At 33.0% G+C, this 58273-nt stretch overlaps 4 protein-coding genes across 4 annotated transcripts; 2 read left to right on the top strand and 2 right to left on the bottom strand.

The window, feature by feature from the left end:
* The first annotated feature begins 5829 nt into the window (after positions 1-5829).
* LOC116026282 (polyphenol oxidase I, chloroplastic) lies at positions 5830-8194 on the top strand. Its single transcript, XM_031267765.1, has 2 exons — positions 5830-6824; positions 7191-8194. Exons 1-2 carry the CDS (start codon positions 5830-5832, stop codon positions 7945-7947), a joined length of 1752 nt encoding a protein of 583 aa, XP_031123625.1. The 3' UTR covers positions 7948-8194.
* A 6621-nt stretch (positions 8195-14815) lies between these two features.
* Positions 14816-15954, bottom strand: LOC116011374 (homeobox-leucine zipper protein ATHB-40-like). The gene is made up of 2 exons (XM_031250936.1): positions 15842-15954; positions 14816-15173 (listed from the first exon to the last, which is right to left on the bottom strand). The coding sequence occupies exons 1-2, from the start codon at positions 15952-15954 to the stop codon at positions 14816-14818; spliced, it is 471 nt and encodes a 156-aa protein (XP_031106796.1).
* Positions 15955-16728: 774 nt separating this feature from the next.
* Positions 16729-17985, top strand: LOC116011363. Its single transcript, XM_031250925.1, has 3 exons — positions 16729-17058; positions 17176-17269; positions 17315-17985. The coding sequence occupies exons 1-3, from the start codon at positions 16729-16731 to the stop codon at positions 17983-17985; spliced, it is 1095 nt and encodes a 364-aa protein (XP_031106785.1).
* Positions 17986-38160: 20175 nt separating this feature from the next.
* LOC116016601 (gibberellin 2-beta-dioxygenase 1-like) lies at positions 38161-39870 on the bottom strand. The gene is made up of 3 exons (XM_031256945.1): positions 39328-39870; positions 38900-39236; positions 38161-38566 (listed from the first exon to the last, which is right to left on the bottom strand). Exons 1-3 carry the CDS (start codon positions 39720-39722, stop codon positions 38315-38317), a joined length of 984 nt encoding a protein of 327 aa, XP_031112805.1. The 5' UTR covers positions 39723-39870; the 3' UTR covers positions 38161-38314.
* Positions 39871-58273: the final 18403 nt, after the last annotated feature.

Genomic DNA, 58273 nt, shown 5'->3' with positions numbered 1-58273 from the left:
CGATGATGAGGATGTTAGTGCGTCTGAGGAATCGAGTAATTCTGACAATGCGCCCCAAGCTCGTTCGCACGTTACCCCGCGATCCAAGCGTTCAAAAATTTCATCAAAGAATTTTGAGGTTCAACTAGGCGAAGGTACCTCCCATAATCCCAAAGAACTCTCAAGAAGTCAAACTGGAGTATCACGTGACTATGTCGACTTGGATTCCGATGGTGCTCGTATCGTTGGAATTGATTTTACCGACAAAGAGGTAGAACAACTCAAGAAGCTAATTGGAAAGGGGATTTCTTACTCAATTGATCGTCGTCCTTCCAACATCATTGATTGCCACCAAAAGAATTGGGTAGGTGTGCATTTTGATTCCTTGAAAGCCGGTTTGCACATCCCCTTTGACCCATTCCTTGTTGACTTCGTGAATTATTACGGCATAGTTCCAGGTCAGATAGCACCCAACGCACACCGTATTCTTGCATGCTACCCTCAGATTTGCAAACGTCACCAAGTGCCTTGTACACTAGAACTCTTCAATTTTCTCCATCTGGTAAAGTGCATGGGGAAGAACCATCGCAACGGTTTTGTCATTATCCAATGTCGTGGGACAGCTGGAAAAGTTTCTGACTTGCCTGACAACAATCGTAGATGGAAAGAAAAATTTCTTCGAGTTCGTTTGGATGGTGATCTTCCTTTCAAAAATGAATGGTCTCGTCGGATGCGTAAGTGCGTGGTTCCCCCTGAGACTGCAGAGATTCACATTGCTGTTGAGAAGATTAAGTCTGAATGCTATTCTTGGGAGATTTACCACTCCGCAGAGGCTTTTGATGCAGCTCGACTCCCTGCTCCAACTTACGAGGCCCAAGGTTGGATCTTAAACGGTTAGCACATGTCTCCCCTTTTAATCTTTTATTCCTCACACGATTCGTTTTTTCTTATTAACATCCAGGAGCGCCAGATATTGATCCTGAATTAAAGGAACTGCTAGGTGCAGGCGCAAGCGGGAGTAGTCGACCTGGATTGCCAAAGATTATTTTGAAAAAGAAATTTGTACCACCTACTATCCCCCGTTATGAATTTGGTAGCCCTGACTTTCCTTCTGCTCCGTTTCCCCCTAAATCACATGGGAAGCGTCCCATAGGTGAGGTTGAAAGTGAGGTGTCGGGGAACGCTTTTGCCACTTGTCCTAACCTCGAAGGGGGGTCTCCACTTGTGAGCGCGTTGACCCGTGCACCAGTTGATTTGCGAAAAATGTTCGATCTGTTACTCCAACTGAGTCCTCCACCCTCGGGCATCGCCACTTTGTCCAACGAAAAAGTTGCTGAGCAGCTAGCCCATCACCTAGCTAACGTACTTACTCCAATCATTGAGTTGCTGATCTCTCTTTTCTTCGTTTGGTACTTTCTAAACTGTGGTTTATGATCGTGTTTATGTCAGGTTGCTAGCACAGGCGCCAAGTTGTTCCTGCGATGCCAGCTTACTGCTATAGGATGGGAAAAGGAAACACAATCACTCAGGGCCACCGTGAGGGATCAGGAAAACCAACTCGAATCTCGTCGAGAACAAATATCCCATTTGNGCAGGTTGATCGGCATCCACAAGTGCTTCGCTCGTCGGTGCATGTTGTGCTTGGTTGGCTGGTGCAGGTTGATCGGCATCCACAAGTGCTTCGCTCGTCGGTGCAGGTTGTGCTTGGTTGGCTGGTACAGGTTGATCGGCATCCACAAGTGTTTCGCTCGTCGGTGCGGGTTGTGCTTGGTTGGCTGGTGCAGGTTGATCGACATCCGCAAGTGTTTCGCTCGTCGGTGCAGGTTGTGCTTGGTTGGCTGGTGCAGGTTGATCGGCATCCACAAGTGTTTCGCTCGTCGGTGCAGGTTGTGCTTGGTTGGCTGGTGTAGGTTGCTTGACTCCCAAAGTGTTGGTCGACTGATCAACCATCTTGCAAATTCCTTGACATAAGATAATATTCAAGCTTCTCTATGCTTTCTTGCAGTTTTTCAAGTAGTATATTCTTCCACCCAACTCTTACTGCTAACAAACTTGCACTACTTGGCTCCTCTGATGGTTACATTTACTCGTGCATGTCGAACAAAACCCCAAACGAAGATTCGTGCAAGTTGAACAAAACCCCAAACGACGATTCGTGCAGGTCAAACAAAACCCCAAATGGAGATCCGTGCAGGTCGAACAAAACCCCAAACGGAGATCCGTGCAGGTCGAATCATAACCCCAAACGTGCAGGTCGAACACAACCCCAAACGAAGATTCGTGCAGGTCGAACAAAACCCCAAACGAAAATTCGTGCAGGTCGAATATAACCCCAAACGTGCAGGTCGAACAAAACCCCAAACGGAGATCCGTGCAGGTCGAACAAAACCCCAAACGGAGATCCGTGCAGGTCGAATAAAACCCCAAACGAAAATTCGTGCAGGTCGAACACAACCCCAAACGAAAATTCGTGCAGGTCGAACAAAACTCCAAACGAAGAAGTCTAAGTGATATTTTTTTTTTGTATATATATATCACACAACTTCCATAATGAACTCCTCAAAATAAGCATCTTATCACCTATGCTACTTGTAAGATCCCATGGTCAGACAGCTGACCCACTTTTCCATGCTTCTTGGTAGTCCACCCGACCAGCTAAGCCTTCCGTTCCGCTTGTAGTGCGTTCTTTGAGCCGCTTCTTTGTAATCCTTCGTGATGTTTGTCGATCATGGTTACCTCGAACCCCCAATCGGAACTTGGCACTCTTTCGAATTCGATCGAAAACACTTTTGCGTTGTATGACGTCATCCTGTCGATGATTTTTATGTTCTTCTCGATCTAGTCTTTGCGCACGATTCGCCAATCGAACTTCCTCTTAGTTGCTCCCTTGAGGTTGTGGATGCGACTGTTGTACATGGAAAAGTTGAGGCATTTGTTGTTGAGCGATAGGACTCTGAGGGTTCGTCATCATTCGGGGGGTGGGTGTCGTAACATAGTACCCAAGAGTTCCCAGCCCTGGTTGGCATATCGGTGTGGGTCCATGTTGCGGTGCTCCTTGTATTTGATTCCCTCCAAATATACTTGGCGTTGAGGTCAACGTTTGACCTACTGGTAGCAACATGGCACATGTAATTGTCATTTGAAAATTCGTTTGTCCAGCATGTAGGCCTTCGGTCGAACCAACCGGTTGGGTTGGTTGTATGTTTTTTCTTGACGGATTGGACGTGAGCTCGTTGTTCAAGTTCCTTGACCGATCTAATTGTTGACGTAGATCGTCCTCTAGAAATGCTTTAGTCATCCGACGGGTTGAATTTCTCTTTCGCATGTGACTTCGGCTACGATTTCTCCTGCTGTTCGTCATTTCAAGATGGATAATAGTGTGAAGAAAGAAAAGATAACGGGATAGAACAGAGTGACTCGTTCAATCCCCACAAACGGCGCCAATGATAGCGTAAATGTAAACGGGTCTACGATTACGCTACCAATACGTGTGTTACGTGTGGTGAAGGATGCCACTCGGCCGGTCAATCGGTCGCTCTACCGGTTGACGACTGAGCGGTAAGAAGCTATGTCGCTCTACGGGTGACGAATAGTAACAAGGAGAGAGCAAGAGAGACGAATGAGCAAATCACAGGTGTATTAGTGTAGTACTGATGAGTTTTCTCTTTTTTCCCCCCACTAGTGAGGGGAATGACCCCTATATTTATACAAAGTGGATTCACTATGCACATGGTGTTTGATATGCAAGTGGATGGCATATTTGCATGGGCTGAACAGTCACTCCGCAAAATGCGCATTGGTTTGCTCGAAGTGGTTGAGTCACTCGAGGTGATGAAAACACGGATCCCTTGTTCCTGAAAAGTTGTCGGTTCGTCACATCAAGCAACTGTTGCGCTCGTGAGCCTCAAATCCACAAGGTGTGTTGCTTCCATTCATGCGGACGGATCGGCCGTCGACGGACCGATTGGGTGACCATTGACGGACAGGTTGGTGACCGTTGACGGACAGGTGATTTACGGACCGACTAGTACATGTGCATATTTACCCATCACAAAGTAATTATGGAAAATTTGTTGGGTAGTGTTAGAGTTACAATTAATGTGGTGCAGTGGTGGACTCTTTTTAGGTACTAAATACTGATCTTCTCACTTAAAAGATGGTTGAGTTACTGTGAATCTGTGATTTACCTCTCCATTATCTTATGAGACCAGAATAAAGATCATTGAGTTTGATTTACCACTCTATCATCCTATGAGACCAAAATAAAGATCGTTGAGTTTGATTTACCACTCTATCATCCCATGAGACCAGAGTGCATAAAAGCAGAATTTGGAACAATTACTATTGGTGATAAATACTTTTAGAATTGAGCTGAACATAAAAGCACTTGGAACAATTACTATTGGTGATAAATACTTTTAGAATTGAGTTGAACATAAAAGCACTTGGAACAATTACAATTGGTGATAAATACTTTTAGAATTGAGCTGATCATAGAGGCTGGATTGGTGAGACTCTATTTCATGTCATTTTTTTCAAACGTCACCAATGTGACCAACTGAGTTGCCTATGCTGGCAACAGTAGATAAGTATTAATGATAGATCTAGTTGTTTTGTGGCTCATGAGGGAAAAATAATTAACCATTTAGAAGGCAATTAATTAATGACGAAATTTTTAATATCGTATTACTAAAATAATTAAATTTACAAATTGCTATTATCTTACAATTCAAAAGTGCTAGCTATTTTCCTGGTGGAAAGATGCCAATATGTTGGAGTTAATTAGAAATTAAAATTTGCTTGTCTTTATTTTTCTTGTTTCAGTTGTAAAAAAAGAAGGTGTTATTTTCTCTCAAAAATAAGTTAAATAACATATTTAAGTGCCATTAGAAAAAAACACCACTTTCTTACTATTACTTATCAGCGCACGTGTTACTTGCCAACTAATCTTTCTCACTAAGATATCAGCAAAATATATTAAAATATTTTCTACGTATACAAACAAAACCGCGATACCAAGCTCATCCGATGTAGACAACCATATATATATCATCCGTTAAATACTAAAATCCATAATTTTTTTTAAACACTCCTAATTCTTTAAAAGTAATATTTATTATATATTTTTTAAAACTTTTTTGACTAGAAGAATCAATACTTACCAAAAATCTTGTGGTCAAGTGGCACCCGGTGTCCCAATTAACACTCTTACATAAATGATGTGAGTGGGTTCAAGTCTCAATGGAGGTACATTGTGCTTCAGTAGGAAAACCGTTTTGTTTTGAGCTTGCATGAGCTGCTCAACAGGTCACGTGGAACCTTTAAGATTGTGTATTAATTCAACCTTTAAGATTGTGTATTAATTCAACCTTTTGGGGGCAAAATATATAATCGTTTTGAATGTATTTTACATGTTATCTAATACAATTGTAATTTGCAAAATGCATTTGTAAAGTTATAGATGTTGAATAATGTACATGTTAGAAAATATATTTGGTAGTGTTACATAGATCAAGTTCACGGGTATTTAGCTAATCTATGTCCCTATACATAGCCAGAATAATTAGAAAGAGCAAAAAAAACTAGTTGATCTTTTCACGATAAATTGAAAAAAAATGTCACTTTATCTGACTATTTTTTATAGGTGGTGGAAAAAATAATGATAGCTATTGGCTCATTTTCCAGCATGATGCACATGTATTTACAGAATCCATGTCCCTCCATATACACACAACTAGCCAAAATAATTAGAAAGAGAACAAAATTTAGTCCCAATTAAGTTGAGAGGCTTTTTTTTTTCCCACTATATAAAGAGATGCAAAGCAGAGTGGATAGGTCACAAAAAACACAATGGCTTCCATTACTTCTCCATGCACTCCCACTGGCACTACCCCAAAGTCTTTGTCCTCTTCCGCCAACTTGTCATCAACTCCCCTCTCCAAACCCTCCCAACTTCTCATCAGCTCCAAGCGCAACCGCCACTTCAAGATCTCATGCAACGCCGCCGCCGGCGACGGCGCCGACTCCAAGTTTGACCGGCGAGATGTCCTCCTCGGCTTGGGCGGCCTCTACGGCGCCGCTAGCCTCGCGTCCAACCCCTTGGCCTCGGCCGCGCCCATCCAAGCCCCGGAGATCTCCAAATGTGTCGTCCCGCCCGCCGACCTCCCGCCGGGTGCCGTGGTGGATAACTGTTGCCCGCCCGTGGCGTCCAACATTGTTGACTACAAGCTCCCGGCTGTGACCACCATGAAAGTCCGCCCTGCCGCTCACACCATGGACAAAGACGCCATCGCCAAGTTCGCGAAGGCCGTCGAGCTCATGAAGGCTTTGCCGGCCGACGATCCCCGGAACTTTTACCAGCAAGCGCTTGTCCATTGCGCGTACTGCAACGGCGGCTACGACCAAGTCAACTTCCCTGACCAGGAAATCCAGGTCCACAACTCTTGGCTCTTCTTCCCTTTCCACCGATGGTACCTCTACTTCTACGAGAGAATCTTGGGCAAATTGATCGGCGACCCCTCGTTCGGTCTGCCGTTCTGGAACTGGGATAACCCCGGCGGAATGGTGCTTCCTGATTTTCTCAACGACTCCACCTCTTCTCTCTACGACAGTAACCGTAACCAATCTCACCTCCCACCTGTCGTCGTCGACCTTGGCTACAATGGGGCGGATACCGATGTGCCCGACTCGCAAAAAATCTCCGATAACCTTGCTTTGATGTACAAGCAAATGGTCACCAATGCCGGAACCGCGGAGCTTTTCCTCGGAAAAGCTTACCGTGCCGGAGACGCTCCCAGCCCTGGTGCAGGCTCCATCGAGACCAGCCCTCACATTCCAATCCATAGGTAACGTACGGGCCGCTACATTTCTATTTTTGTCTCAAAATATCTGTCCAGCTTTGACCAATAAATAGTCAAGTTGATCAGACAGTTGGCTTGATAACCACAAGGTTATAAGTTCAACTCAGCTGATCAGACGAGAAAAAGCCAATTCAATTATAAACCATCTAGGCTGGTTGTTGGTCATCATGGACAACTTGGGTTGTCCATTGGTTACTTTAATTTGAATCAATCAATGGCAACTTAAATAGCTCTGTTATAAGCAACCTAGAGTGGTTGTAGGTTGATTTACCTCTTGTAGTAATTTGTTAGTTAAGTTTATAAAATAAGATTTATTCGGTACACATATTTAGATAATGGCTGCTCATACAGGTGGGTGGGTGACCCGAGAAACACCAACAATGAAGACATGGGCAACTTCTACTCGGCCGGAAGGGACATAGCCTTCTACTGCCACCACTCCAATGTTGACCGTATGTGGACCATATGGCAGCAGCTCGCCGGAAAACCAAGAAAGCGAGACTACACCGATTCCGACTGGTTAAACTCCACCTTCCTCTTCTACGACGAGAACGGCCAGGCAGTGAAGGTCCGGATCGGAGACTCCCTAGACAACCAGAAAATGGGGTACAAGTACGCCAAAACCCCCCTCCCATGGCTCGACTCCAAGCCAGTCCCCACCAAGAAGAAGGGCGGCTACGCCTCCAAGTCCAAGGCCCCCTTCGTCGCCAGCGTCTTCCCCGTCACGCTCGACAAGGTCGTCCAAGTCAAGGTCGCTCGGCCCAAGAAGTCCAGGTCGGCAGAGGAGAAGGAGGCGGAAGAAGAAATCTTGCTTATAGAAGGCATTGAAGTGGAAATTGACAAGTACGCCAAGTTCGACGTTTACCTGAACGACTCGGACGACCCGAGCGGCGGCAAAGACAAGGCGGAGTACGCCGGGAGCTTTGCGCATCTCCCCCACAAGCACAAGGGGATGAAGAAGATCAGGACCACTCTCAGCCTGGGTCTGAATGAGCCGCTCGAGGATTTGGGCGCCGAGGACGACGACACTATTCTGGTGACTTTGGCTCCAAAAGTTGGCGGCGGCGTTGTCTCCGTCGACAACATCAAGGTCGTCTACGGCTCTTAGAATCACATCCCGCCGCCGCCGTAATCTGTCGAAATAAAGTAATTCCGGTCAATCGTCATGGATTGTTTGTACTGTTAGGCTCCCCTCCGAATAAGACTTTTCTCACAAATTCATTTGTGATGAATAATATGTGGAGGTGCTTTTAAGCACCATTTATCATGTAATTTATTGTGAATTTCTTATGATATTTTGGGTGTACGTACTTTCGAATCAACGGTGGCAATGGAACATCTATTTTTAGCTTTAAGGTAGGATCCAAGAATCTTGCTGGGAAAGATTATTAAACATGTATTTGAATTCTATTGCCAAGTCACATGCATGAACATAAAATAAAAGTTCCTACCTACTATAATTTTCGACATCTGTCGTTACATGGTAGGATGTTCCGAGTCAAATTATACCATGGATAAGAGTCTACATTGCATTGTGGATTCTAGTTCAAAAAACAATTTTCAGATTTTGTACATGCAGTTAACACAGTACATGCAGTTCTGTATAGTACTTGTAAACAAATTGTGACAGGTCATATAGTAATTACAGACACTTAACATGATGATGTACAGAATATGTCAATTAGAAACACATAACATGTTAACCAATATCTTATGTGTCTTGCAATTAACATATACTGTGTATGCAGTTAACAATTTATGTTATGTATATGTTATTATCATGTTATATGCCTTCAATTTGTTTACAAATATATAAATTGTTAATTATAAGTATATAATATATTAATTGTAAACACATAATTTTTGGATCAAAATTTACAATACAAGATAAGCCTACTGTATGGTATAACAATTGATGTTCCAGCTAGCCATCATACTTGACTGGAATTTGTCCACGCTTTAGGCTTAATTGGCATATGCGGCCAAGGGGGAATAAATAATTAAAATTATATACACTAGAAGATTATTTAATTTTCAAAATGCATGTCAACATCCGTGAAAACACTACCCATTATATTGTGTATTCATCGTTTAATGTATGCTATTGATGATTGTTTTTTCTTGTCCTAAAAAGTTAGAATTTTCAACTTAAAGGGTTTGACAAAGTATTTGAGAGAAAATAAGTTACAGTAACACAATGACAAAGCTAAATGTTAATGTACAAAAGGGATTTGTCCACTTTAGACATAATCCTCACATTATCCTGTTACTGGATTTCTAACATTAGTATTTTATCTCAAATATTATTGTCTACTAAATCAACGAGCTAAGCCAGTGCAAGGATGATGATTATTTTTCTTGATTTGGCTTAAAATTTCCTCCATTATTAAAACGAGCTCGTGCAGAAAAAAAGTTAACTTTAATTATGATGGAGGAGAATGATTCCGTTTATTATTATTTTCTGTCTTTTTGTGTACTATGGAAGTAGATTTGCAGGGGTGATTTACTCTTAATTTACATACTTGTCTAAAATTTCTTTGTGGAGTACGTTTTGGCCTCACTCTGAATTTTATGCCCAACTTACATTATCTATGTAAATATATTGTGAATAATACTACATGTATTTTACTTATTTTATTTTAATTTATAAGGGTATGTAATAATGATAAAAGAGGTACTTACTTATAATAGTAGAATAATGAGATTGAAAGATTTAATGTGTCGAATAGACAAACACAATTTCGTGTCGACAAATTAAAGAAAATATTGTTTGGGTAAATTACACCCTATCACTATATTTGACACATTATAAATGATCAAAAACAAATGTGAATGCATAGAATCAGAGTGGAGAGCACTGCTATTATTATTATTTTTAATGTATAATTGTTTTAGAAAATAATGGCTGTGGGTCACTAGGTTGAACAAATTCGTTCCCCCATTGCTGGGACTTGGGAAAAGGTGGTGCGAGTTAGGTAACGAGATTGACCAATAATGATCACGTGTATTATGTAAAAAAAAAAAAAAAAAAAGTAGGCATTTTTATTTTATTTTTAATTTTTTTTCTCCACTGAAATCTGAGAGTTTTTATTATTCCTTCGGTCATATTTGTATCTGTCTAATTCGATTGAAGTTATTTTTAATTTAATTTTTATAATATTAAATTTAGTATTAATATAAAAAAAATGTATATTAAGAAGTTACACTAATATTAAGAGTAGCATTAAACACACAAAAAAAAATTAAAAATAAGTAAAAAAAAAATATCAAAGAGAAAACGCAAAAAAAAATAAAAAAAAAATTGATTTGACTAATAAATAATAAGTAGAACAATAGAGAGTGTTTACATATTCAACTAACCTTTTCCAATATATAGCATTATTTAACGAATCTAAGTTTGATTTTTGGTCTTTACCTTCGCTCACTTTTCACTAATCACTCGTTGATTTTGTTGTCTTCCACGTGCTGACAAAAGGAGTAACCAAATTACAATTATTATTATTTTTTATTGAAACAATAGGATTAAAAGCATATTAATTTAATTAGTAGGACCATCAAACAAATTTACAAATAAAATTTCATAGTAAGCAAAAACTTGTGTGAAACCGTCTCACTAGGAGACGGGTTGAGTCGGGTCGGGTCAAAATGCAAATGTAACACTTATATGCACAAATGTTATACTTATATGCTCAAATGTAATACTAATCAGGAATAAAATTTTTGTTACTTATAAGGGTAAATGTAATACTTTTAACGGAAAATACAATACTTTTACATTTCGATTTAAAAGTATTACATTTTCCTCAAAAGTATTATATTTGCCTTTATAAGTGAGGGGCACTTGTCAACATTACTTATTATGAAAATTGTATTATTTTTTTCTCTTATAAGTAACAACAACTGTATTCTTGATTAGTGTTATATTTGAGCATATAAGTATGACATTTGCATGGTGCTTTGACCCGACTTGACCCGTCTCACGAATAAGGATCCGTGAGACGGTCTTACACAAGTATGACCATAGAGTTTTATTAACCTTAAAAGAGCTGGTTTTACATACGTGTTCTGCGTTTCTGTTATTGCCTTCTTGGCATATGCATTACAACTCTAGGATATCAATCGTTATACCTGCACCACGGTGCACATAGCAATGTGCACCACGTACGTAAAATGACGTCGTTTCGATGTTAGTGGACGTGGACGCGAATGACTCTAAGGAATTCATTATCTATAATACACATAATCATTATCTAGAATACACAGAACGTTTGCCTAGAATACACAGAATGTTTGCCCATACTACACAGAATATTGACACAAAATACACAGATGTTAGTGGACGCGGACGCGAATGACTCCAGGGAATTCATTATCTATAATACACATAATCATTATATAGAATACACAGAACATTAGCCTAGAATACACAAAATGTTTGCCGGGAATACACAGAATATTGACACAAAATACACAGAACTCATCCTCCTAACATTCGAATGCACAAACACATTACAACATGTGTTATTAACATGAATACACGAAATATTGACACAAAATACACAGAACTCATCCTCCTAAACATTCGAATGCACAAACACATCACAACATGTGTTACTAACATGAATACACATAACGGTTGCCTAGAATACACAGAACGATTGCTTGGAATACACAGAATATTAACATAAATACAGAGACCGACCGAAACGGGAAACGTGATTTCCAAAAAAATGGACGATTAGTTTACAATGCTCAAAACGACGTCATTTACGTACGTGGTGCACATTGCTGTCTGCACCGTGGTGCACGGTATAATTTGTCAATAATTTGTTTGTTTCACTTTGGTTTATGGATTATTAACTAATACCCTAATTCAAACTATAAGCCTCAAATGGCCCAAAAAACACAAAGCATACCAATAATTTTGTTTGTTTCACTTTGGTCTATGGATTATATTATTAACTAATACCCTAATTACAACTCTCTCTCATCACAAAGATGAGAGACCAAAGGCCATTTTTGCTTGAAAGTTCTTTACAATTGAAGAGTAATTTTAAAAATTTGACTCAAAACCATTTTGGAATTATAACTCAAAGTTTTGTTTAGTCTTCTTCTTCTTCTTTTTTTTTTTTTTTTTTTTTTTTTTTTTTTTTNAAAAAAAAAAAAAAAAAGAAGAGAGTATATTTTAGTTCAGCCCATAAAGACACATGTGGGATATAGTCCAATTCATCAAAGGCCCAAGCTTGCCAATTTAGGGGTTCCAATATGATTCCTACCAACAGCCCATATTAGCAAGGGTAATAACAAATTTTAAAGAGTGAGTTATCCATGGTATGAATGAGATGATGTGACTAGTAAGTGTCTTCCAATTTAAATAGAGGTATTGAATTTGAGCTTCGAACAAGATTCATGAATAAAATTAGTCTCTGTGCCCTGGGCAAGGAAACTTGTAGTTAGACATTTTTATTTTATTTAAAGATCTCCCTCCACCTAATTATATAACCTAAAAAGAAAATTTTACGTCAAAAATGTATTGTGCTTATTATTATAACTAAAAAAGAAGAAGAAGAAGGAGTAGTTAGATTTATAACTAAAAAAAAAAAAAAAGAGTAGTTAGATTTCTCATGTTTATAGAAAACAAAATGGTACAAAAGATTTCCTTGCCAACGCGTTAGTGCATACGTTGGGGTCTTAAGGTTGTCTGAAGGCCTGCATGCATATAATCCTTTAGTGAATTTTGAAATATGATCATTTGGGCATTCCTCATTTGAGGTAGATCTCGAGTATGTACTATGTAGTCATAATATTGTTCCTGGTTGGGGTTCACCTTCCACTTAATTTAAAAATAATGCTCCATTTGTTCCATTTTATCTGTCTTATTTACTATTCATTGGACAAACCAACTCTTTCTTCTTTTGTTTATTTTCTTTAGTATTTTTTTTACTATTTTAAATTTAATTTTTTTGTGTGTTTAATTGTACTTTTAGTGTATTTTCTAAATATATATAGTTTGTGTAGACTAATACTAAACTTAATATTATGAAAAATTAAATTAAAAATAATCAAGACTCACACATAAAATGAAACATAGGGAGTAATAATTAGGCCTTCCTCAATAGTGGTAGGTTTTTTTACGAGGTGTGATTAGTAAAGAGAAAATGAGAGTGGAGGAAAAAAAAAAGAAATAATAAAACAAATTACAAATCTAAAAAAAATTTTAAAATAATAATAATAATAATTTACGTGGGCGCAACACCTGTGCCTCACGTACGTGAGGCGCAGGTTTTTCCTCACAACTGGGCCCCACCCTCACACCAAAAAAAACTCAAATTTGCAGGAAAAAAACATCACTAGAAACCCACCCTCCACATTTGTTAATAACTCAACACTAAGTTTTTACTATTCTAAAAACTCACATAAAAACTCTATTGGGGAAAACCTTATACAGTATATATTATTTTATTGACAAAAATATTATTCTATTTACAAAAATATCAGTGCCTCTCTATCTTTATATAATTAACAACAATCATGATGCTTCCTTGACACCAAATTAAAGATGCTAAACTTTACAAGACTTTTAAGTTAGAGAAGAGAAGAGATTTGAAGAAAATGAGAATTTTGTAATGTGGGATCCAAATTCAAATGGGCCCTCTCTCATACTAATAGGAGAAAAAAGCTAAGTGCATGCATGTTGGGCTCTCTCTTATACTAATAGGAGAAAAAAGCTAAGTGCATGCTTGTTCGTACGTAGGAATAAGGTTAGAGGGAATCAGGAAACAACTGGAAATTAAGACTGTGTTCGATCGGCCGGCCAGACCGTAGCCATTATTGATGATATGATCCATTATCTTATTCAAATTAAACACACAAATAGAAACCCAGGCCAATCCTTTGAAACGGTTTTTGCTTTTGTTCTCAGTTATAGAAATGATCACATGCAATCCACATACCCACATATTTTTGTTTGCATTCTTTGTCTTTATTGGTGGAGGAATACTCAAGATTCCACTTTTTTTGCAAACACTCAAGATTCCACTTACTCCACCTTTTCATATATGTTGTTTCAGCAGAGTGGGCAGCAAAAGAGGGAATTATTTTCCCATTCTTCTCTCATTTTTTGACAGAATTGAAGAGAGCAAATAGAGAGAGACAGTGAGTTTGGTTGCCAGAAGCCCAGAAGCAGTAGGCTGTAGGCAGAAGAGAGCAAATAGAGAGAGCCGAGAGGCAGTGATCCGAAGGAAGATCAGAGAAGAAACCCATTTTTCTTATTCTCTCATTTCGGTAGTTCATCAGCAGAAGGAACAACCATTTTCTTCCATTTTGGTGCAATTTAGCCTTGCTATTTTGCCTAGTTTTTGGGTACTATCTTCATCAAATAGTTTGTTAATTTGATTGCTTATTTGCTTAATTCTATTTGTTAAAATTTCTATGTTTTACATAGTTTGCCTATGAATTTTGTTTCAATTTTAATTCTATCTATTAGGATTTATATGTAAGTTTATTAGGTTTATTATATGCAGGGATTTGAAGGCCATGTTTATAGCTGGGCACTTGGGCACTTGGATTGATTGATTCACAAGTGTCAGGTACTTTTGTTTTGTTTTGTTTTTTTTTTTTTTTTAAATCATCAGTTTCATAATAAATGTTTTTATACAATGTTGCCTAAAAAATATTTATTCGGAAGTAAAAAATGAAATTTATTAAAATAGTAGATCCTATAATGAAAATTTGGAGAGACCAAACCAGATAATCTTGAACAATTTAATGAAAATTTGAGTAATCAAAATTATATTGATGATGATATTGATAATGTCCTATATTAGGTAGTTAGTGCTATTCTTTAGGTTCTTTCCTATTAGTGTGCTAGCCTATGTATATATAAATACTGTGTATCGTCTTCAGTGAATAATACAATACAGATTTTATTTCCTCAATCCCCTAATCGCCTGCTGCCTGCCTAATCTGCCTGAGTTTTAAGACCGCGCGCAGTTTTCAAGGACGGTGGACTCGTGCTCCGCCTTGAGTTTGGAGTATTCTTTCTCGAGCTTCTTGTTCTTCCACCGTGCCCGACGGTTTTGGAACCAGATGGCGACCTGGCGAGGGTAAAGTCCCAGCTCAGAAGCCAGGCGGTATTTTCTCTCCGACTCTAACTTGCTCTCATCACCGAAGCTTTGTTCTAGGAGGTTGACTTGTTCTTCGCTCAATTTCCGCTTCCTGATTCCGGTCAGGCCGCCGTCCCAGACCGCCTTGTTCTTCGAATCTCCACTAAACGGCCTATAGTGGCGGCCGGAAAATCTTCTTCTTCCTCCGGCGGTCCCACAGAAGCGTTTTCTCGCCGAATGATTTAAAATTTTGTAAAAACAAAAGAAACATCATATATATGGATGGCTAACCTTGATCGGGTAGGAGTTGAGTGTAAATATATATTGGGATAAATTAAAAATGAGAAATGGGTGCCATTTGATCATCAACTTGATTGTTATTGATGCCGCCATCTCCCTCTAGCTAGAATGTAGACCAAGGAGTGATCGAGGAACGCTGTAGATTAAGATAGGGTGGATATATATATATATATATATAGTGAGCTGCGCCTGCGAAAGCTTCTGTTCAAGTAAATGAAATATAATGAAATACTATTTTAATTTGTTTCACAGATAAATAAATGTATTATCCGCATTTATTACTTTCTTTGGATGATAAATTGATAATGGAACAACATTCACTATTTTAATGGAGGGACTATTTTCATCATTTGGGATATGATAATTGAACAACCTAACATTCACTATTACTTTCTTTGGATGATAATGGAACAACATTCCCTGTTTAACATCAGTTTTACTCCATGACGAGGCAAACAAGGATATGATATTTTCATCATCTGGGACCGAAAAAAAATGTTTATATCAAAAATTTGTGACAGGTTATATTTGTGATATTTTCATAATATGACATTTGCCCAATGATATTATGCTCAAGTGACATGAAGTTACTCTCACCTCCTAAATGAGAGATTATAGATTCGAGCATTAGTGAATGCAGTATTGTATAACACCCTTAATGGCATGAAAAAGCGAGGTATTAGCCTAAAGTGAGTGGTGGATGTAACCATTATCAACCCACTCCCAACACATTGCTATCCATATTTATGAGAAGTGATATGTATATACGGGCTTACTTGGGTTTTGGACACTTAGAGAGTATGTTTGACAATTAGTTGTTATATATATATAATTAAGTCCCAACTTGTTTTCTCATTTAATAAAAATTTGTGTATGACCATAGGCATTGCGCAAGCATAGGCTTGCAGCTTGCTGAAGTAGCCTATTATGTTAGTGGGCTGAAGTAGCCAGAGTGATATACAATATACAAACTTTTTTTTTTTTACAATCCATACACCATCAATATTACAGGCTAGTCTTGATATACATGGAGAGAATTAATTGATATAATAGAAACTCTTATACAATTTATATATTTATATCTAAAAAGATTATTATTTTTGAAAGATTTTTAAATTTCCATTTTAATACATCTTAAAATGTTCGAAGTTGGAATTCCAAGTTCTTATCCCGTGCTAGGCGGGAAGTGCTGCTTAAGAATGTCCTCCAAGCAATGCCATGTGGAAAAGGGGTCCGATGGAGATCTTGGGGTGGGCTATGCCATCCTAAAGAAAAAGGAGGTTTGGGCTTTAGAAGACTGCGAGAAATGAATTTAGCTCTTTTGGGAAAGCAGGCGTGGCGATTAATTACTAGACCGAACTCTCTTGTGGCTCGAGTTTATAAAAGTCGATATTATCCTCATGGTTCTTTTCTTGATGCAGCCCCCGGGAGCAATCCCTCATTTATTTGGAGTGGCCTGATTGAGACTCAGGATTGGTGATGGCATGAGTACGAAAATAGGCCATGATCCTTGGCTTCCTACTGAGGATAACCCGTTTATTACTACATCTTTGCCCGAGGCTATTTATGAAGCTCCTGTATCATCTTTGTTAAACATGCAGGGACTGGGTTGGGACGAGGAGTGTGTGAAGGATATTTTTAACGAAAGGGATGCTAGTATTGTACTAAATATTCCAGTTAGCTTGCGACGACCTAGTGATGCTTGGGTTTGGTATAAGGAAGCGAAAGGTGAGTACACGGTCAAGTCTGCCTATAGAATGTTGGTGGGAGAATTGCAAGATAACAGACCATGGCGTTTGTTATGGAATCTTAAGGTACCTCCTAAAGTGAAGCTATTTTGTTGGCAGCTTGCCTCCTCTTTTTTGCCCACTCGTGATGCATTAGTTACGAAACAAATCCAGTGCTCGCTATTATGTCATATGTGTGGTCAGACTGATGAATCCGCCCGGTATTTGTTCATGGACTGTACGGATGCGGTTGCTATGTGGACTACAATAGGCTTATCTTCTCCTACACTGGGACAAGGTACACTTTCAGAGTGATTTTTTAATATGCTTGCTAAATTAAAAGATGATATGCAATGCAAGTTTGTCATGCTTTGTTGGGGACTATGGGGAAGCCGGAATAATAAAGTATGGAATGGGAATGCTTTTGATTGTAATGCTGTAATTCATTCATCTCTCACTTTCTTGACAAACTGGAAGGCAGCGTATGATCCAATGTTGACAACGCAAGGTTCTGGTGGTAGGTTGCTGAAGTGGAAAGCTCCATCACCTGACCGGTTAAAGATGAACACGGATATTGCTATGGATATTCATCACAATATTATGGGGCTGGGCTGGGTGCTACGAGATCACCATGGTATGTTTCTAGCTGCAAAGGCGATGCAAATTAGTGGAAATTATAGTGTTCAAGAGGCCGAAGCGGTTTGTATTCGTGAAGCTTTGAGTTGGCTGAAAGGAACCGGGATGGGAGATGTAGATATTGAGACTGATTCTCAACTTGTTTATTATGCTTTATCTTCGAATCCTTTTATTTCTACTTTTGGTTTTCTGATTGATGATATTAAAGAAGTTGCATCTATGATTGAGGGTGTAGACTTCTGTTTTGTTAAACGATCTGCGAATCGTGCTGCCCACATTGTTGCTCGGGAAGCCGTTTCTTTGACAGGTTGCGGGGAGTGGTTCGATACTCCTCCTCTTTATCTTGTTGATTGCCTTTTATCTGATTTAATGAATTAAGTTCTTTCTCTCAAAAAAAAAAAAAAAAGAAGAGATAAAATAGGGTTAGTTTTAGTTTTGATTCCTCAACTATCTGTGCTTTTCATTTGGTTATCAAGTTCAAAGTCGATTAAATTTAATCTTCAATTATTCAAAATGTCATTTTTACTTTTTAGTCTTTGTGAGAATTAAAAATGACACAATTCAAGACTATAATTAATATATTTTAATAGTTAATGTCTTAAAATGACACTTTCTCGGTTTGAACAAAGTCTTCCTAGTGCTATTTATCTCTTTTGTATAATTTGCAGAATATTACACAAGAACATAGTTTACCCCATGTATACTTTCGAATAGTCTAGTCATTCAAGGAAATTTATCTAATAAATTTTAAATATGGTTTAGAAATTAAAATAAGAATTTTTTTTTTGAAAGAAAACGTAGCTATTCCATTAATTCATAACATAAAACGTTTACATCAACGATCAATGAAATGGTAAATCATTCCTTACAGTCAGACATAGAAACAAATTTTCTAACTATGCTATAGAAAACTTGAATTGCAGACTGTTTCATAACTAGGAAGCTATGTTCCTTCAGGGAGCTTAAAGCTTCATCAAAGATCTGGGTGTTCGTCATCATTTTTTTTTGCTCGCCCAGAATAAGATCAACACTTGCCGAAACCAAACTAAACGATTTATGCTAATGAAAATGAAAAGCTCGTGAAAGTAACGGGATGAAAAATGCTCGTGAAAGTAACGAGAGGAAAACACAATAATAGAGAAAATAAAAAGTGGGTAAAGTCAAAGTAGGGTTGGGAGTTCAAGACTACCAACACAAACCCCAATACCTACCTACTATTATTTTATTCAAAGGGAAAGAAAACGGAAGAAGAAGATCTGTGGTGGTGGTCGGAGCTGCGACGATGGTCGGGACGAAAGAAGAGCAAGAGCAAACATAGAAGGTGACCAAAACCGCCGGCTCAAAACTCCATTAAAGCTCCGGCCGGAAGCCGGCGGTGGAAGCCGAAGTTGAGCAGCAGAGAAAGGTGTTTGGTTTTAGAGAGAAAAGGGAGGGAGCATTAAAATAAGAATTTTAATGAATGTAAAACTCAAATAAGAAGCTGTGTTTAAATGAGCAGCATTCAAACAAAAGAAAGCTCACCATTAGCCCAAAAGAAAGTGACACGCAACATCTGTCCAATCATCAATCTTAGCCCAAACCAGCCCATCTCACTATTACATCCAAAAGAAATCTAAAAATGACATTTTGTGTTTAAAAATAGGATAATTTTTCAGTTAAAATTACTACATAATCTTCACTAACTAACATGGTATTATAAATATTTTTTAAAAAATATCTTCATTTTTATTAACTATTGGTGAATTAGTCAACCCTGTTATGAGTTAATAAAGTGTATACGGTGATCACATATAAAATAGAATATAATATGATGATAAAACGTTAGTCAATAAATATTAGAGAGTAATTTTAATAGAATATATAAGCCAAATATTTTCTCAAATACTTGTTTTTTAATAATAAAAACTTGTGTGAAAACATAGACATTGCTAGCCTGGAGCATACACTTGCAGCTTGCTGAAATAGCCTATTATGTTAGTGGGCCGAGAACATTCAATTTTTAAACTGATATATATTCTTTTATACTAAAAAGTAAAAATATAATGTTGGAGAATTTTTACGTACTTTAAAAATATACAAGTCCAAATAATATAATATGTTCAGTTACGAAAAAAATACACTTACTTGAAATCTTCGACTAAAAACTGAAACTTTTAAAATATCTATTTTGGAGGTTATATGAATGAATTCCTTATATTTTAATTGAAGGATGGTCATATGCATGATTTGAATGACCGTTTTGAATGGTCCTTATGATGTAGGGAAACAAATGCAATAATAAAACAAAATTTTGCAAAATTACATTTTGTAAAGTTATGACGGTGAAAATTAACCTAATCGGTGACAAGGCGATGATGAGACTTACATTAAAAGTATTTCTATTAAAAATAAAACTCTTATTATTGCTATTTTAGTTATAACTCATAATTTATTTTTCTTTCTCGTTTCCTAAAAAAATCCAGTTTTCTATATTTTACAATTAATATCAATTATCTAACTAGCGAAATGGCTAGCCCTCAAACAATGCTTATCAATATAATAACGTTTCGAAAAGAGCGAATAGACACCGTTATAGAGTTGCTCTTATAAATTAAAGTTGTCTTATAGGGTTCAACTGAGATCCATCTGAATTAGTTTTATTTTGCAAAATTTGGATATTACACAAGCTTTTTTTTTTTTTTTTATAAATGTAATTAAAGTAGGAGGATATGCATAAGAACAACTTGATGCGTTTCTTGTACAAAGAACAACTTGATGCGTTTCTTGTACGAATATCCCCTTCCAGTTAAGAACACATCTCAACTTTACGTCTGAAAAAATCAGGCGAAAAAAAAATTGATACTATTTTCGTAAGTATCATCAACATTATTATGCAAACTTGAACACTAAAATCTGCATTTCTCAGAATTTTTTAGATTTGCACATTTAGTATTAACGTTTTGCATATTTAGTACGTATTAAAAGATTGTACTTGCAAAAATGCGAAAGTGCATTGTACTTATATTAGGGTTTTGATTTTAGAATTTATGACTGAGTTTTTTGTTTTATTTGGTTCACTGTTTCACTTTTTAGTTTTTACTACTTAAAGTCTAGCACTTATGGTTTAGATTTAAAATTTAACTTTATCATTATTTTTTTTAAATTTATCTACATTTGCATATTTAGTTGTTACATATTGAATATTTAAGTGTTCAAATTTGCAAAGTGAAGTTGACGATAATTACGAAAATACCATCATATGTTTTTTAAAATTTGATGATACGATCCATTCAATTTTTACAAATATAAGACTGGGTTGATTGTTAATCTCTTTTGGAGATATTCTTTTCATGGGATCATGAGCCTATATATATATATATATATATTATAATGTTATGGATCCAGGTCTAAGTTCAGAATTTAAAAACTCTATTTTCACAATTTTAGAACTCTATAATCACAATTTTAAATCTCAATATACAAAATTACATTACTCAGTATTCACAATTTTTGAACTCTACATTCACAATTTTGTTATATAGATTCAAAAATTCTGTTACACTATTGAATATAGAGTTCTGAAATTGTGAACATGGAGTTCTGTAATTGTGAATATAAAGTTCAAAAATTGTGACCATAAAATTTAAAAAATGTAAATATAAATTACTAAAATTATGAACATAAAATACTAAAATTATGAACATGGACCTGAGTTCATCTTACAAAGTAGATCTGGATCCATGGCATGACAACCGATATATAAGTGTCCACAGACCACAATTACTCGGAAAATGCTATGGCCTGTTTGGTTGGATGTAGTTTGGGCAAGGTTCAGTGAATTCCCAAACTACAATGTTTGGTTGGAGGGAATTGCAATTTCGCAGAATTGCAATTCCCTCCAAATGATGAATTGCAATTCATGGGGTACCCCCATGAATTGCAATTCGGTAGAGAGGAGGGGCAATTTGTTGGTGTAAAGACAATTTTGCCCCTCCTCCCATATCCTTTGTCTTTTTTTTTTTTATTTGAAAGAATTATTATTATTATTATTTGAATGAATTATTATTATTATTATTATTATTATTATTATTATTATTATTATTATTATTACAACTACTACGTACTATTACTACAACATCTACTACAACATAAGGGCAGTTTCGTCATTTTGTCGTTTCATACCTTTCAATTCACTGTGCTTCTATTTCTGCATACCAAACACTGTAATTTCAATTCATACTTTATTCATTGAATTACAATTTCACTGAATTACAATTCTTTTCCTCCTTAATTCCCTCCTCCCAACCAAACGCGCTCTAAAGGAGAAAAAGAAAGAAGATATTTGCTAGCTAGGTGGATTGGTCTGTATATTTCTTTTTGGGCTTTTCAGAATATTGTTATGGACGGCAGCAATAGGCATGCAACCTAGCTAGTAGGCCAACCTTAACCTACCTACCTAAGAGAATTTGTTGACTAGAGTCCACCCAGCACGGCAAATTTTGTATGGAGTATGATCCACATAACTGTGTAGATCATGAATATAATATATATTTTTAATATATTAAAAATATATGTTCGCATGTACAGCTCAATTGGTCACATATATGAAATTTGAGAAGAAAAACCAGATCATGATCGAGAAAAAATATATTAAAAATACATTATTTGTTTAGTGAATATACATATTTAATAATTATAAAATAATATATTTTCAGTAAATAATAATGATTGAGGTAGCACAGCTTTCACAGCACCAAACAATGAATGAAATGATAGAAACATTGACTTGGATATATAGATGAGTTGATGAGATGAGAGAGTAGAGTGGTTTGCAGGGGCACATTGGATGGTGGTTCTGAATGTAGGTATGTAGCTAGCTAGGTTAGCATGCACCGTTTTGTTCACATGCACATGTACTATACGTTAATCAACCTTTGGGTGCATTGCATTTGGTTCATAATAGTCATTACATATATATGCATCGGTACGTGTGATATAAGAGCTGTCTTATCTTTTCAGTAATGAACTTCTTGTTCTTAATTCCTGGCTTTTTTGTTGGAACTGGATGGACACAAAACCGTAACGACTTGGAAATGATATGTCTCCATGTCCGTATCATATATAATTAAGGATGGATAAATAATACAATATAGTTTGACAATTTGTTCATATCTACAATTGTACGTGTTTTGAGGCTATTTTTTTCTAATTGTTTTTTTTTTTAAATTAAGAGAATCCTTATAAAGATTTATAATTAAATTGCTGAACATGAGGTTAGGATGTTAAATCTATCAGCTTTCATATCCATTAATAATGTCTATGAAATAGGAGAATTTCTCTCATTGATGGAGAAGTCACGGAAAATTAAATAAAAGTAAATCTAGAAAAAAAAAACAGAGAGAATTTTTTAAATTTGTAGATAGTTAATTTCATTTTTGGTCTTTGATTTATAGGTGACAGTCCATTTTTAGTCATTCATTTTGAGAACATCTCTTTTTGGTCCAAATATTATTGTGACATAACTATTTTTGGTCTCCCATCAACAAAATTATTGAAATTTCATTAAATACAAAGATTTTCGATCTTTTTTATACAAAGTAGATTTACTCGCTATATTTTTATTTTTATTTTTATTTTTTGAAAAAAAAAATCATAATTGACGACCTAAATGCCTTTGTATTTTACGGAATTTAAACGATTTTGTTGATGAAGAACAAAAAATTGTCATGCTACAATAATACTAAGACCAAAAAGATGTTTAAAAAGAAAAAGAAAGAAAAACTAAAAGTAGATTGTCACCTACAAATCTATGATAAAAAATGAAATAAACACATTTTGTAGATATTTTTAATAGCAAAATCAAAGAAATCATATTACTATAAGGTAACAAGTTCACGAATACAATGCAAATTTGAAGATTTTAAATTTTCATATCACCGTGTCACCATAGTGACAGAACATGCTAGATGGTTCGCGGATCTTTTATCGTGACTTTTTATTGGTTAGGATCACAAGGTAAAATTTGTCAAGTGTACACTTTTGCGTAGTAATTACGGTTTCCTTTGCCAGTGAAAGAGAAAAAAGAAAAAAAAAAACTATAGAACTAATTAATGAGAAACGTACAATCTCTCACAACATAGCCAGCATGTATAAGAGAAATGCGACGCCCCACCATTGATGCGTACTATGACAGGCATTCAAGCAATCAATTTCCAGCTCAACATTACTCGGATCAACCTCTGATTCTTTAGTCAAAATATTTAAAGCCTCTTCACAAGATAGATCATTAGTTAAAATTTAAAGTTTTCTATAATATATTTTACTCTGTTATTTGCTTCTTTCCAAAAATAAACAAGAGTTGAAGTATTTTGCCCAAATCAATTCGATTAATTGATTTAGAAAACAAAGAGGGTAAGGTTTTTTTTGACACATCTAGCTAAAAAGTTAACTGAAAGTTTAAAGTTTTTTGAGTACTATTTACTTTGTTCATAGCAGGACCGTCCCAATAAAAATAGAGGGCCTGTGCGATATTTGAATTTGGGCCCCCTTTTCACAAGAATATTTATTAATTTAGAATGAAGGGCATCTTAATTTCTTAGATCATATATGTCAAATAAAAACGAATCATTCGGTTTATCATTGTAACCATCATCATCCAAACAAACATCAACATTCCTATTCATTTTCATCGTCACAGTGATACTTATCATTGTTGTACACACTATCATTTAAATTTTTTCAAGCCTCACAATCACCTTGATCTTTTTTATGAAGATTAATTATTAGCATCTAACAAATTTTCATTGGCATCATCCTTTTGCTCATCTATTTAATTTTTTTTTTGTAATGAATTTTTTCAAGAGCTCCATTTTGTGATTGAGTTAGTTGCTCAATTCTTCTTTTCTTTTAAGAAAACATAATTACAAAGTTCTAGAAAAAAATTATTTAGAATATTTATCAATAAATAATTTATCAAGAAACAAACTCTTGAATATATATTATTCAATATTTAAAATTATTAGGCCAATAAGGCATACTAATGAATAATAGTTTTGAAATAAATTAAATAATATGTACAGTTAAGTTAATAAGTTTTAATTAATAATTACTAGATGTCTGATGGTGAAAGTACATTATTTATGCACGTAAAGTACATTATTTGAATACTAAAAGTATATTATTTTATATACTTTCAAATAATGTACATTCAGTATACAAATAATGTACTTTTAGTTTATTAAAAATGTACCTTATTTTCTTTTCTTCTTTCAAAAGAAAATGTACCTTATATTCATGGTCCATACAATAATTTGTCCATAATAATCTCATATTATATATGTATATAATTTTTTCAAAAACAAATTTGGGGCCAATTGTAAAAAAACAAAAAAAAAACAAAAAAAAAAAACAAAACTATACCTGCTGTATAGTATATATACATACGATATATTATGGCCTATGGGCCAGCCCTGGTTCATAGCTACTTTCTCAATTAAATAAAGAACAAAGAGCCAATATTGGTTCCGCTAAGACCCAAACTCACCCCAGCCTCCCATGTGGAGGTGCAACCAGGTGCCACTAGACCACAAGGCTCACAAGGCCTTTGACAAAAAGTTAATAAGGCCTTTGAAATTAAAGTGTTCGATAAAATTAATTGTTAAATTAGTTGATAAGTATAAAAAGACATAAAATGATAAACTAAGATTATAATTTTTATTAATGAATGGTAGATGATGTCATTTTTATAAATTAATAAAGATAAAAAAGGAAAAAAGTAAAAAAGTGAGGAGCTTAGTATGAAATGCTACATAAGTAGCGTTTCAAAATAAAATATTATTTTAAACTCCCAATGTTTTACCAAAGAGAGGTTATAGCTTATTTGTAGCTTAAGGTTCTGTTTGGTAGAATTTATTTAGGAGGTAAATAAGCTAGTAGTTTAAAATAAGAGCTTATTTTGAATCCCCAACGCCCTGACCCGACAGAACATCACTTTGAGAGGTTGTTCCATACTACCGCTGGTAAGACTCGGCATCACTTTGAGAGGTTGCTCTCATACTACTGCTGGTAAGACTAGTTCCCTGGTTTCTTCTCCCAAACTTCACCCATGTGATCAGTTAAGCTGCCCATGCGGGCAAACAAATTGGCAAAACATCGTCATCAATAGACTCGAATCTATGACCTTCCAATTAAGAGAGTCACTTCATGCCACTCGACCACACGATCTTTAGCCCTTTTTGGCCTTTTTCTCTTCAATATGTTTGGTTGTAATTTCAATTTGACATTTGTGTGTTCGAACATTAATTTTTGTATGAACTATAAATATTTTGTTTTACTTTATATATTATCAAATATATGTTCTTACTTTATATTTTATTAAAATATATTGATTTTATTATTTTATATTTTAATATCTAAACAAACCTATTTAAATTTATAACTATTTAAATTTTATGAATATGTCATTTTTAGTCTTTTTACATTTATCAGCTTATCAAAAACATAATTCTACCAAACACTTTTAAGTATAATAGTTAATTTAACTACTCTTCAGATTTCAGCTACTAGCTTATAACTTTCAGCTTTCAACTGCCTTTTTAGCTAGGTTTGTCAAACATAGCCTAAAACAAGCTCTACAAAATAGAGCAAATGACAATAATGTTTTTTCTTTCCCAAAGTCATTGTAATTTCTCCATTAAATATGAATTAGTAGATGAGTAATTAAATTTTCTAGTCTCCGTGTTATCTATATAATAATTAAAGGTAAAATTCTCTATGAAACCATCTCACGGTTCATTATCTATAAGATAAGTCAATTTTTTTTATAATATTATATTTTCTTTAAAATATTATTACTTTTCTAATTATTTTTTAGTACTATTGACTCTGTTACAATGTAGTATCTATTATAATTTTCCTTAAGTAACTCTTAAAACCCTAATATTATATTTTGATTTAAAAGTAACAAATTTTTTTTATCAAAAATATAACATTTTCCTCATAAATATTACACTTTCTCTCATAAGTAACAATTAATCAATTTATAGTTAAAATTCCATCTGAAGCTTTGATTAATTACTACTTCTCATATAGAATTGTACTTAGTAAGTGGAACATTTTTAATTAAACCAATTAAGAATAAAATAAAAGACAAGAAATTAAATCCAATCCAAGAATAACCAACAAGAAAATTGATATCAAAATCGAAAAAATAACTGAAAGTTTTCCAACTAGAAGTATCAACTCTAATGAGTTTAAGTCAATTATGCACATCACCCAATTGTTAAGATGAATGGTTTATCATTACGCCAAAAAGTTATAACTAGTAGCAAATGCACAATTTTATTTTCTTATACTTGCATAGTATTCGGCATCACTTTTCAATGATAGGATGCTGAACCCGACTCGACAAGAATATCTAACTAACACATCATTCCTCAAAAAAAAAAAAAAAAAAAAAACTATCACATCAATGGTAAAAATAGCATGAACATCACTTGGATATCACGTAGCTTCAAAAATATCAAATCCATCCCAAAGTGTGTCCATCAAACTCCATTGTCAGAATCCCGTCATTTACATCAATCTTTTATCTTTGCAGTCCTCAAAAATCACCTCCCAAGCAACAAAGATATATGGGTGCAAGATCTTGCACATTTCCCTCCATTCTAAGTACATAGAAATTAGCTGAAATTAATTGGTCTCTTTTTTATTTATGGCCAAGTACTCCCATTGACCTTGCCTACTTTTTTTTTTCTTTTAATCATAGTAAGACATTTATAATATAAATAAATTATTATTTTTTTAAATTATTATTCTGTATTGTTCTTTGGAGATAATTTTTATACTACCAATAAAAACAATTTTAAAAAAATAAAATAAAATAAAAATTCTTGGCTGTCTATCTTTGGGACCATTTTAGGCCAAGTGGGTTTCTTTATTTTTCAAAAATAATTCTGGAAGGAAATGGATGCATAGCAGATGATGCAACCCATTCTCTATCATACATTCTTCATGCACTTATTGGCTTTCCATGACCTTCTAAAATTTGAAATATCTTCTACATCTTTCATTTTCCAAACTATATAATAATGCCATATACCCCATATTATGATTGGGAATCAATTCTCTCTCCCTCTCCCTCTCCCACTCCCTCTTTCGCTTTACAATTATTTGAGGGCCATGGACTTGAAAGATTGACCAACAATTTTCAATTTTATTTAAAATATATTGTGTGTTTAATATGTGGTACAAAAAATTTAAAATGTTTTATAAAAGTCTTAGAATAACTTTTATAATTCATTCATATTCTATTAGACTTAATTAATTTTCAATTTGCAGTTCACATATATTAAGCTAAATTAAGGGTGAGCATCTTGGTTCAGATTATTCGAATCGAGTCAAGTCAAACAATTAGATTTTGATTTATTATTAAAAATTAATTGGTTCTAATTTTTATATACTCAAATGTTTTTATATTTAAAAATTTGTTCAAAAATATATACTAAATCCCCAATCTCCTAATTCAAATTTTCACAATTGTTCTTTGTTCTGAATTTGTATTTGCAAGTCTATAATGTTGTTGTTGGACAACAAAAGTAAGTTAAGAGGTCTGTTCGATTTGGCTTTATTTTAGATTAAGAAATTGAAAATATGCATTGTGGACTTGTTTAGATTTTCAAATTTAAATTATTAGTGAAAATAAATAAATATTTATGAGTGCAAGATAATTAGAAAATTGCGGGTTTTCAAACCGAATCGAAATTCGAGTCAAAATCGAACTATTTAAAATCAAACCGAAATCGAATCAATTTTTTTTTCAAAATTGAAAAAACTGAAACCAAATCAAACCCCCCCAAAAAAAAAAAAGAAAAAAAAGAGAAAAACGAAACGTCCACCCCTAAGCTAAATACATATGACTCATTATTGTATTACTCCATATGTTTTTGGCATGTTTTAAGAATGGATTAAAATCGACTTACATACCAAAAATGACTCATATCATAAAGTGGGTGATTTGATCAAACTGATTGAAAGATGAACGATTTAAAAGTCTAAAGTATCACTTTTAACATAAACTACTAACTTATTATTACTAGCAAGTTTTTTTGCGTGTTCTACTGGTGTGGGTTAAAACTCACACGTGTTAAATCGTGATTGATTTGAAAAGTAAATAATTTAAACAGAAATGACAGATTACAATGGAACTTATCTATATATCCAAGCTCATTTTCATCTTTAACATATATAAAATGCAACCTTTTAATTTAAATATTTGAATAATTTCACCATAGAAAAAAAATACATTGCAAGAAAAGTATGCATGGGTGAAATGTAGAGGTATAATTTATGGGTGGAAATGGAATTGAAATATATATAGTTGGGGAACATCTCCTTTTATATATTGGTGTAATGGCAGCTCATGTCTCGTATTTTGCTTCCTACCATCCCAACACCTGTTATATTAGCACAGCGTTTCGGACGGTTTGCACCTAACTTTGCTAAGCTTCTTTAATATGCCGACATTTTCGACTTTTTATTTTTAAAGATGTCAATAATTTTTTTTAATTTCTAGAAATTATTATATTTCATTATTTAAATAGTTACTTGTTATAATATTTAAGTTGAATTAATAATGTACAAGTTGTTTAATTGGAATTGATAAAAAAAACCAACTCATAATCATAATTGTTAGTTATCTAATAATTAGTATATAAAGGTGCAAATAGTTTAATGATATGATAGTGCAATTATTTATGTTCATTATACTTCTACAAGTGTATGTATAAACAATGCAACACATACATATACATAAACATACCTTTGTTAGAAGTATAATGTTTAAGTCACTATATGAAAATGAAAAATATCAATATATTTAGCAACAAATTAAATAGTTATCGCTTAAATATCTATATATTTTAATGTTTTATTGATGAAAATTGATTGTTAAATTAAATATCTACGGACTTCACTAATTTATCACTAATTTATCAATGAATTTTTCGTTGGAAAATTTGATTTTTAATTTCTTGTAATGAGTTATGATAAATCAATTTAGATGTTCAACAATAGGTATAAGTTTTATTACTAATAAATATCAAATGTCTTTTAACATCAATATAACTTATTTAAAGTGAACTACTGGATATGATTCACATATAGTTGCGATGCGATAATTGATCGAATTATTGATGCATGAAACATATATGATTATTTGATTGTCATCTATTTTATATCTTTTTTTAGTATTACTAGCTCTGTTACATTGTATTATCTTTTCATATATACTTTCTCAATCTATTGAAACACAAAGAGTCAATATCTCACTTCATGCCACTCAATCACAAGTTCGTTGGCATCTATTTTATATCTAAAATTAGTTAATTTTTGTGGAGCAAGGAGGGGTTATCCATTTATGATGGGTTGAGGTTGTTGTAAATTAAAGAAAACACCACATAGTACTACCTAGGATAAGATTATTTAGTATATATCTAAAACGTGTAGCAAAATCAAAATGAAGAAGAAAATATTTAAAATCAAAGAGGCCAGGAGAGGCGTGTGTGTTTATGTTATTGCCACGCTGTTGCTAAGGCATTCATATTTATAGCACATAAAGCCATAAATGCATATATAAAGAAAAGCTTCACTATCAGAAATGATTGAATGATAACTACCAAAGGTGATATATCTTTCCATGGCCCAACCTATATCTTTCTATGTCCCATTGGTCCAACATCTCTAGCCTGGAATTGTAAACCAACTGGCTAGAAGCGGCTATACAATGAGTTCAGCTAAGTACATGCATAGTAGGCACAGATGTAGATAGGTCAGGGATGGTTAGAAAATTTTAGCTAAAATTGGTAAGTAAAATGATTATTTTGAGGTAAAATTTTGAGTGGGCAAAGGTTTACTTTTGATTTTTATTTATTTATTTTTTTTTTTTATGAAGAAAGGTTTATTTTTGATTCGAATCAAAGTGGATTTGGATCTTTACAAGTGAAAGATTTAATTAGATATATTATAACTCAAAATGAATAATATGTTAATAAAAAATTGATTATCAAAGTATACCCATTTTAGTTGAGAAAAATGATTTTAGAACTTGTATGGTCTATTGTTAGCCTCTAACAAGTTGGCATGCTAGAGAACTGTCCAGCTGGTGAAATCGAGAATTGCCGAGTTAGTGAGATCGAGATCTATCAAGCTAGTGAAATGGGGATTTGCTGAGCTAGTGAAGGTCTGCCAAGTTCTCGCCTTTACCTAATTGAAGGTTTACGAGCTCTCTATAGAGCTGGCATGTGGAGGTCTATCAACTTGACTTGTATATATGACCAAGGTCTTCCGGTTAGATTTGTCTTTTGAAGTTGTGATCTCTTGAATAGTAATCTCTACTGGTGTTAACATTTTTTAGGTTCAAATTAGTTGAGGATGATTAAATTCTCGTTATTTTCAAGTGTTCTAAGTTTTAACTTTAAATTTTAAATTAAGAATTTAATTTGTAAGGTTTGTGACCTCATGTATTATTTCATATTAAATTGGAGGTTATGAAATTCAAAGCCATGAATGCTAATGAATTCCACTTCACGTATAAATACCTTGTGTTGGACATGATCTTTGGTATGACAGCTACAACGACTTTGAATAATCAAAACTTTGTTTTCCTCTCCCTAAAAAACTCACTCCTTTCTTCTTTTTATTTGGCTAACATTTCCCATTAAATATAATTTAGAAGTGTTCCTTTTGTTAAATTTTGTTGAAAATAATATATTTGAGTGCTCGAATATATTTATGCATATAATCCATGAGTGCTAAAAAATTAATGATTCAATGCTTCTAGCACAACTGGGAGAAAGTGAATCGATTTTAAAAAAAAGTGTGGGAGTGTGGGTTTTGTGACCTTGAATTTTCATTGATATTGGGACTAGAATTATTTTTTTTTAGAAATTATTGTTTTAAATTTTTGTGAAAATTTCGCAGTAGGCCAGGGGTCACTTTAGCCTTGAAATATGGACAAATATATTTTTGAACTAAAATGTATGTTAAATAACTAAGAGTAGGGTTATTTTTATTTTTTTAGTCATGTAGTGAAAATGTTCTAATTTTAGACATTTTACTAGCTCTAATACCAAATTGGAATTTAATTTTTATATTATTTCATCTCAACTAAAAATTATTATCAGAATTTTTCCTAGTTCAAAGCAAGTTTGGTAGTGATTCATTTGGAAAGAAAAACAAAATCATCATCATCATTAATTTATATTTAATTGAGATAAAATACAATTTTAAGTTAGTATTATACGTCGGTCTACTGCTCGATGCGTGCAAGGCGGCAATGTCCACGTTTAATTCTTGCATTATTAGTTTGATTCCAAGATCAACAAATGCTATTGCTCATACTCTTGCTTCTGTAGCTTGTTCTCAGGCTAACATTTTGTACTGGGACTCGGTCCCTCCTGACTTGATTTCCAGTCTTTTACTCTAATCAAAGTTAATCGTTGGTTTAAAAAAAAAAAAAAAAAGAAGTTAGTATTATAATAGAAAAAAATTATGTCTCCATGTTCTGAGGCCCAGGCCATCAAAAAGTATTTGTCATATACATACAATAGGAGTGTGTGTGTGTGAGCGCATGGGTTGGCAAACAATTTTACTATCAATTTAAGCAATGATACAATCGGATGAGGCATCATTGTCAATGACATCCTAACAAGCTAAAAATCAAATTGTGCAATCGATTGCAAAACTGTGTTGTTCATATATCAACAGTGCTTTGATACCAAATGTGATTGCTTAATAATGAGAATACACACATACACACAAACTATATATATATATATATATATATATATATATATATATATATATATATATATATATGATCATATATGATCATATGAGAACTTCTTCCCGGCCACATAAGAATTAAGGACTAATATGAGCCTTTGATGCCAGGTTCATGTATAGTCATGATTTTTTTAGATTTGTTTGATTATTTATTTACATTTATTTATGGAGAGGTGAATTAATAATTTGTCTGTGCAATTAGAATCCTGATATTATTATTTGTAGATATTACACATGATTTTAGTGAGTATATTTTCTCATAGAATTATATTTTTGGTAGGATTATGTGCTTCCAATTTCATAGTGTACATTTCATATTCAATCAATGTGCAATCCAGTATAGATATGTGTGCATCGATATTTGAGGGTTAAGGTATGCGGTATGTGTGTACTGCATTGTAGTGTTAGGTGCATTCCAAGGTTGTATGTGTGCTTCTATTTCAGTGTGCACATTTAATCCTAGTATGTTGGTTATAGCGTGCACTGTTGATTTGTTAGTGTGCATGTCATCATTTATGCCAAGTCGTTATCTATATTTCTTGTCTTTTGCGTTCATACGTGCACACTTGTGCTATTGTGTTTGTACTTATGTATTGTGCGGGGTTTTAAAGGTGTGCTGTAACACCCCAATTTTCAACTCTTACATTTATTACAAAATCCGTAATAAAACGCTGCGGAAGCTTACATCATATCAACAGAAAACCAGGTGCTACCGCCACACCTAGAGTGAATTCTATCACCTCTTTGACAAACTCCACTCTAAGTGCACAGGCTAAACTTACAACATTAATAACAATCCCTGTCTACATCAAAGAGTAGACCTCAACCTGTACTTCCCTTCTATTCCGAGCTCATCGGCTACAGGGGCCCACACTAATCTGCAACTGATAAGAAACACATTGAAGTGCAGTTAGCGCGGCGGCTAAGTAAGGAAATCCGATGTCACTCAAAAGTAGACAAAGGTTTGAAAACATAATCATTTGGAAAATAGTATATCGTTCAGTGAATCAAAATCCACTCGTCTCGTAAGACAAAATCATTTCTTTCTCAAAGACGTTACAGAGTAACTCTTTACTCATTTTTAAAACTTCCTTAGTTTCATATAGTAAGAGTGAGGCCTACAACCTCGGGCCATGGCACTCCAGCCCTCCCGTAGGTTCCTCCCTTATCCCAACCCCGGGCCGTGGCACTCAAGCCTTCCCGTGGGCACCTCTCCTTATTCCAACATGACGACATAACGGCGAATAGACTTCGCTCTAACAATATAACGACCACTGGGCAAGGGCACTTAAAGCCACCCGTGGGTCAATCAAGGTCCTCCTCAACTTACTTTAGAAACTACGGTTTTGAAAACATGATTCTTCCTTCAATTTTTCTTACTCAAATCATTTCTTTTGGACATATTTCACCAATGAGTCCAATATTTGAAATCGGCTACCTCTTTAGCCCCTGAAGGATTTTCAAACATCATTTTCTCAAACAATAAGATTTTGACAACCTTTATATCAAAATAGCATACGTTTTTCAACGTAAGTTTTCATAAACATTTTTGGATACACTTCATATGTCCATCTCACACTTNAAACCCTATGATTCCACCAACAACATAACACAACATACAAGAAATCTTAACTTAGATTCATGCTCTAGGAAGGATTATAAAGCTTTTTACCGAATAAAATCGAAGTCTTACCGAACAAAATTGACACTTGAGAAGGATTTTGGCTATGGAAATTGATGGAAGAAGATGGTGATGAAGATGAAAGGATCACCCTCTCTCTCTCTCTCTTTTCTCACGAAATGGGAATGGGAATTGAAGACATGAAATTTCTTCATTCTTATCTCAACATATAAATATCCCTTATAAGATAAGGTTAAGGGAAAAATAATAAAATAATAAAATATCTCCAACCTTATCAGTTGGGATCCAAACAGATAAAGTTTCGGTGGAAAATAATCCAGATAGAATAATTTCCGAAACTAAAAATTTATTCCAGACTAACCCTCAAAATTGGGCTAGGTTCGGTACACCGCGAAATTTAGCGATGTACGATCAAAATAAATTTTCGCTGCTATGAGCTGATTTAATTGAATAGGAAATTCAAGAATAATAATATAGTGCCTAATAATCCATTTCCTAGGACAACGGGTCGGAACAGAAGTTCCTAAAAATTTTACGGTTCGTGACCGGTACGTACGATCGCAGCTTAATAACAACTATACTCACTTATAAAAATTCTTTTGAAGTATCGGGAGATCATAACTCATGTATGTCAATACCTTAGGATAAAATAATAATGTTAGGAAAATACGGGGTATTACATGTGCACTCGTGTTGGTTTTGTTTATGTTCAAATTGTGAACTCATTCGTTAATGCACACAAATTTGTATATGTATGCACACTCCTATTAAACATGACCCACATTCATCTTTGTTATGCAGAAAAATAGGCTTAATTGTGTGCTTACATGAAAAGAAATAAATTAAAAAAGAGAAAAAAGATGATATACACGAATGAGCTTATTTTGTAATGTAGAAAAATAGGCTTATTATTTTGTTGTTGACTTACCTAATTTGACAAAAGTTTAGAATTTGACAAAAATAGGCCGCGCCTTCCCGTGTGGTCGATGCGATTTACACTGCTCAATGTTAGAAAATGCACCACTCAACGTTAGAAAATGCACCACAATGAAAATACACAAAAACACCAAAAAAACACACCACACACCCAAAATAATGCACCATAACTACCCTGCTCCTAATGGTGCATTTGCTAACACTGTGTAGTGTATATTTGCATACCTAGTAGTGTGTTTTTTGGTGATGCATACCTAACGATGCATATTTGTGTGTTGCATTTTCTAACATTGAGGGGTGTATATTTGTATACATAGTAGTACAGCTGCACTGACCGCACGTTAAAGGACGACCACACCTGATTATGACCATATATATATATATATATATATATATATATATATATATATATATATATATAGAGAGAGAGAGAGAGAGAGTCAGTTAGTTAGTTTTTTTTGAAAAGATATAGTTAGTTAGTTAATTAGTTCGCTTGTTTGTTTGTTATCAGCTGAAATCATTCAACTATTGGCATTTACCTAATTAAATCCTTCCTTTAAGAGAAATTAGATTCTTTGTCAACCTCATTATATGTTTAACATCATATAAGGTTCTAACAACATAAGCATACATCTTAATTTTGATTTCAGATACTATTATGGCACCTATCATCACCCAGAAAAACACAGAACCAAATTTCCTAACAAGTATGTGGCAACAACTCTCTATAAGGCCATGTGTGATAAGAATAACCATAATCAAGAATCCATGCATCCGACAACTTATTGGATGAAATTGCAAGAATATCACCTTCATTGCAATTTGAATCGTCACATTGTACCACATTTACAATCTCTTGCTTTTCTTCAACTTGGGACAACCTCTTTGCATGTGCCCAACTTCTTTGCACTTGTAGCACTAGAATTTCTTATTATTTTTGGACTTTGACCTAGAATCTCACTTTCCGAAATTCTCATTCCCTTGGTACCTTCCACAAATCCCCCTATTAGAGCTTTCCCTTGCATTCTTTTTGCATTGGTTTTTAACGAACAGAGCTATAGGAATCTTATTGAATTTGCTCGTCTTTCCCATATGTAAGAGTCCTCACCAAATATTTAATGAAAGAGATAATGAACACAACAAAATCATTGACATGTCTTCATCTCTAATCTCGGCATCAAACCTAGCCAAATATGATATTATTTGACAAAAAACATTAGTGTGTTGCACCAAGTTAGAACCCTCATACATTTTTAGCCCATAAGATCTATGCGTATAGTTTGTTAGTCATAAATTTTTTACATGAACTGAGCCTCCAATTTATCTCATATTTCCTTAGGATTTTTCAAGGATGTAATGTGATACATCACTTCATCCGCTAAACATAATCGAATGGTTCCTACAACAGACTCCTTTAGATTTTCACAATCCGCCTAACTTACATTGAATAGGTTTGTATCCTTAAAGGCTTTTAGGTGACCCTGTTGCACCAATGGATCTTTTTAACCCTTAATTGTCACAACCCAAAATTCCCGGTTTGGAAACTTCAAATTTTCCACAAGGCATTACTCTCCCAATGATACTATGTACCAAATTTGTTGGGAGAAAACGAGAGCAAGAGATCACAAACAAAAACAAAAAAATGAAAATAAAAATTCACGCGGTTCGACATACCTTAAATTTCTGTTTGATTTGGGAATTCAATTTTTTTTCTTCTAGAAATTTTTATTATTTTTTAAATATTGTGAAAAATTCCCAACATCATTTGTCTAGATCAAGAAATAAGCTGTGTAGTATGTATATAGGCTGTACTATGTCAATCTACCACTCTTGTTTTTCTCGTGGGAATTTTCTTTTTAAATTTGAGTCTCCAAAAGATTTTTTTAATTTATTTTTTATTTTTTTTAAGATTGCTTAGATAGATAGATACAGCCTTCATCAAAGGGCCCACTTAATTTCTCTCTCATGAATCTACAGGCGATCTTACAAAGATAAACCGTACGTAAACGCAGCGGATAAGTCTAGGGGTGCAAATTCTAGGAGCAACACTACATACACAATGCAATTTCTAAGGAACCACGTCCATACACATCAATGGGTAATTGTCTTGAATAGTTAGAATTGTGAATACTTGTTGATTTAAGATATTTTATTAACTTTGTCAAATCATAATATACAAACCTCACACTATTAACCTATGACCAAAATGATCAATTGTCAACATTTGCTTTCGTATAAGTTTTGTTTCATAATTAGCGATTATTGGTTAGCAAATTATGTTAAAAATTAGTTGATAACTGGTTTGATATAATATAAGCTTTAGTATAATATATAAATATTTGGTAAAAAAAAACAGTTAACTATGATATGTTAAATGACTTTAGGAGAGATGAATTTATTTTATAAAAATAATTTATTAATTATATGATTATTAAATATAAATAAAAAATCTCTTAATAATTGTTCTTTATAATAATAAAAAGAAAATAAAGAATATTTAAAAATAAGAAAATTTAATTAAAAACATCATTTTCACTCTTTTTCATAAACAAATACATTAAATTTTAAAAGAAAATATAAAATATGTTGGTAAGAGATATTGTGCTAAATACTTTGGGCTGCATGCAATTGACTTCCTTTCTGCATTGAGTTTAATTACAACTTTCTTGAGGGTTCACTCTTTGCCTATCCCATTGTTCGAGAATATACATTTTGGAGAGATTTTTCTTTTCACTTTTTTTTTTATTATTCGAGATTATGATACTTTTTTCAAATTAAATTTCTCATTATTATTATTATTATTTTTAATTTTGATACATAATTATTCAATTTCTTTTACATTTAATCTCTCGTTTAATTTGCTAGTCAACTTAAGTTAAAATTTAAATAAAATACAAAAAAAAGTAGACAACACAATTTTTAATCTTTAAGTACTTTATTTTTCTATACCTATATTTTAATTTGACTGGCCTTGTTTTTACATTTCAGTACTTACTTTACGTTTAAGTTGACTAACAAATTAAACAAGAAACTAAATAAGAAAGAATTTGAAAAGTCAATTAGAAATCTTGATAGTCAGTGACTTAATTTGGAAAGGGTATTATAGTCATACAAGGAATTAAAAGTAACCCAAGAAAGAAACTCTTATATGGAGATGAGTGAGAATATAAATTTTGCTATGTATTGGAATGAAATTCAATCAAAATATTATCATTCAAAACCTAATCAAGAATCTAAGTTGACAACCATGTTTCCTAATAACATAGTACGACACTAGATGATAAAGCAAGGAAAGAAAAGAAGAAAACATCATGAAGCTGCAATCTTCTCGAAGGGAACCAGCCTGTTAACAGCCAACCTAGAACTAAAAGCAGATTTTTTGAACTCGAACCATGTAAACTCTCTGTACAAGCTATCTTGATCAGCCTCCATTAATGAAGGCAGGGGAGCTATCTTCTCGTTCAATGGCGGCCCTCCAAAGTAAATCATTGACAGCCTCGATTTTGCACTGTTGGACAAAACCCTGTGTCTCACGCTTTTAAACCTCCCATTCGTCATAACCTGAAAAACATCACAATTATTAGAATCAAATCCTTACCACTACACCGAGTTAATAGCAAAATCGTAACTTTATTTTTTTATATATCACCATCACATTTTCAAGAATCAGGTGACTTGGTCACTACGTCTCCGCCCAATAATACTTTAGCCTTGGGCCTTATCGGGTTCTGCCCAACAATCTCCTAATTACATCGTGTTAGGGAATTGGGCCCCACAATTTTCTTAAGAAATGATGCTGAACTTACCTTAACTCGCCTCTGTCCAAAAGGGCCGGGATGAAAATTCTTAAGATTTGAAAAAAACAACAACGTTAACATCATGATGACGGTGTACCTGAAGAGAATCTCCGACGTTGATGAAGAAGGAGTGTTGGTCGGGGGGGACCGACATCCAGCTGCCGTCGTTCAAGGCGATTTGGAGGCCGGAGGTGTTGTTGGATCTCAGAACGGAGATGATCTGAGGGTCGGTGTGCTCTCCGAACCCAATCGGGTTTTTCCCGAGCTCGGGGCAGGGCGGGTAGTGATTCAGCCGGAAAACAGAGTCGCTCTGTTCATCCATTAGCAGTTTACTAAACACATTCCGAGGATGAATCATCAAACCATCCGCTAATAATTCAAGAATCTCGCACCCCATTCTCTTCACTGCCCTCACATATTCATCCACAGCAGCCCTATCAAAATCAAACCCAAAAAAAAAAAAAAAAATCAGTACGAGAACGGTAAAAAAAAAATATTGTTGATCGAATAATTCATGAAAATTACCGGAAATTTTCCGTCGATAAGCCCATGACGGAAGAGAACTTTTGGAAATTGAGTTGTGGGTGACGGGCAGAGAGGAGAATGTATTCGACCCAGCCGATATCGCCGCAGGCGCCGACGTTCTTATTGCCGTAGCCGAACGGGTCGGGGGGACCCGCTTTGAGCTTCTCCGACAGGGGAGCGGAGAAGAATCTGAGGGCCTCGGATTCGAGAGTGGCTATGAAGTCAGAAGGGACACCGTGGTTGACAACCTTAAAGAACCCGAACTCCTCGCAGGCCTTGACGAGGAGGTGTTTGGAGTCGGGCTTGGAGAGGTCTATCAACGGCACGGCATCGGCGGGGAAAAGTGCCGGCGGTTTGCAGGGCTTGACGACGGAGAATTTGGACAAGACCACCATGGCTGGGTGCTAGGGGAGATAGAGGAGAATTTAAGATGATTGATTGATGGGAATTGTGAAAATGGTTTTTGATGGTTGTGTTTTTGGGAGCTATGGATATGAGGTAAGAGAAGTTTGAGTTGAGTTTCTTGTAACGAACACATGGGCTTTGCTATTTATAAGGCAGGGGAGAGAGGTTGGGGCGGCGATGGGGAATGGGCGTGGGTAGGCCGTGGGCAAACACACAATAGATTATCACCTCCATTCCACGAAGTTTCAATTTTACAAGTTTAAATGGAATTAAGTTGGTAAAATAGTTGAATTGATAATCATAAAAGTATAATTTTTTGTGAATTTTTATTGACTAAAGTTTCAGGCAAGTTTCACTGAAGGCAGAGAGACACAGCTTCAAGGGGTTGTGGGCTATGCACATTAGGAAGGGTATAATGGCCCAATTGGTAAATGACTGTTTAGCTGGTTGGGTTGGAGAGTATAACAAGTTGATAACATTAGTTAATTGTAAAAAAAATATTTGATATATTAATTGTTAGCTGATAGATGTTTGGTATAATTCTTTTTTCGAAAAGTTAATTGAAAAAGTTACTTTGAGTAGCTTTTTGAATTTAGTATTTTAGAATTACAAAAAGATGACTAACTAAACACGTATATTGATTTTTTAACCAAGTCAAACAACTAATAGTGTTCAAATAAACCAAATTGGCTCATAAACTAACTATTTTATAAAACAGGGCCAATAATCAGAGGGTAATTTCAATAAAATTGGTTTGATAACCACAAAATTTTTTATAATTTTTTATATAGAATTACCAAACGAATTTCACTTAGGGTGCATTTGAAGTAGTTGCGGGCTATGTAACATTACGATAACTTCAATGGAAGTTTTTGAGTGGGGCTTGATCGTTGAGAAAATAAAGTGGCGGAGGAGAGAGTGTCTTGAGGTTCTTCTACACAAGAGCTAAGTTTTAGAAAAGAAAAATAAATAAACGATGGAGATGCACCATGCAGACACGATAGCTACCCAGTGGCCACATACAAAAGTTTTTTGAAAAAAAAAATAAAAAAATAATGAAAACATATTATGTATACACGATAATTGCTCTTATAGCTCACGATATTATAAAACTTTTCATAGAATATTATTACAAACAAGATAACATTATAATTAACAATTAAATACAGAAGAAAATGTCACCTCAAACACTAAAAATGTTATCTTAGAGTACTCAAATGATGGTGTAACTAGATTTACAAGATTTTGTTTAATGATTTGATAAGGTAAAAGTACACACTTCTAAGTGGAGGTTCTGAATCAAGCTGCATCAAATCAAATTGAAACACATGATTTCAAGTGTGTTTCTTTTGGTGGTGGCACAGTTTTTAGAATTGTACTTTTAACAAGTTGCTTTGATTTCAAAAGATTAAACAAACCAAATCGCTAATAGTCATCTCTTGCTGTCGCTTTTAAGATTATTAAGGGCATGCATGTTTAGTTGCAGAAAATGCTTTCTATTTTTCATTTTATTTTTTAAAAACAAATTTGGGTTTTTATTTTAGAGTTATAAAATATGTCCAAATTGTATTAATTAGTAATTTATAAAATGAAAATTATTTGAATTTATTATATTTTTCTATATATAAAAAGATCAATGCAGGTGGGAAGTGGCAATGTAACATTATATTAATAGTAGCTTTATTGGCAACCTAGGTCAATGAGTGTGATGATTGATAAATACTGGTGGTGAAAGTTGGTAATTAAGTTGCGACAATAAATTAGTAATTGATACGATATATATATTAATAGAGGTGACAATAGGTTAGAGTCCTGAGTAACTAATAAATTATCTATGACCTGACCAATTTCTTATTTGATCTTTTATATATATATATATATATCCAATTTCACTTTTTGCTCAACTTAGTCCCTATTATAATTTGATGGCAAACGTCATAGTTGGCGTACTTTTTACATTGGGCAATGTTTTAAGCAAAAACGTTTTATTTCCTCTTAGAAATTTTAGTTACCTATTAGATAATGTCACATCATGAAGGATGGGTTGGAGGAGAAAATATGAGGGTATTAAGCATTACTCATGTTTTTTTTTTTTTTTAAATAAAGAAGCTAATTCATTAATCATAAGCTGAAACGTTTACAATAAATAGATTAAAATTAACATTTTTCTAAATGGAAAAGAAATTTAGAGATGGCAATGTATAGTTTGAAATTGATGACTTAGCTCAAAAAGATTTAAATATATGATGGGTCAAGGTAGAAAAAAATTGAACCCGATAAAAAATTACGCAACTAACATGATATATAGTCCAAAAGCTCAAGGCACCAAATTATACTGTGATCATGATCTACATTGTGAGGTAATCACTATAAATGCTCATTTTTAGTATATTAAAAATTTATTTTTAATTTAATAAATGTTTGTTTTTAAGTAATACACTTAAAAAACCTTTAGTATATTAAAAATAAATCCTTAATATACTAAAAATAAATTTTATGTCAGTAGTCCAACTTATAATGTGGACGAGGGTTTACTATGTAATGATTGACTCAAGGCTACTATTTATTTTTTTTTTTTCATAAAAAATGTGGAACAAAATATATAGAAGAGTTTGTAAGTAGACTCCACTTTAGTTTTTTTTTTTTTAATTAAGCTTTAAATAAAATTTAAATAAATGTATTGATAAATTTATTGCAAAATAAATTATTATTTGTGAAAATAAAAAAAATAAAACTATTATACTTATATTACATTATAAAATATTAATATATGTGAATAAATTTATTTTTTTATTTTAAAATTTTAAATAAAAATACATTTATTGTTATAAAAATGTTAGTAATTAATATATTTTTATACAAATGTCAATAATTGTTAAATTATTTTTTTTTCATTTAAAATTTGAAATTGAGAATTCGAATTTTTTTTTTAGTGCTACTGGCTCTGTTACAATATAGTATTTGTTCATATAATATACATTTATTAATATAAATGTGCCAGTTTGTTACAATTGAAAATTTTAAGCTGAACTAATCCTAAGCCCACATGCATACCTTGCCCCTAGAGGCATTGCAAAGGTAAATCATGAGTCCCACATCCAATTAGCTCACCAGTCAAACACTATCTCATTCATGTTTCTAATGGGATTCAATCAAATCATTGGTCATACGCTAGTCTTCATGCAGGCACAAGGAATTCAATCCACACCTTTCATAATCCTGGCTAGGCCTTTTCCATTCATGTTTCAAATGGGATTTGAGCCTGCACACTATTACCTTAGCTTCCGTCGTGATATCAAATCAGACGACGAATCACTACGCTAAGCCCTGGGGACAATATTCATTGAGTTGAATGGAGTAATAAGTAGTGTTTGAATATCTCTTTACCTAAAGTTTAATAATAGTTCAACTTTTAACAAGTGTAACCCAACCCGGTTAGTCAAGGTGCTAATTTGTTTTGAATCATGGATAATATAGAATGTTTTATTTTCTTGTATTTTTTTTGTCTATCCAATGCATACCCTCAGATATTCGTTACATATTTTCCTCGTCAACCAAAAATAATAGTTCAACTTTATCCTTTTCATCAGATTAAAGAAGTACTATTATAACTTTTATATTATTAGAAATCCAACATTTAGCATGTTTTTACGTATGAAACATGCGAAATAAATGTATGTACGGTATGAAAACAATTGTTAAATAAAAAAGAATAAATAAATAAATTCAAATTGCATCATCATTATCTATATGCCATAATTTATTTCTATTTACAGTTAGGATGTGGAATCTATTATCTATGATTATATAAAATATTATTTAAATTTAATTGTATTAGGTACAATTAAGTAGCATTACATAGCCAATGATCTTGTGGTCTAGTGGCAACCGATGTCCTGGTTAACACTTCCACATAGATGATGGGAGTGGGTTTGAGCCTTAGTGGAGGTAACTTTTGACTCTTTGTGCTTCAGTAGGTTGAGAAAGTAGCTATGAACAGATATTGCATTCTAACAAGTCAGTAGTACTACATAAATATTATTATATTTTGTATTGAAATGATAACATATATTGATGACTATTCTAAATTTTTTTTAAAATAGTGATATTTTTGTAAATAAATAATATTTAATTATAAAAATACTACCGACCATGTTTTTATGTAGTAATAGGCACAAGACATTATATGCATAAACATATTTTTGATCAATAAAAATAACATTATTTTTATAATATTACGGATTATAATATCACATGTTTCGTAAAGTACATTGTACTTTGTCAAAAATGCATAAATAAATAGTACAATTTTATAAAACACAATACACTTCATAAAGTAGTCGTGTGTATGGCAATGTAACCTCACGCAATTGTAAACTTTTTCATAAAATATAGACAAATAAATAATTTCTAACAATAAAGCATCTATAACAACTCTAAAAATGAAAATCAAATACCTTTACAATATAAAATTAAAAATGTTATATAGGGAAACGCATATTCAACAAGACTTGAAGCTAAGATTCTCTCATTCTCATCACTTTTAAAAAAATTAATTAGAGCAACACATCATTGTCACACATATTAAATTATATTATAATTCACAAATTGTCTGAAATGCATGATTGGTGTGTATTGAAGTGCGTTTTAAGATCAGATAATATTCCATTAATGTAATCATACATAACTACTTAATTAATACTTATACATTATTTCTCATCTTGTCTTTCTAATTAAAATGAATGAATGGATAAAAAGATGGCATCTGCCCCACTCATTTATATAATATCTAGATTAGTATGCACATCCATAAGGGACATGATAAGGATGATTAATCAAGTATTTTGCTAACCATTTTTTAAGTAGGCATTAACTCATAAACTAACATGGTTCTCAGTTGAACATACACATACACAGAGGCTAAACATTTACTTGCTGTGCACAAGGAGACCCGTTGCTCTCACACTGGTCTTTCTTCCCAAACTTCACTTCTATGACCAACTGAACTGTTTATAATTATGGTTAGTAACAAGATTCATGTAATTTAATTTCACTCTACCACTAGTATATATGAACACCAATTGAATGATGCAGTGAGAACCAAGAAGAATCTCCAAGAAAGATAAGATAATTATTACCACTCATCTTAGGACAAGACAACTAGATGGCCAACCTTAAAAAGTTCCTATGAAGTAACTTTTTGGACAGTGATGTACATATATGTACTAGCTAGTTCAGTGATACATAATACTAGCTTGATTGTACTACAAACATTGGGAGTCTCAATAACAAAATTGGTGTTGCATTAACCAAAAGCCAACTATAAGCAGTCCCAAAAGTATGCACTTTTGCCTCAATGTATGTATATATTATTTATTTATTTATTCACATATTTGTATTGATGGCATTTAAGTAACTTACACGCTTATACATCGTAACCTAAAATATAAGCCCAATTAAACATGTTAATGTTACATCATCACAATCCCAACTAAATATATAATGTAATCTTACATTGCCAACTAAATGCCACCTATTAACTTATTAAGAAATCATGACATGTCTAGAAACCTGTGCAACATATATTGAGTAAGAGAAACATGTTTTCCCTTTGATTTTACTTCTTAATGTTTACCTTATGATATATTAATAAAACTCTTTTTATTTATTAATTACGCGTGAATTAACAGACATCATCCTGCATTAAAAAGAAACCTACTTATTATTGAAATCTAAAAGGAATCAATTAAGTATTGTCAAGGAGGTAAATAGTATGAAGTAAAATCTAAAACAAAATGCAACATTGTTCTTGAGCTAAAAAATTCAGCCTCCTACAGCTTAGTAATCAAACATTAATTTCAGAGAAATCATCATTTTGGTTTCTCAATTATTTCTCAACTGTCAATGTAGTCCCTAATTTTCAATTTCAACTAATTTGATCATCGAATTGTTTAATATTTCATCAATTAAATCTTTCGAGGATCAAATTGATGAAATTTTAAAAATGAAGAAATCACTATTTTGGTCCGTCGAAAGGGTTTAATTGACGAAATTTTAAACAATTCGATGATCAAATTAGTTAAAATTGAAAACTAGGGACTATTTTAACAATTCGAAAACAATTGAGGAATCAAAATCATTGTTTTCACTTAATTTTACTAAGAAGCTAAGAGAACCAACCTACTTAGTATAGGAATCCAAGAAGGAGAGATTAGTTCCAACTTCCAACCCTTCCTTTTCTTTTTCCCCCTTAATCACTGTCTAAGCATTGGTTATGATGTAATGTTAGCTAAGTACGTAATTGTCATGTCTAAATCAAAAACAGATGAATTTCTCCCTTAAGAATTCCAGTACCCTACCTCCTCATATGGCCATAACGTGTGGGTCTTGTTTTTCTTGAATAACTTAACTTGCTCCCATCCATATATCTATTTCATTTAATTGTTATTATATTTATTATTAATTAATTAGTCAAATCAAATTGTTCACTTATTTTCTTCAATATGTTCTTACAATTTTTAGATTTTAATTTTTTATTAAATAAGAAAATAGATTACAATCATTCTTTAACTAAGAAAATATAATACAATTTTAAATATATAAATGTTACTCAATTATACTAAAACCAAATAATACAAGTTAAATGAATATATAAAAATTTTACAATATTCAAAAGGCACTACTTCCTATTATCATTAAAAAAAATGATGACATCCATGGAAGAGATATGGATTAAAAAAAAGGACCAATAACATCATATAAATATTATGATAACTCTTTTTTTAAAAAAATTATAATAGTACGTGCAATGTGTCTTGAACATTATAGAAATTTTCATTAAATTATAAATATTTTAAGTCACTTTCTATTAATCTTACATAGACAAAAGACTCATAATATAGAAATTAAATGTGCATTTATTTTTCTAAAGAGAAAAATAAAGAATGCCATTACATATACATTTGAAATATCAAATTAAGAATGACAATGAAAATTTTTTGAAAGAAAATTAAGAATTAAAGTAAATATAGAGGTAACAGAGTCAATAGTACTCAAAAAAAAAATTAACATAGAGAATTAGAGAGTATAAAAATTAAAAATTGTTTTTTGCTATTACTGTTATTGTATATATCTGTATTATAAAAAAAGTATTACTCTAACAACTATGAGTAGCATGTTTGGTTGTGATGTGTCTAATCCCGTATATCCGGGTCTAAGCGTATGACTTTTAGCGGGTATTCAAGAAGTAAGTTCGGATAGGTCTGGGTTGATAAGTTCTCCCCCAAATTCTCATTTATCAGTAATAAATGTGCCTTATATAGGTGAGTTCATAGACACATGTCGAAGATCTGGCATGTCCCCAATGTGGTGGACGCTGGTTGGCGGGTCAGAGTGACTTTGCCAACTGTTTGATTGAAAGGAGAAAAAGGTAGACAAAAGTGACTGTGTGTTCAGGCCTTTGTATTAGGTTAATCCGGCAGAGTAGCAGCTCGCTTTCTCGGTCTTAAAGGTGAATACTCTAGTTAACCTGCTCGGGAGGTCAGGAACTCTTCGACAATTATGTAGTTCTACTTGGTAATGAACCAGGGTGTTCGGACCCGGTTGCCTAGCTGGGAGCTCGGTCAGGCATATATGCACTATCATGTTGGATGAAAATTATTTTTGAAAAAAAAAATCAATTTGTTAAAATTTGAGGAAAATACTGTTTTTTTCTTTGGTTCATGAAATTCATTTTCAATATTAAAAAAAAAAGGAATTTTTTAAATTCAAGAAAAAAATTTCTTTACAATTACAAATTCTACCAAACAATGTATTCAATTTTTTTCTATAAAATTTTAGTTTTATTATTCTTCGAATATTTTTCAGGAACCAAGCTATGAAAGTGCAATTGGTCGATCTTGTTCTGAGGTTGGAAATGTAAATGGACAAGAACAAGAAAATAACTTCGTACATAGTTATAAAATTATTAAAATATATAAATTGGGGGATGTCGGAAGGCAGATCACTTTTTACGATGCATCTTTTGAAAAGACTTACTAAGATCATGTTCGAAGGACAGTACTCCAAAAATTAAAAAATATATACATTTATTACAAACCCCACAACGCTGTTAAGATTCCAATGCCAGGTTACATTCAAATCACCAATGTTGTTGCAAACTGGAATATAGTACTTGTTTTGTACTTAGCAAGCCTCGTATTTATCAGTGTTATTATTACATTTTTGTAATTGCTTAAACGCAGAAAATTATTTTAGAATAATAATATGTAGAGTTAAATAAAACCTTAAAAATACCAATTTTGCTGATACTTTAAAGTGACATTTAGGAGACATTTGATTCATAAGTTTTAAATCCTACTATCAATTCAAATTCAATTGATTGCCTTGTTTTATTACTTTTTGTACTTGAAATAAGATTCAATTATTGTTCCCAAAAGGTTAAATCCCCAACCTCAAAGGCACCCCACGTCCCGGTCAAATAAAGCATCTGAGAACAGAAGCTAGACATTTGTTATAAAAATTCTCACCAAACAAAAACAAGTATGTTATCACTATTTTATTCGTCTTCTAACCTTATCTCCAAAATTTAATTACTAACCAAATGCTTGCTAAACAGTTCAAAATCTTAGCACATAGCAAGTTCATATTTTATAATATTGAAATTTTAAAATGTCATAAGTTACAATGCATGTATACATTATGCTATACCAGAATATATAAGGTCCACTGGACTCGAATATCGATTTAGTCATATACATCTTGGTAGCGTTTAAGTTTTAAATCAATGCATTTTAGTATTTTATTATCCAAAGTATTACATCTTCTAATTAAATTTAAGATATGTGTTGATTAAATAGGGATACAAAAAAGCAGTGTTACATCTGGGGTAGGGTGCATGGTGGTTGATATATACTAGCTACTAGCTAGTACTTGTAATGGGGTTGGCTACTGAAGATCAGAAGAGGTGTTTTCAAACTTGATCATCAGCCTGTGTGTGTAAGTGAGTCAGTGTATGAACCCAGCTCATTTTCCACGCCATGTGGAGCCCCCAACACCTCTCCACTTTCTGCGCTTTCGCCGTCTCATCTAAATCTTACGTGCCTACGTTACAACCAATTGTTATACCATAGACCAGTGTTCATATCGTATTGTGAATTCTGATACAAAAATTTTATACTTTCAATTAGTATATTTTATATTTACAGTTAATAGTTTATGTACATAGAAATAAATAACTTAATGTATAATTGTTGACACATAATATGATAGTTACAGATATAAAAACGGTCAACTGCATGTACAGAATGTCAACTATAAATACAGAATTTAAAAGTTATTTTTAGGCCATGACCCACAATGCAAAGTAGATCTTGGGGTTCATGGTATAATTTGCCCATTACAACTAAAAGTAGGAGGCGATCATTAATAATAATAAATAAATAAATAAAACGAATTAAATTTGATTGATCCAAATTTTATCATATTTTGATATAATGCATGCATTGACATTCGTTCATTGAAGAGCGACTTTTCTTCAATTGATTAGTACGTTCATCAGTGAATTACTTACCGATGGCCCCGGGAGGACTATAGTTGAGGAGCTAAGGTGTTTAATTGGAGGGTTTTTTTTTTTTTTTTTTTTTTTTTTTTTTTTNTTTTTTTTTTTTTTTTTTTTTTTTTTTTTTTTGGGAGTTTAATTGCACTTTCGTTTATAGTTGAAGGATTTATCTGACTCTTATCGCTAATTGATTTTTGGAAAAATTGAATTTTTTGGCCTTTTAGTTATTTCTGTGGTACAGACTTGTATTGATCCCTAAGTTGTATATGTGATCATTTTTAACTCTTAAGTTATACGCGAAGTGGTGATTTTAGTTCCTCGGGAATTATTTCTACTACCAATATGTCACTTAATCAAGTGACGGATTTAGTTATTCAGAGGCTAAATTTGTCACTTTGCACGTAACTTAAGGTTAAAAATGGACACACATATAACTTAGAGACTAAATCTGTACGATAGATATAACTGGAGGACAAAAATACAATATTTTTTCTAAAAATGAAAATTTAAAATTATAAAACATTTAAAAAAGAATACAAATAAATTTAAAATTTAAATAAATAAACAATAAAGGTGAGATGTAATAGAACATGCATACGCAGGGAGGAATAGTTGCCATCATTCTCAAAGAACCAGCATGTCAAGGAAAAGTGTACGAATATTAAGGAGCCACGAGCATGGACAAAATAAAATCGATCTAACTGGGGTCATCTACACTCTATACTATCGACCGACATGGAGCTGTTTTGGTCATGTTTCGCGTTTCTAACGCGTCAACCTAGAACATATCATCGTCATTCGTAGTTCTCTCCGACAAATATACTTTGTTCTAGTTACAAACGTCGGAGAGAATTTAACTGCTTTACTTTAGGTAGTAAAATATAGTAATATTATTCCATCCTTTATATTCCAAATGTATTATTGGTTAAAGTAGCTAGATATATATCCTTATACTGGTGGCATTGTTGTAAAAATTGCGCCTAGGCGGTGGCCGATCGTCTAAAAAATAACTAAAATGGTGATTTATGCCGCCGGCTGCTTAGGCACCGACTTAGTCACGACGAACTAGGCGGTCGTTTAGGCGGCCGGAAATTAGCTATTGTTTTTTTTTTTAAATGTGTTATTTCTCTGAAAATGACACTATTTTGAGCAAAAATTTTCTAAATCTTTCAAATCAGTCACAAATCAAAAAAAATATTAAAAAATTGAAATCATCTACTTTAATATTGATAATTTGATACTTTGTGAGTTGTGACTTTGTGGAATTGTGTTTTGATGCTTTAAAACATTATACAATTTACAATTTTATTTGCATTCTAAGTTAATGTTTAATATTTTAGTATTAATTATTAAAGTATTAAATAGTTTATAATTATCATTAAAAAAAGAATAATTAAAAAAATGCTTAGACACCGATTAATCGACGCCCGAAGAATGTCTAGCGATTTTTACAACCTTAGCTGGTGGAGCTTGAAACTAATTTGTTAGTGTGATACGCAAATAGGGAGATTCTTGCTTCACCATTTGCGAACTGGAAACAATAGGGTAATTGTTACAAAGAAATTGATTGTTTACATTAAATATGTCTACTAATTAGTTAGACTCAAGTTATAATGTTACCAACTTGATATTACAAATTTTGAACAATCTTTTCAAATGGTTACAACTATTTTTTACCGTTGATTTAGTAAGGTATGCCCAACTCTGATTTTTATAAGAATTTTGTTGTTGTGGTGTATTGTGTTTCTTTTCCATTGTATCCAAAAAAGACTTTCGTTAAATGATATAGAGTTAATACCCATTTTTATCTATCGACTATAGAGTAATACTTGATTTAGTCACATACTATTACAAGTACCCAATTTAATCCCTCAACATGTAAAATCATACTCAATTTGGTCATCCGCTACAATTGTCATCCATCTGCCGTTATAAAGAGGGCAAAAGTATCATTTTAATAGTCGAGAGACCAAAATGAGTACTAACTATTATTATTACGGAGTATTATTATTATTATTGTTGTTGTTGTTGTTGTTGTTGTTGTTATTGTTATTATTATTATTATTATTATTATTATTATTATTATTGGCAACAATTCCTACGAAAAAATCGGCAAGAAAAAAAATTCCGGTGACTATAAATTTTAAAAAAAAAAAAAAAAAAGTGATCGATGAAGAAGACGACTAGAAGGCCGCTTCTCTAGTGGAGAAGGCGGCTAGACTAGTCGTCTTCTCCAATTGTACCATTATAGAAATACAGACAAAAAATATTAATAACATAATGACCTAAATCATTCACATTAATGCAAAAGCATAATTAAAATATTGAGAATTGTTCTAAATAATCAAAAGAAGATTAATTAAAAAAAAAAAACTTAGTCTAAAATTTTTTTTTAAATGCAAGAAAAGATTTTCAAGATTCTTATTTATAATCTTTGATGCTCAACTTTGAATGTTATGTATCAGGCTAATTATTTGACCAAATTAAAGTTTATGTTAAATTTTAAATTTTAAATGTTTAGTACATTTCTATTCCATAAGTAAACCAAACATTTGAATACAATTCATGCGAACTAATCAATGGAATAGAATTTCTAATATACTATTTGCTTATTTCATTACTTATAGAATATGATTCTTATTTCTCTAAAAATTTCATATCATGAACCAAACTTGATGCAATTAAACTACGCATAGAGTAAGTTAAAATTTAATGTTCCCTAAATCGTTTGATAATGTGAAAGTGTGATAATTTAAAGATCGGCAATTTTAATTTACATATATAAACTACCTAAATTGTCATATATAATCTCTACCTAGAATCGGGGTAAATTAAAACGTTATAATAATGTTATTTCATGATATACAATCATTGTATATTGAATGATGTTGCTTAGCTTATACCAAAACTTACATCATATAATGTGGTTTTATACGATTAAATCATAATATTGTCTAATAAATTTATGGTTAATCGTCATTAAATATAAGCAAGTTAGTAACACATTGACTAGTATATAGTTGCGGTACAAAATCTTTAGTGCAAGTAATAGTTTATTTTGTATGAATTTATTCCAAAACACTGCTTTTTTTTTTTTCTTTCTTCATTTTTTTTTCATTTGACAAGGGAAGCCTGCGTCACTATCCGAAGGTGTGCACGCACTATGTAAATTCAGCCTTGTGAGTTGTAACGACAAGGAGTTAAATTAACCTATGTTGCTTATAGGGCAAATTATGGTCCGCACGGGTGGCACGGCTGCATGTGTGGACCACAGTTCAAAACGACATCGTTGAATTTTATGAGTTAGAATAATATACATTATGTGTTAGATAATGTACATTATGAGTTAGAATAATGAAACTTCTGGGGTAAGATAATGTACATTATATGTTAGAATAATGTACATTATGAGTTAGAGTATTAAAACTTATGGGGCAAGATAATATACATTATGTGTTAGAAAAATGTACATTAAGAGTTATAAAAATGTATATTGGACCGTGGTCCATATAGCTGGTTCGCACATTAATAACTATTGTACTTATAATTGACCGACTCATCAAATCAAGAAGGCTAATAGACCGTTCCCGCTGAGAGCTGTATTTCAAAACAAGTGAGAGTAAGAAGTTGAATTAGGCATATATGCATGGACACCACTGCATGCAGAATGGTGGGCCGGCGGTCCATATGAACAAAGAGGCCAGGATCTGAAGAAATTTGAGGAGCTGGGAGTTGGGGCATCAATTGGGGAATTGCTTTTTTTGTTACCAAACCAGATCAGATCATAAAAGTAAGCTAAGGTCCACAAACCCTTCAATTTGTATACAAGTCCATATATATAAAAAGACAGATAGTCACATAGTTCAAATTCACTTCATTATACATTCCCACATGCCATGAAAACTACTCAACAAGCACACATCCATTGTATTCAACAACGTAACATTTCCTCATATTTTTTTGCAAGTGGCAAACCTAGCTGTGATGACAATGTTGTTTAACCAACTCAAAATCTTTTGAAAGCAATGCTTAACTACTTTCTCTATCCAAACACTATCATCTCGATCTCAGTAGTTGAACATACATATTCATGCATGTATATATGCTCTTTGTAAGTTCATGCTCCCTTCTACTGCAGCCAAAACTATATTCAATTTTGCATTCCTACTCCATATAATGTACAAGCTAAGCTAGATATATATGTCCTGGCTTGGTTGCTTGAACAAAGTTTATGTTGTAATTATAAGTATTAAGTTATATGCTCATCAAAATTGTAAATATATGGAACAATTGAATAACATTCTATTTGAATTGATAGGGTATATACACCATATAGCTACTGTCAGGTCCCAGCGGTAAGCCCATAAACTCGTTAAGTGTGCTCGTTGATCAAAACCAGCCTAGGACAGTTTGAACTAACTGACCTCCTAGACCAAGTTTTCAAGTAGATTGCATGCGGTGCTTGGAATTTACTTTTATTTTCTCTGCATCCCTAAATTTTCAATTAATTATCAAAATAATAATAACATTAAAAAAAAATGAGAAAGTCAATAAAATGGAGAGAAAAAGGTACAAAGACATCAAGAATGTGATACTTTCATCATGTGGATTACAGAAGAAGTCTCTACATCAAAAATTTGTGAAAAAGAGTAGAAGTTGAGAGTAAGAAGTGGAAGTCCATGTAGTATTTTCTTATTTGCAATTGGTGCTGAGTTGACCTTTAAAAGAATTATTCCCAAATTTATCACATTAGATTAAAATTGACCCAATTGCAAGGTTACGTTGCACACAATGACACAATCTTAGTATAGTTGAGATAGAAGTTCAAAAATAAGTTGAGTAAAATAAGGAACAGGGGCTATATTTTGGTAACTTGGATGGTGTGATTAAGTAAAAGGAACTCATCAATTCTTAACTAAACATCAAACTAGGATTCAATCTTAGCTTTATGGGTATGAAGCAGTCTTAAATCTTTACTCTAAATGTTCCACTCAAAAGGGTGAAGGGATCCGTCATTGTGTTCGACATTGAAAAGTCGGGGTATAAAAAAAAAAAAGGCTAGATTTTGGTAGACCAAGCCACTAAAGAAGAGCCAATGAAGACACATATATATACTAAAGTATTAGAAGAAGTGAATAATCACTTGACAGTTGACAAGATAGACAATGATTCAGAAGCCCAAAGTCCATAGTGCCTTGTAGATTGCAGAGAGTACGTACGATTAGCACCATTGAAGGTGAAGTTGGGTAGGGCAACAGAGAAATTGAGTGGCAAGATTAACAACACAACTAAGGCCATGACGACAATAACACAAGCTTAGTATACTGTCAATAAGAGTTGATGGAGTAGGCCGGTCAGTCATTTAGATGGGTCAAAAAAATATAAGCCTGCCCCGCCCTTGTCATGGCCGCAGATCATGGTAGGCCAGCCCACCATAATTTTAAAGGCAAGTTATTATGTGAACCATGGTCCAGTTAGCTGTGTGGACCATGAACATAAAGTACATTTTTAATATACTAAAAGTACACTATTTTTGTACTAAAAGTACATTATTTGATAGTATATATAAAATAATGTATTTTCAGTACATTAATAATGTACTTTAAAACTATGTAATTTATGTACAAAAATAATGTACTTTTAGTATATTAAAAATATACTTTTTATTCTGTGTGGACAACGATTCATGTAATAATTGAATTTTAAAAACTAATGACATGTTTGATTCACGAAATAAAGTAGAAATATAATAGAATTTGTGAGAATTGGTTTATTTCTTCATTTAGTAAATTATTTTTTTTGGAATAGTATTTTTGTAAATCATTTATTCCCCTTGCAAGTGGAATATTTATTTTGAAAGGAATAACTATTCTAATGTAGACTCTATTGTTAGACTATTTATGAATTCTTAAGAATAGTTTATATTTGGTAAGTAATACCTAATTTATTATTATCTATTTTTGCTACGTATTATAAATGTATTCTATAATAATAATTATTATTATAATAAGGGTCATACTTGTGTGAGACCGTCTCACGGATCCTTATTCGTGAGACGGGTCGGGTCGGGTCAAAGCACCATGCAAATGCCATACTTATATGCTCAAATATAACACTAATCAAGAATACAATTTTTGTTACTTATAAGAGAAAAAATAATACATTTTTTATAATAAGTAATATGGACAAGATTGCCCCTTACTTATAAGGGCAAATATAATAATTTTGAGGAAAATGTAATACTTTTAAATCGAAGTGTAAAAATATTACATTTACCCTTACAAGTAACAAAAATTTTATTCATGATTAGTATTACATTTGAGCATATAAGTATGACATTTGTGCATATAAGTGTTACATTTGCATCTTGACCCGACTCGACCCGACCCGTCTCATGGTGAGACGGTCTCACACAAGATTTTGCCTAATAATAATAATAATAATAATAATAATAATAATGATAATAATACTAATAATAATAATTATTATTATTATTATTATTATTATTATTATTATTATTACTATTATTATTATTATTATTATTATTTTTGAAAACATTATTATTATTATTATTATAAAAAATGGTCAAATAAGCCATTAAACAATACCTGAAAAGTCAATTAGGCCCCTAAACATTTAAAAAATACAATTAGGTCCTTTAACATGTTAAATTGAGATAAAGAAGCCTAAAAACCAGGATCATTTACTGTTAGGGGAAAATCCGGTGAAAAGCAACCAAATGGTCGCCTTCCATGGCAGTAGGCAACCATTTGGTCGCCTTCTGCCGGAGAACTGTCGCCGGTCACTGGATTTTTCTCTGAACAGTAAATGACTTGCTATTGCAGGTCATTTACCGGTTTTTGGGCTTCTTTGCCCCAATTTAATATGTTAAAGTGCTTAATTACACTTTTTAAATGTTTAGAGGCCTAATTGACTTTTTAGGTATTGTTTAAGAGCTTATTTGACCCGTTTCCCTTCAGGGCCGGCCCTGGGCATGTTTTCCCAGTGCCACTGCACAGGGCCCCCAAAATTTAGGGGGCCCCAACTGTAAAAAAAAAAAAAATGAATATATGTATATTAGATATAGTAGTATTTTTTATGTAAAAATTTTATGAAAATTGGGGTCCAATCACTTGAAAGTATTGAATATAAACAAGAATGGAAGTTGTTAATTTGAGTATGATTAGAAATAGACAAGGCAATTTGAATGTGATTAGAATTAGGCAGGTCAATTTGGGTATGATTATGGAAGGGTGGCATAGAGATAAATTGAAAAAATTCATAACCTTAGCATGGGCAATTTTTTGATAATTTTGGTTTTCAAACAAGTTTCCAATCTTGATTTTGGCATCTCTTAAACTCTTTAAGTCTCAAACAATAAAATTGCAAAACATCAATTAATTACGGTAAGACATAATTTGATATCAAAAGTTTGGCGTATGATTTTGTATCTAAGCATGACCAATGTATGATAGTTTTTAAGTGAAATATTAGATGTATTATTTTTTAATATATTATTTTTTGGCATAATTTTTAAACAATTTTATATATATATATATATATATATATATATATATATATATATATATATATATATATATATATATATATATATAAAAGGGGCCAAATTGAAATATTGCACAGGACCCCTATTTTGATTGGAACGGCCCTGTTTCCCTTATTATTATTATTATTATTATTATGTGCATATACATAAATACATTATACATATATCAATGCGGAGGATAATTTTATCTTAGAATAATGCTCATATAGGCCACTAAACTACACGCAAAAATGTGATTGTACAATTGGGTCCTTAAAAAGTCCAAAATTATGCAAGAAAATCAAATTTGACTTGTTCCTCCGTTATCGTGACATGGTGATTAATGATTATCTTATTAAAAAATTATTTATGAAAATTTTATTTTAATATTAAAAAAAAAAACACATCCCTTCCCCGTCTTAGTCTTTGCCTCCAAGCTGAATACAAGGACCGGGGGAGTGGTGTGTGTGTGTTTTTCAAAAAAAAAATTATTTTATTTAGGCCTCACAATGTAGGATGGACCATGTTCCATGATATACCAATTATTATTGATGTGGTAAATACTCGCGGCCTCTTAGGTATGCGTATATGTGATTGCGTACTTTGAGGTATAGCTGCTTGAGAAGCCAAGTCAAGAGATTAGAGGCTCCTGAGCTTGTAAGTCTTCTATCAAGAGAATTGGGAAAAGCTCTTTGTACAGGTGCTTAGCGGGGTATTTATAGGAAACTTAAATGGAACACATGCCGGGAAGTCGGCATGTACGCCACGTGTCTCACATGCACTCGACGGTCTCGGGACAAAGGAATAGCGTCCACATGTAGCGAAATATCTGAGCAATTACCAGTTGTCAGACCTGGTTCAAGTTATTGTCAACTGACAACGGTTGTGCATGCTTGGGACCGAGGTCAGTCACTAGGGTTAGGACCGAGCACAAGGGAGAGAACAAAAGCTATTTAAGCTAATAAAGGACCCACCTTGGGGTCGGGTCGGTCAATATTCACTCGAGGTCGGAACAATTCGGGAAAGGTTCATCATAGCCAGGGTAGTTGGTTCTGATATGATCCCAAGGGCGTGCATGTCGGAATCCTGAGGCATATTCCCTATCACTTACCAATCATTATACCATGAAACAGGATTCACAATGCACTGTGTACCTTAGTGCATGTATATATGTGTCTTATTTTGTGAGTTTGTGTCTTTATATTATAAAATTGTATACCTTCAGAATATGAATTTGTACTTGAAAAAAATTAATAATTGTGTATTATGTTATGTATTTATGTGTTTTGTATTGTGAAATTCTATGTCTATGAACACAAATTATGTATCTAAATTATATTTAAAAAATAAGTATATATATATATATATATATATATATATATATATATATATATATATATATATATATATATATATATATATATATATATATATAT

The sequence above is a fragment of the Ipomoea triloba genome, chromosome 1 (genome assembly GCF_003576645.1).
Source record: "Ipomoea triloba cultivar NCNSP0323 chromosome 1, ASM357664v1".
Lineage (NCBI taxonomy): Eukaryota > Viridiplantae > Streptophyta > Magnoliopsida > Solanales > Convolvulaceae > Ipomoea > Ipomoea triloba.
This window is presented reverse-complemented; position numbering and strand designations above follow the sequence as displayed.

Coding starts and splice junctions, on each gene's coding strand:
- LOC116026282 (XM_031267765.1), top strand. CDS start 5,830: ATGGCTTCCATTACTTCTCCATGCACTCCCACTGGCACTACCCCAAAG. Junction 6,825..7,190: donor CCTCACATTCCAATCCATAG/GTAACGTACGGG, acceptor CTGCTCATACAG/GTGGGTGGGTGACCCGAGAA.
- LOC116011363 (XM_031250925.1), top strand. CDS start 16,729: ATGAGTACGAAAATAGGCCATGATCCTTGGCTTCCTACTGAGGATAAC. Junction 17,059..17,175: donor GTTTGTTATGGAATCTTAAG/GTACCTCCTAAA, acceptor ATGTGTGGTCAG/ACTGATGAATCCGCCCGGTA. Junction 17,270..17,314: donor TTCTCCTACACTGGGACAAG/GTACACTTTCAG, acceptor CTAAATTAAAAG/ATGATATGCAATGCAAGTTT.
- LOC116011374 (XM_031250936.1), bottom strand. CDS start 15,954: ATGGTTACATCCACCACTCACTTTAGGCTAATACCTCGCTTTTTCATG. Junction 15,174..15,841: donor TATAATCTCTCATTTAGGAG/GTGAGAGTAACT, acceptor TCATTCGGCGAG/AAAACGCTTCTGTGGGACCG.
- LOC116016601 (XM_031256945.1), bottom strand. CDS start 39,722: ATGGTGGTCTTGTCCAAATTCTCCGTCGTCAAGCCCTGCAAACCGCCG. Junction 39,237..39,327: donor TTATCGACGGAAAATTTCCG/GTAATTTTCATG, acceptor TGATTTTGATAG/GGCTGCTGTGGATGAATATG. Junction 38,567..38,899: donor ACGTCGGAGATTCTCTTCAG/GTACACCGTCAT, acceptor GATGTTTTTCAG/GTTATGACGAATGGGAGGTT.